The 72,089-nt window shown below is 38.7% G+C and overlaps 3 protein-coding genes and 2 non-coding genes across 7 annotated transcripts; 4 read left to right on the plus strand and 1 right to left on the minus strand.

Moving 5' to 3' along the window:
• Positions 1–10,444: 10,444 nt before the first annotated feature.
• On the minus strand, positions 10,445–26,010 carry USP12 (ubiquitin specific peptidase 12). The gene is made up of 9 exons (XM_026708783.2): positions 25,623–26,010; positions 19,262–19,342; positions 18,332–18,545; positions 17,261–17,487; positions 15,764–15,840; positions 15,416–15,499; positions 14,847–15,044; positions 13,035–13,113; positions 10,445–12,151 (listed from the first exon to the last, which is right to left on the minus strand). The coding sequence occupies exons 1-9, from the start codon at positions 25,668–25,670 to the stop codon at positions 12,050–12,052; spliced, it is 1,110 nt and encodes a 369-aa protein (XP_026564568.1). The 5' UTR covers positions 25,671–26,010; the 3' UTR covers positions 10,445–12,049.
• A 6,122-nt stretch (positions 26,011–32,132) lies between these two features.
• Positions 32,133–37,209, plus strand: RPL21 (ribosomal protein L21). Of its 3 annotated transcripts, none has more exons than XM_026708784.2 (6): positions 32,133–32,227; positions 34,496–34,574; positions 34,847–34,908; positions 35,708–35,820; positions 36,152–36,302; positions 37,081–37,209. In XM_026708784.2, exons 2-6 carry the CDS (start codon positions 34,508–34,510, stop codon positions 37,168–37,170), a joined length of 483 nt encoding a protein of 160 aa, XP_026564569.1. In that variant the 5' UTR covers positions 32,133–32,227; positions 34,496–34,507; the 3' UTR covers positions 37,171–37,209. The 3 variants fall into 3 exon arrangements, with proteins under 3 accessions (XP_026564569.1, XP_087793328.1, XP_026564570.1); XM_087937202.1 differs by having other exon boundaries at positions 32,224–32,302; XM_026708785.2 differs by having other exon boundaries at positions 32,224–32,273.
• On the plus strand, positions 35,202–35,283 carry LOC113441783 (small nucleolar RNA SNORD102). Its single transcript, XR_003374901.1, has one exon. It is a non-coding gene; the product is annotated as a small nucleolar RNA SNORD102 (small nucleolar RNA).
• LOC113441784 (small nucleolar RNA SNORA27) lies at positions 35,884–36,016 on the plus strand. The gene has a single exon (XR_003374902.1). It is a non-coding gene; the product is annotated as a small nucleolar RNA SNORA27 (small nucleolar RNA).
• Positions 37,210–47,546: 10,337 nt separating the features above from the next.
• On the plus strand, positions 47,547–52,110 carry RASL11A (RAS like family 11 member A). Its single transcript, XM_087937891.1, has 4 exons — positions 47,547–47,808; positions 49,167–49,223; positions 50,126–50,205; positions 51,553–52,110. The coding sequence occupies exons 1-4, from the start codon at positions 47,685–47,687 to the stop codon at positions 52,003–52,005; spliced, it is 714 nt and encodes a 237-aa protein (XP_087794017.1). The 5' UTR covers positions 47,547–47,684; the 3' UTR covers positions 52,006–52,110.
• The last annotated feature ends 19,979 nt before the right edge of the window (positions 52,111–72,089 follow it).

Genomic DNA, 72,089 nt, shown 5'->3' on the forward strand with positions numbered 1-72,089 from the left:
ATGCTTTATGAGTTGACACAAGGTTGGAGACCCCTGGATTAAACAACATCCCAACTCCTCCCTAATGGGGAGTCCCCATGCACATTTTGCTCCCATCCTCCAATGCCTTCCCATGCTCCATTACCATCCTCCATTATCTTCCATCCTCCATTACCTTCCAATGTAGCCTTTCTCACCAATTCTCCTTTCAGCTGACTTGCACTTAAACAATAATACCTACCCCATAGTCAAAACTAGCCTGGTTGAAGGGTTATGGGACTCCAATCTAAAAACATATGGAAGAGAACAGAATGAAGGAGGTTGCAGGGTAAACCTGCTCTCACCCAAGCCTTAAAGATTAATAACACTTGCTTTCTGCACACTATTTCATGAATGAATCCAAGGCAATTAGCATCTTTCTACGGTTTCAGCTGTACAAGCCCCAGCTGGGATGATAAACAGCTCCTTAGTTGATTGATTTCCCAAACAAGCAATTGCGCACAGAGTGTTTTGGGTGGTCATGGAGTTTATTCAAGCTGGGGAAAAAAGTGAGTGATATCAACTATGAGAAGACAATAATGAGTGTAATTTTTCAAGTGACAGTTCCCTGATCTCTTTCTCTCTTTAAAAAAAAAAAAGTAGCATACGGTGTTATTGCTGTGGAAGCTGGATAATCACAGGCGGTGTTATGGCATATATAAAAGATTACAGCAAATAAAGTTAGGCTGATTGTAAACAAATGGCTGCTTTATTCATCAAGGGGATTTCGGTAGGGGTAGAATAGCAGATTTGGAATTACTGCTTAATTGGAAGATGATGATAAACACACTAAATTTTTAAAATGTGCAATTAGTTGTGTGCTATGGCTGTGCTTCTTCTTATTAAATATTATTAGTAATTGGCTTCATTCTTTGAGTGGAAGGCTTTTTAATTATGTTTACAAAATCTCCTAGCTGTTTTATGGAAAGCTTAAAGACGACAATTTTAATTGATAGGCAATTTGACTTCCTCTTTCATTCTTCACCTAGTATTTTCATTCTTCCTTTGCTCTGTGCTGATACAGTTCTACAGATTTTGTTCAACAAACTAATTTTTAAAAATTCTCTATGTGGGTTTATATTTAACAGGTTATTGTCACTTTCTATGAAGTATTTACAGGTTGCCTGGAGCAAAATCCATTTAAGGAAATCTTATTTTCAAATTCTTCCCATAACCACCTTATAGCAGCTCAAGCCTTCCTCAAAACCCTTTCTAGACCATGGAAATTCCTCTCTTGACTTCAATAAGCGACGAGTCAGATCTCAATGGAAGCGGGAGGAATATATTGCCTTTACAAGCTTGTTTCTGTTTTTTTTCTTTTAGTTTTCTTAGAAATCATTCTTGATCCTGTCTGCTGAATCTCTTTCACTGAAATAATTATTCAGAATTTCTTTTTATTATTTAACTTGATCTCAACCCAATCCTTACTATATTTCTTCCCTACCTGGGTTGAAAACTACATGCTACTGCTTGCACAATTTTTAAACAATGGAAGAAACAACGGTACAGGTAGTCCTCGGTTGTATGATTTCTGTTAAATGAGACATTTGTTAAGTGAGATTTGCCCCATTTTATGACTTTTCTTCCCACATTTGTTAGGTGAATTGCTGCAGTTGGTAAGTTAGTAACCCAGTCGTTAAGTGAATCTGACTTCTCCATTGCCTTTGCTTTTCAGAAATCCCAAAACGGGATCACATTAGCCTGGGACACAGCAAAAGTCATAAATAAGAACCAGTTGCCAAGCAACTGACTACATGATCATGGGAATCCTGCAAAGGTTCTAACTATGAAACATGGTCATAAGCAGAGGTGGTATTCAGCAGGTTCTGACCAGTTCTGGAAAACCGGTAGCGGAAATTTTGAGCAGTTCAAAAACCTGCAAATACAACCTCTGACTTGAGATTTTACAGTATCCTTCCCCTGCCACATCCAGCAAGCCACACCCACAGAACCGGTAGTAAAAAAATTTAAATCCCATCGCTGGACATAAGTCAAATTTTTCAGGTATAACTTTGAACAGTCACTAAATTTTCCAAACTCCAAGCAGAGTGTCATTACTTTTGGGGGAGTGGGGGAAGAGTTTGACTTGTCCCTCCTAAAGCCCTTGCAAAAATGGCTGTAACACAATGCACACACTGGTGGATGTTCTACTGCAGTAGCATGTTGTCCATGCAATGCCAAATTGGGAAATGATATAGCCAATGTGTGTTGGAGTCCAACATCTACAAATTCCCTGATTGGAAGGGAAGTGAGGCTACCATCCTTCCTGAAGCTAATGAGCCAAATGCCTTTGGGCAATTCACAAAAGGTAGCATTTTCCCTCTTGTGGTTCTCCACATTTGAAACTGGCAGACTTCTCCCTAAGCTGACAATTTCTTTAAGCCAAGGGTTGGACATAGCTGTTGGTGCAGGGGAAGCATCTTACTCCAAAGTTTAAACTCCTGATAGGAACCAGACAAGACCCGTCAGTTTTCTTGGTCATTTTTTTGGAAGTTGCTGCCCTGTCTTATATTTTTTTTGCCACAAAAAAAGGCACCAGGTCTTATTTTCGGGGGATGTAATCCACTGACTAACCTCACTTGCACGCATCGCCCTCAGCTTCCTTTTCGCTGTCAGAGGCCTTCAGGAACTACTTCTACAACTGGCAAGGGTTTCCTTAAGGCCTCTGCAGCTGAGAACAGAGCTCTGGATCGATCTGGAGTTTTGTTATCAGCTACAGAGGCCTTCAGGAAAGCCTTGCCAGCCTTGCTGGCTGCAGAAGAAATGGGCCGGCAAGGCAGGTGTTGGGGTGTGTGAGGCCTGGCTACAACTGTCCAAGGATAAGGAGGGCAGCTCCACACACCCTACCCCACCCAGCTTAATTTTTACCTGTGCACTTTGGAGTGGGTGGGATCTTAATTAGGGCTTATTTGGGGGGTAAGGCTTATATTGGGTGCATGTGTAAAAATCAAGCTAGGACTTACTTTCAGGGTAGGTCATATTTTCGGGGAAACAGAATTTTGCCCACTTCCTAGGGCTGAAATTGAGTGACTGGTCCAAGGTCACCTAGACGGCTTTGGGTCTAAGATCATCTTCTGGTTTATTTCTTTAATCACTGCACCAAATTGATGCATCTCAATCGGATGACTGCATTGTATTTTAATATTACTGGTCCTCCTGTCATTCACAATAACAATATAATTCACAGCAACTTTTGGAAGGGATCAGGAATCATAATTAAGGCTGTACATGTCTGAGTTAGAAGCACTGATGGGAGACATCAACCAGGAATAGGGCCAGGAATCAAATGAAGCCATACAATCCAGTTCAGCTATCCCACTAAGTAAATCAGAAGCAACAATAAATATGGATTTAGTTTTAGTTTACTTTATTGTCATTGCACCTCATACAACGAAATCAAACACCATCTTCAGTGCACATTATGACCATGACCATGAAAATAAACACAAACACACATCCTTCACATTGAACTGGAAACCCCCGACCCCACACCAACACTGCACTATACAGCAGAATTCAAAAGAGCTACTGCCCTGGGATAGAAGCTTTTTTTCAGCCTATTTGTCCTTGTTTTTAATTTTCTGTACCGTCTGCCAGATGGTAATAGTTCAAAAAAAGGGTTTCCAGGATGAGATGGATCTTTGAGAATATTTTGAACTTTCTTAAGGCAGCAGGAGGTATAAAGCTCTTCCAAAGAAGGGAGAGGGCAATCAATGATCTTCTGGGCAATGATATTTACCCTTTGGAGTGCTTTCCTATCTGCCACTGTGCAATTGGCAAACCATACGGAGGTGCAGTATGTTAAAATGCTCTCTAATGTGCAGCGGTAGAAGATCACCAGTAGTTTTTCATTCAGTTGTTTTCTGAGAAGTCTCAGGTAGTATAATCTCTGCTGGACCCTTTTGACCAGGACTGCAATGTGGGCACCCCAGGTCAGGTCCTCTTTTAGGGTAACACCCAGAAACTTAAAACTGGCCACTTGCTCCACTCGGTCTCCATTGATAAGCAAGAGCTGGATGTCTTAAAGCATTGACTTTGTTTAAACATTATATTAAATTAGAAACAAATTATTTATGACTTCCTAAAATGTTTGGCTTCAACAGCTGTTGTAAGGTATAATTGGCTTCAATTAGATAAGTCAAATTTCCATAGTTAATGCCCTCTTTAAATGCTACTGGTTTTCTGAAAGTCAGGAGAAATCTCTGCTCTGTTGGATGATTTGCCTCAAATGAATTGTAGTACTTCAGTAGAGATGACCTATTTTGCTTCAGCTGCTTCATACAGAGAGAAAAAGAAATTATCCAGAGTCAATGTTTATTAAAATGCAAATTGACAGATTAAATCAAATTAGTTTTCCCGTATTTGATTTATGTTCTCATTTACATAAATGACAAAAAATGTGAATTATTCATGTAACTCTCAGCCAGGTCAAATGTTGGTCTGGATACTAGACTTTTTATTGGGAGTGTTCACAAAGAAGTTTTTTTTAAAAGGGCCAGCTCTCTTTTTGCCTCATCCTCCCTAAAAGAGTAGCACACAATTTCTGATGCTCAAAGGGTACCTTAGGGTTTGAGCAAATGTCACAAGACAAAGAGGATGGGAGCACTGGTCATTCCTGACATGGATACTCACATTCCGTACCAGAAAATGCCAAGCATGGCAATGTTTGGTCACTCTTGGGTGGCTCCAGGAACTATAAAAGGATTGGTGGCCAGATGTTTCTAGAGTCTGAGGAACACTTTGGCAGCTGTGCCTTGGCTCTTTGCCTGACACACTGAACGTGTCTATTCATTTATTAAATTTATATGCCCTCCATCTCACTGTTTCATCACTCTTACAGCATAATAAAAAACCAATACAAAATGATTAAAAATGAAGGAATGTTACATAAAGATTAAAAACCAAGAGGGAAAATTAGATAAATGAGGTGGGGATCGTTTATCTACCGTCAGCCAACCCCAATACTGAGTGTCCCTTTTGGAGCCCAGGTCAGCTGGCAGATCTGGGTTTTAAGCAGGGTTAGGGTTAGGGTTAGGGGTGGGCTTCAAAAAATTTAGCAAAGTGTTCTCTGCCCAGTTGCTGCGTGGGCATGGACTATTTGGCCTCCTGCACCATCATGGGGTGGTGGGGAGTGTTTTCTGCCCTCCCTGGGCTCTGGAGGCTTTCCTCAAGCCTCCGGAAAGGCAAAAACAGCCTCCCCGGGATCTGGAGGCCCTCTGGAAGCCAGAAACAGGCCCATTTCCGGTCTTCTTGAACTTCCAGGAGGCCCGTTTTTTTGCCCTTCCTGTGTGCGCCCTGCACTTACCTGCATCCAAAATGGGCCGCTGGGAGGGGCGGGGTGGGTGGGGCCAGCCAGGGGTGAGATTTGGGGTTTCTCTGAACTGCACAGAATCTTAGCTACGGGCTCTTCCAAACCCCTGCAAACCCCCAGCAGCCCACCCCTGGTTTTAAGGTTCTTCCGGAAGGACAGGAGTGTGGGAGATGACCTCACCTACAGGGTGTGGGGAGACTATTCCGGACGGTGGGGGCCACAGCAGAAATGGTTCTATTCCTAGGCCCTGCTAGCTGAAATACTTTGGTAGACAGGATCTGAAGTAGTCTTGTTCTAATGGAACAAGTGGGATAGGCCAATCCCTTTGGGGCCATTTTTTTTTTTTTTTGCCCTCGTCTCCTTTTTACTCCCTCCACAATCTGAGCTCCCTTGCCAATTGCTGAGCTCCCTCCCCAATCTCCCTTCAGCCACATGCAAATCCCTTTCAGCAGGGAGGAAAGCTTACCCTAATCTATGTTTCTTTATACAAACTAAGAAAAAATACTTCTAAATTAGAAAGAACCCATGGCTAAGTCTTAGTTTGAAATTTAACATGCAGCAAGTTAGACGAAATGTAGATTTTTTTTAAAAAAAAGTCAGTTTTATAAATACATTTGTCATTTTGTTTGGAAGATTGTTTTAAATCAAGTGTTGGGCAAAACTGCTGCTTATAAGAGTGAATAAATTTGGCATTCTTCCATTTGGGAGAAGAATGAAGATGGCATCCAGACAAAAACTCGATTAAATTGTTTAGTCACCATTGCTTGCAAGTGTTAAGAGTCAACTCATTACTGTAAATTGTTTGCTGTCTTTCTGGGAAATTCTTTGCACAGCTTGGTGTCTGTTTTATCGAAATAATGTCTCAGCTCATGGCTTGCTTATATTATCAGAGGCAATTGAGCTTCTTTCATGGTTTACATTTATAATGACATTGGCACGCACCATTTTTCACTTAACAGTTGTAACTCTCCAAAACATAGGCAGGAAGACTTGGGGGTGAGGTGGGAGAACACATTATAACTTTTTTTGATTGTTGAAGGTCACAAAGGACATGGCCAATGTATAATAATGTTACTGGAATGAGTTGAAGTGAAAATTTTAGCTTGAAATTTTAGGAGCAAAGTAAAAAGGTATTTTTATGGATGAAAATGGAGGCTCCATGTAAATTGAGGGTACCAACCCCTGTCCTGAATTTAGGTAGCAGTTCATGGTCAGTCTGTTTCATAAGTTGTTTATGGAAGACAAATCAATTCATGGTATGATGTTGACAATGTGCAGTCTTAGATTCATAAGAGGCACACACATACTAGCAGTCAGTCAGCTAGAGTACAATATGGCACCCAGTGGCGTCAAAATACTTGCCGATACCACCTACAGGGGCACCGTATATCCTTATTTTTTTACTTTTTTTACTTAAAGTAAAAGTCAGATCCTTGTTCCCAAATTATGATGCTTGATCATAAGCCATAAATGGATAGAATAACTCGTGGCCACTGTGCCCCATCCTTTCCCATTTTTTTTTCAATGTTAAGGAATCCTAAAGCCCAGCTTTCAGTCTTTTGTGAAGCTGGATGGGGAGATGATAATGAGCAAAATAGGTACCTATGTTTTGTAGAGTCACTCTAAAATGTCAATTCCCTCCACAAAATCGGCCTGTTTTCCATGCCTCTCTCTCCAATGGTATCATGAATCAACACCGCTCACCCCTCCAATGTTAGCCTAAAATATGTTACAGAAGGCACTCTTTTATTTTACCTTATGTTGAAGTGGATGCCTTTTTAAAGCACACACCCCACTTAACAGTTTTCATAAATACATTGCAGGTAATCCTTGACTTGTGACCAGTCATTTAATGACCATTCAAAGTTAACATGGCCATGGAAGGAGTGATTTATGGTCCGTAATGCACCCCCCCCCAAAGCACTATAAATGGGCATGCTGCGCTCCCATGGTCACATGACCACAGGTTTGGCATATAAGCTTCATGACTATCACAACTTTCTAGCTGAATAGATGAAGACAGGTGGTCTTTCATTTGCAATGTTTTGCATACACACACACACACACACACTGTGGATTTGGATATGTATATTATACTGATGATGAAAATAGTAGTTGCTATGTTTTCCTTGCACTACATTAGGTTGCACAAAAAAGTGCTGAATGTTAAAAATCGAAATGTTCTAAAGTTCAAAAATAAGCCAAAAATTAAAAACCAAGATCAAGTGTATTTGATAATGTCGAATTACTCCCACTGTTCTATTATTCAGCAGAAGTTCTAATGCAACAGCCTCAATCATTTTCTTTTATTCTTGAAAGCATTTGTCTTCGTATTTTTAGGCAGGAGGCAGCATGGCTCGCTTAACTTTGACTTAGCATGGTGCGGGATCCAGCCAATTGTGATCAAGCAGTTATGCAAGCAGGAGAGTTCTTATGAAATGCTCAACTACATTTAGTAAGGCTGTGCGGCTCTTAAGATTCAAATGGAGAAGATGATTCACACCATCGATGAGTGCATAAGTAACAGTTGTCAAGAATACCTTAACTAAAGGCATCTTTTCAGGGATTGTGACAGGACCGGTATGGTTTAGCAACGGCCTCAGACGGCAACCATTTGCAGTTACACTGGTGATGAAAATGTAAGCCCACATTTATGATCCTTGTAGCATCTCTTCCTGAGTCACATGTTCAACATTACAATCAGTTGGTACACATATTGCCCTGTACCCAGTTTTCCCCCCCTCTTTTTTCCTTGTCAGGGTGGACAAATTGCTTAAACAAGGTATCACTTTTGTGTGCTAAAGGTAATTTAATAAGCTCAGTTCAGTGATCTTAATTACAGTTGATTATAAACTTCCATCCAGGTACCAGGTATTGCTTGAAATTGACAAGACCCTAATCAGTTTCATATTAAAGGGTTTTAATTTCTTCTTAAGCAGCTTATGGAGGATCAGCTAGGCAACCAGCTGACCCTAACAGATTTGATGTGTATCCAATGTGTATGTGCCTCTTGCAGTAATTTCCTCTCCAATAAATGCAACCTCAATTATATTCTTGTTAAGTATCCCAGGGACTCGGTGAGATTTCGAAGGGTAAGAGAGGCGGGGGGGGGAAAGGACTATAAGATTTGCTCTTTTAGCAGGCATCCTCATGAAACAAGTTCCAGAAACCTTCCCTATTTGGGGTTAAATCCTCCTGATGCTGTAACGCAAGGGGAAGTAAACTCATACACGTTCATGAGATTTTTCACTTAGAAATCACTTTGCTTAACAACTGAGTTGCTGGTGCCGATCCCTAAAACAAGGCTAGATGATTTTGCCTAACCTGAACAGATTCTTCCTGACTAGTCCTAGTGAACAGAGTGCCTCCTGGTTCCCATCTAATGAGAAGTAGGAGTAGGACGGGACTTAAAAGTAGGATTCACACCTCTCAGGTAAGGATAGCTCCCGTTTTTAACCTAGTAAATCATGGCTACTCTAAAACCCAATGGCCCTAATTAGAAGGAAATAATTGATGCCTAGATGTGTAAATATTGTCAAATTATTATATTTCTATAAATTTATTGTCGCATTGGATCGTTGCTGTTGTCCTTGTGAATTGCAGAGAATCTTTTAAGGCACAGGTGTCAAACTTGCTGCATCATATTGCCGTCACATGACATTTCGCAACATTTCCCCCATTCGTGGAGCTTGGGTGGGCATGGCCTGTGTGTGGGATACATCCGGCCCACCTGTCTTCAGTTTGTCGCCATTGCCTGTTGTAAGGCAATGTGAATATTTTATACATAAATTGTGAATAAATGAAAGGCATCTATGTTAAGGTATAGATGTCAGTGTCCCAAATGTTTCCCTTTGAACATGACGTACTACAAAGCTTTATAATTTAAAATTACTTGGATAAACTGTAGCAGACCTTCACCTTGAATTCTCTATGGATTGAGCAGAAACTCCTACTTTCATTTTAGATTAACCATCTCTTAAGGTATGTAATATCAAAAAAAACCCACATGTAACTAATTTTAAACATGTCTGATGAAACTTGTGTTAGTCACACACAGAATTTTAAATTAAAGTTATAGAATCATTCCAAAATTAGTTAATCATCTTGATTTCCAGCAAAGAAACAGCTGAGCATATTGTTAAGAGATAAGCAATTTGTGTGATATTTAGGATCACAAGAGAGCCAGTTTGGTGCAGGGATTAAGACTAGAAACTGGCAGACTGTGAGTTCTAGTCCTGCCTAGGGCATGAAACTAGCTGGGTAATCTTGGGCCAGTCTCTTGCTCTTTCACTGCCCTAGGGAGACGACAATGGCAAACACTTCTGAAATCTTGCCTAGGAAACTCACCAGGAGTCAAGACAATCCTGAAAAGGTGCGATGGGTCAGTGGCTTAAGGACACTGGAGATGATCTCAGTTCTGGTGGTTTGAAGCCAAAGCATTACACGGTAGAGTGAACTCCAGTCACAGCTTCTGTATACCTAACAGTTCGAAAGTATGTTCTATGCAAGTAAATAGATGGGTGCCACTTTGGTGGGGAGATAAGCTGGTGTTCTATGCAGGCAATCAGATTCCTGATGGCTCTGAACCTTCCCAGTTGCAATGCCCATGTGCAAGGCAGCTCTGAGAGGGAAGGGGTTTTGGGGTGATGCTGCAGGAAAAGCCGCTTGACTTTCTCTCTGGTGCAAAAAAAGCCAGTTTGCTCTCCTGTGGAACACTTTGGGAAGCATGCAAAAGTGTCTTATAACAGGGCTGGTGCTTTGGCAAGCCAAACAACTACTTTGCAACAGCACTGTGGTCTCCTGGTTATTTTAACAATGCCATATACTAATAACAACAACAGAACTCCACAGCATGGCCAATATTTAGGGATGGCCAATATTTAGTTGTTATATTCCAAATTCTGTAGAAAGCAATAAATTATACCGATGTTTCCAACCAGACAAAGACAGTAATCTCAAATTCAAGTTTTATGCAGTTGTAACATCCATAAATAGTCCAAATAATATGTACTTTTATATCAATCACTTTTGAAAATGAATATTCATTCTCTTCAAGAGTTTTTATAGATGTCTTTGTACTTCATCCCCCCAGCAAGATGATAGAATAAATGAAACAAAGCTTTATATGTTTTAATTAAAAAAATCTTTACAATTTAACATGATTTTTTTTCACATTAGTTAAATAAGACAACCTACATTAAAAATCTGTTCAGTTTGATGATGTTAAATTCCTGAGCTAAATTGTATAGGTAAACTGAATGCATTAATTATAGCAGCAGACAAAAACAGTTTCATATTCACACTGCCAGCGAAACAAAACTATGATGAAAAGGAAGGAGTGCCAAAATATGAAGGCACAATTGATCTAACTGGAAATATGCATTTAGCTTTATTTCATCAAATTACATTCAGCCACTGTCACTCAGACAACGTAACAATGATGTAGAGATCCCTTGCTTTCAGGATCAAAATAACCAAATTTATAATATTCTTTTTCTTAATTTTAAAATTTTAGTGGGTAAAACCTTCACAAGACTTTTGGGAGTTTTCAACTATCCATAGCCATTGCATTCACAGAAACTGAGATATTCTGAAGCTATTTTACATTTTAATTAATGCTACAATGAAGACCAAAATTACATATTTGCCATCCTGGTTCTTTTAAGCATAGGCAATCCTGGTCTATATTGCAGTCAAAGTGTTTAGAAGACTTAGAAAAGAAAAACTGGTACAGTAGACTACCTAAACCATCTTAGCAATGGTAAAACAGAAAATCTGTTTTACACCATCAGAGACACTTCAAATTCTTTAAATAACACACATGAAACATACAGCAAGAGACACTGGCTCCTAATTAAAGAAGCAAATTCCATACTTTTCCCTGGTTAGTTTAGGTTTTGAAAGTATATTTCTGAGAAATCTTGTAGATGAACAATGTAAAAGAGTATTTAAATCCAATAAAATCTAATATACAAATCTAGGTTCCAAAAATTGTGGAAATATAAAACACAGAAACTCTAGAAGTTGCAGTAACACATAAATAAAAATAAAATTATAATTATAAATCAAGTTCTTCCCCCATAGAAAGTTTAAAACTCAAAATGTTCCCATAAAGGTACTTATTACTGTAATGTAAGCTTCTTACAAGAAGCAAAACACATTTGACTTCTTGGTTCCAGTCACAAAACCATATGCTATAAATTTATTCTGGCCAAGAAAGCAATTGTTAGACTAATTCTCTATTTATGTGTGCAAAAAAATCTAGAAACTGAATATAGGTAAAATCAAGATCAAGAATCATGTGCACTTTTAGTAATACCAAATAAATTAATGTGCCAAATTTATATTGCTTTGTTGCACTTGCATTCGATGCAACACTGACAAGAAATCAAAGATGCCAAAGATTATGAAAATATATCCACAAAATTGGACTTTTGATCAAGTCTGTTAGATACAACTTGCTTGATGGGAAATTCTTACAAGAGTAGCTGATCTGTTTCTCCAGTGCATTTGTGATGCATCAGCCTTGTCCTTATGACCCCTGAGCAAATTCATGGAGCACAATATGAAGATTTTCTAAAGCCTCTCTGAATACCTCGGTTTGTCGCAGCACAAACCACGTTATCATTCTTTTGTCTCTGCTTTTACTGTCTTCTAACAAAGTAGTTTACATGTTATCCAGAAAAGTGAGGCAGGAAGTAACTTTTTGCTTAGACATGTTCAGTCCCGGGACTGATAGAAAAGAATATAACCAGATTCCGAGTTTTTTGAAATGTCTGATGTCAACCCGTAGAAATCTTCAATAGCTTGGGCATCTATTTTCTGAAACAAAATAGATGTGTATACATTTCTCAGAAACGATAATTTGTAAATTTGTAGCAACACTATGACTGTAGCACAGGGGTGCCAAATTCGCAGGGTGCTTAGATCTGGCCTGCGGGGTCACCCTGGACACAGCAAAGGACCGGCCCCAGTGCCTCTGCCAGCAGAAACAGAGCTCAGAGGGGGAGGCTGTGCGTGGCCTTCCCAGGCTCTGTTTCCCATCGCAAGAGCCTCCTGAAGCCCTTTGCCAGTAAAAATGGAGCTCTGTTTCTGCTGGCTGAGGGCTAGCAAAACAAACTAAAAACAAAAGGAGAAATGTTTCCCCTTTTGCTTTTGAGCACGTAAGAAGGACAGGAAAGGAGAAAGGGAAAGAGGAAAGACAAAGAAAAAGAAAAAGAAGGGAAGATGGGAAGAGAGCAAAAATAAAGAAAGAGGGGAAGAAGAAACAAGAAGGAAGAAGGAAGGAAAAAGAAGGAAAGGAAGGAAAATTATAATGAAAGTGAGGAAGGATCTGAAGGAGGTCCTACCTTAGCACTCGACCACCACAGGTGCCGTCGAGCTGACCGTGCCCACCATGACCATGCCCACCTCAGCCATGCCCACCCTGGCCACCTGAGATCAAACATAACCCTGAGGCGGCCCTCAATGGAACTGAGTTTGATACCCCTGCTCTAGCACAAGTATATTAAGAATAATTTGTTACTTGCAGCAATAGATATTTACTGAGAAAAATATGCATAATTATCTTTTTTTTTGTAAATAACAGATCTCACAAGCAACAAATTAAGTTGCTTCCAGATATTTCTAGTTTTGATCATCTAAATAGCAAAAACCTAAGTTTAATGAATACATTTTACAAGCAATGAATCACAACAATTCTTACCTCTACAATGTCATCATCAAAGAGCAGCCAAAAATCATGACTCTTTACAATAGCAATATAGTGTCCTCTATTAGGTCCACTGTGAAAAGAAAGTAATTAATGTTATGTCATCTTCAAATTCAATATTATGTGGGGGAGGGATTACATAAAATGATACCACAGAGAATCTTTGATTAGCTCTATGGCTTTTTTCTTAATAAACCAATATAATCACTTTACTGAAGATTTTATATGAAGAAAAGAATGTGGCTCCATCCTTGTGGAACATTCTACTACTGAAGGTAAAAACTGTTCCCACCCGTTTAGAATTCTGGAAGGGTATCAAAACTTGGTTTTGTTGGTTGGCCGGGGGCCCCAAGGGGGACGCTCACCACTGGAGATGGCTGACAGGGTAAGAAGATCTTATCCCTATCCTGTCCATCTCTTGATACTGGTTCCAGTGTGGTTTTAAAATCATAATCTGTGTAGTTTTAATGTTTTAATATCTTAATTATTATTTTTACTTAACTTGTAACTTGTAAGCTACCTAGAATCACATTATAGGTGAGAGGGGCTGCATAAAAATGCAATCAATCAATAAAGAAGTAACAACAAATAAATGTTACGGAGAGTATAGAAAATTATACATCCAAACAATGTTAGTTAATATCTTTTAAAATGCAATTTTCAGACAAAAAGTAATACTCAAATGAAGGTAATTAGAAGGATCACTCATAAAAGCCCTTGAAATAGAGAATTAAAATTATCTACTAATACTTATGAGATTATTAAAAAATGAAACAGAAGTTTGTCCTGCAATGACACTTGCATGTTAAGAGGTGATAAGACTGTTAAAAGTAACATTTAGTGCAGTTGGTTGGGATCATTAGGCGAGGATTGTACATCATTACGTGAGAAGCTCAATGCTTCTCTTGCCCCCCTGCTACACTCATCTTCATTTTAACTTCCCCTTCCCATTTATCACCCTTCCCATGTCTCTCCTCTGGCTCATCCTGCACTCAACTACCTCCAGCTAACCTTCACCTTCTCTTTCCTCGGGTTGCACCAGGGTTGGCTTTTTGCAAGGTGGCTGCAGGCCATGCAGGAAAGCCCTACACAGCTGCCTTGCTCATGACAGGTTGGGCTGAATGCATCTCATTAGCAACAGGAGGAAGAATACAGTGAAGGTTAGCTGGTGGCCAAGAGAGGCCAGATACAGGATGAAGTGGGCAGCAAGGAGAGTGTTGCAGAGTGGCAGAGGCACAGCAGTGTATGAGGTGGCAGAGTGCAAGATGATGAGGGTGCAGGGAGAACCAAAGAGTGATGAGAGTGGCAGGGGTATTGTAATCCCAGGGTGGTGGGTGCAGGACAGTGAGGGCAGAGAACATAGAGCACCGGGGGCAGCACAGAGCAGGAAAGCCAAAAGGGCAGAGATGGGGAGAGGAGGTATGTGTTGTTAAATGAGGTCTACTGATTAAAAACACTGCTCTACTCTAAGTATAACTACTGCTTACTATTACTTTGAAGAGAAAATTTTTGAAGAAGAAATACAATTGGTTGCTCTGTCATAGGCAACTACCTATCTAATACATTGGCATTCCATATTACCCACCCCATATGGTAAATTAACCTTTATCATTCAAATAAGAATAAGGCATGAGTTAAGAGGATAGTTATATGGATGCATTTCTTCATCTCATTTATACACCTAGCACTAATGTCACTTTATATATGTAATGAATTTCAAACTTTATGTTTAGGACTTTTAGCATATATACATAACACTATTTTCCAATAAGTCAACAAAAAACAGATTGTAATATATTTCATTACCTTCCACAGTGAACTACCACTGCCACAAGATCATACATTCTGTCAGGATTTGTGGCATCACCAGAGGTATTAAACAGGCGAAGTTCTAAAGGAAATACTACCCTATAGGAGAGTTTTGTATATCGATGTAGCTGGTCCATGTATTTAAATCTTTTCAGATGAAGAGCAAGAATCATAGGCAACTTTTTTACCTTCATTCTGAAACAAAATTAAATTGATCACTGTATTTAATTAGATTTTAAAGTTTATTTTGCTACCTGTCTGCAAAGTCATAAAAATTAATAGAATTGTTATCATTTTATCTCAATATTACCATTTGTTGAAAATTTAAACAAGGCAATTATATAATGCAAACACTCAAAATATGTGTGTGTGTGTGTGTGTGTGTGTGTGTTATAGCCTGACTCACAGACGAACCCAATACACAAGCCTGATGATGGCAGATGAGATTCTGCCAAAACGTCGCTACAACTTTAAAAGCACAACTATAATGACGTGGGAAAATATCCAAAGCTGAATACCACACACACACACACTCTGCTAACACTCCAAATAAATGCATATGGTACCTTTTGTGTGCTTCCTGTTTACTACGACATTCTTCACAGTAATATTTATATTCACTGCACAAGGTTTCTGTGTTGCTGAAACCCCTAAAATGGGAATAAAAAGAAAATTCCCTTTTTGAATGAATCATATTGAAAGTCCAACATCTATGAATTATCTCACTGAAATATTTTTATACTGAACTTTACATTGAATATTTGAAACATTATGCACTATGTAGGTAACTGTTCGAGTTCAATTAAGAAAGAATATAAAAAGTGTTATGAAGTCTATAAACATTTTACTTGCTTTATCTCAAATAAATTTGCATGCTTATGAGGACAGAATCAGGGATACGTTATTGCTCATACCTTAAACAATGTGTGATTGAAGTGTTTTGTTCCACATCAACAGAAAGATCTAAAAAATCTTCATCTTTGCTGCTTATCTGCATGTTAAAAATAAATTATATAATTATCCGTTTATGTACATTTTTGAAAGACCTTAAAACTAAAAACAGATGAACTAGCAATAAAAAGCAATAATTGTAATTAATAATGGTAACTAAACTTTTAACAAAATTCACTCTTTTTAAATAAAGAATATTATTTTCATCTCTCCATTCGTTTATGTTCCACTATTAAAAGCACAGTAAATGACAAATAATTTCAGTGATCTTCTTTTAACTTCTCTTCTCACACTGAAAAAAACTGATTCACTTCTCTTGGCAATACAGTGGTATCTCGATACTCATCGTAAATGAGTATATACCGGGTGTTGGCAACCTGCAGCTCCAGAGCCGCATGTGGCTCTTTGTGCCCTCTGCTGCGGTTCCCTGTCCCATCACTGGCTGGCCACGCCCTTCACCCTCCCTTCCCTCGCCTGGCCTGAGAAGGTAAGGACGATGGCGGGGAATGGAGAAGTGGCTGGGACTGATTCTCTGGCGCTTCACTCTTGCTGGAGCTTCTTCTGGCCCTTGTTGGTACTGGGCATGCCTCGGTTGCTTGGGGAGATGCACAACTTGCTCTCCGCCCCGAGACACTGGCCTGACCCAGCTGCGACCAACGCCAGCTATCATAAGGGTTATCATAAGGGTTAGCGGGGTGGGAATGGGATCCGGGAGGGGTTGTTGAAAAGGGGCCCACCGCACCCGCTCTCTCTACACACACACACACAATTTCAGCACTGAGGGAAGCAAGAATACACTTCCCTCCTCCTCCCCTTCTCCCTTTGTGATCTCCTCCCGGGTAATTCCATATTATTCCATATTCACTTTTTCTACATGCCATTTGTCACCTAACTTTTTTTATATTAAATATTTAGATTACATTATGTTACTATACAAAAGTATTTGCACAAAAATAAATGATTCAGTTCTATTAAGTCAGACTATGGAAAAAAGATTATTGAAATCACACACAACACAAATTCGTATCAATATTTTATATTCAGCTTTTGATCCACTGCCAAAAACTATATTTTGTTTTTATATATTATCCATTCAGGCAGGGAAGGTATGCTGTGGACTCATCAGCCAAAGAATTCTGACTGGTAGGATCCAGAAAGAGTGATTTGTCTTGAACGTTCTCCTTGCCCAGAGGTCAGGTGGGCCTCCTCTCTCTGGGCCTTTTGGAAGGTTGTGAAAACATGGCTCTGAGGTCTTGCTTTGGGTGCACTCTCACTCCTCCCCCTTTTAATTATTTTTAATGTTGAATTTTAATCAGCCTTGGCTCTTTTTAAATTTATATATTAATGTTTTAGTATTTTGTTTGTACATCATCCAGAGTCCCTCTGCAAGGGAGATGGCTGGTTTCAAAATTTGATAAATATATACTGAAAATTAAGACAAATTTGTAGAAGATGCTTACAGTTTCACAGGTGAGACACCTCGTTTCATTGGTTAATGTTCCCTGGAAGATTTCATGAACCCACGTTGGATCTGGGGAATTATTGTTTTCGCTGTCGATGCTGCCATTAGGTAGACGACCATTCTGTTTCTCCTGTTTTTTTTCCTCTTGCAAAATATCTGCCACTGTATTCAGCAAATAGTTCAAAAATTCATGTGCATCTTGCTGCATATAATTGTCAAACAGCTCTACAAAAAAAAAAAGATATGTTAGATCTACTTGGATAGATATTATACATACATTTAAAAAACAATTGCTGGAAACAAACAATGTCAGAAAGCTATTACACACATCCTGCCTAACCAACTTTCTATACCAGTGTTGGTGAACCTTTTCGGCACTGACTGCTAAAATGGGAGCATGTATGCACATGCAGGGGAGCACCAGAAACTGGAAGAGCAGCTCCTTGGGAAGCGCGCACTGACAGAACCGGTTGTTAAACAGGTTGCAGCCCACCCCTGGACAGAGCAACCTCTATCTTTGAGCTCTTATTTTCAACAAGTTATTCAGAGGCCTATTGTGATCGCATTTTACTAATAGGAAAAGCCTTCAGTATCTATTTCTAAACTCTATTCAAAACATTGGTGTTTACAGTAAATCATAACAACTTTGGCTTCCTTAGGGATTTTCAACATGTTATCTTCTATGTTACCATTTAGGCACCAAGTTAAGTCTGGTTTTGTTTACCAGAATGTTTTTATTATATTAACTGTGTTAAGCAAATTCAATTATTTTGTAGTCCTACTAAAGTTTTACTGACTGCTATTTTACTGAAATTGTGTCTTCGAGAAATTTCAATCTTTCTTAAATCAGATGCTATTAAGCACTATCTTATTTGTTTAAAATAAACATAATGTAAGGAAGACTGGACTTACAAAGAAAAGAATAGGACTATAAGACAAAATTTTAAAGGTTTGGATTCTGAAGATCAGTCCAAGTAAGAATACTGGAAACAAATCAATGGAGAGAAAATGCCCATTTTATGATTAAATAAGTTAAAGGCAAAGTCTTTACAACAAAATAAAACTTTACCATTTTCTTTTCGTAGCCTTGTTATGAACTTTTTAGGAGGTATCACTCCAACTTTCTTCTTCTGGGTGGCTATACTGTGGAAGAGATCAGCTAAGCAGGTGAGAAGACTCTCTTTTTTTCTGGGCTGACTCTTGTATGCCAAGACTTTCTCTCGAAATGGTCGACAAAAATAAAGTGCCTGAAGAACTGAATTACAGTAGCATGTATTTCCAAACTAGAAAACAAATTGTCAATTAAGTTAGACTGAGTAAGCAAATGGCATATAGAAAGAAAGTTTCTAAAGCATATTAATGATTTTTAGATTCTGAAGAATAACATAATCCATGAGTTAGGGGTAAATATAATAGTCAGCAAACATGCACTTGTTTACTACCACCTGGCTTTCTGTATATTTTACTTATATTTGATATAATACTTTTATATTTCTACAATTGATTTGCCACCTAATTCTGAAAAATCTACCATAAAAATAGAGAATTTTCTTAAAATTCTTGATATCCAGCATGTGTAGGCTGGTATAATACTATACCATACTATACTAATGTTTTTTACATGAACAAAAACCAAAATATACCCAATGTGTTCCTGAAATAGGCAGATAATTTGTCTATAATTATATTTTTTACTTTCATTAAGGATTCTTCAATTGACTTGTTAGGAATTATACTCTTTTGAAAAACATTACCTTAGCATATAAATTGGGGTTACAGTTATGAATAATTTGTGATCTTATCAAGATTAAATATATTAAACATTGTTCATTACATTGAATTAATTAAAATTAATTAAATAACATTATAGTCGCTTTTATTGTTATTTTGCACAAAGCTATCAATCTCTAATATACTGGCAAACTATTTTTCAACAACTTTCTTATTCTACATTATTAATTCCACTTCTTTTTCAAAGCAAGCAAAATATGAAACTTACATTTACTAAACCAAAATAATGTTCATTGACTGGGAATTGTTCTGGACCAATTTCTTTCTCTAAGGCTGAGGCATTAGCGCCCTAAGAGGGAAAAAAAGTAGCATTTAGGGGCAATTGTTAAACTATTTTCACAGTTTGATTATACAAGTTAAGTAGTTTACTGAAGAAAGAACTAAATGAGTTGTGGGAAGCAATAATAATGGTACACTTGTAATATTTTGTAAGATATAATTGTTCAAGCAAATTTGATTAATAAATAACAGAGTTTATAGTGTCCCAAAAATGAAATCAGACTAGTCTGGCCATCGTTCCCAGATTAATTCTTCCTATAATTCTAATACAAGTCATAAATTGCTAATATTTAATATAAGGTAGAAAGAATATTCACCCATATAATTAGCATTTGTGTGTATGTAGATGGATGAATCTTATACCAAGCATCTATAATTATGGTTGATATTACTATTGCAAACTTTTTTTCCCTAATCAGCTATATACCTAACATTAATAGACTACATGCTTTTTTAAAATTAAAAAAAGTTAAAAATAGATTAGAGTTAAAAATCAGAATCCAAAGCTAAAAAATACTACAAAAAGAAATTATGGAATTGTATTTAGTATGGAGCCTCTGTGGCGCAGCGGTTAGAGTGCAGTACTGCAAGCTATTTCGCAGCCAGCTGCCTACAATTTGGGAGTTCAAATCCCACTAGGCTCAAGGTTGGCTCAGCCTTCCATCCTTCCAAGGTGGGTAAAATGAGGACCCAGATTGTTGGGGGCAATATGCTTACTCTGTAAACCACTTTGAGAGGCTGGAAAGCACTATAAAGCCGTATATAAGTCTAAGTGCTATTGTTATAATGCAGCTGATATGGATAACATCATTTATACCAGAAGGTATTTTCAGTTATACATGTATAAAAAAAAATGAAAGTACAAATTGTCAATATGAATTTTTAGATTAAATAAATAAAAATACATTTATACCAGAAGGTATTTTCAGTTATACATGTATAAAAAAAAATGAAAGTACAAATTGTCAATTAATATGAATTTTTAGATTAAATAAATAAAAATAATCCAAAAAGTAATGTTTAAATTAATAAAAATATTTTGAAATATTTTGAAATAAAAATATTTCAAATTGTTGTTTTGAACCTTTTTTTCCAAATAACATGTGTGTGTACACATGTATCATTCTTGCACTAATGTTTCTGGATAGAACGTAAGATATCAGGCTATCCTCAAAAAATAAATATTCTTCTAAACTTATTTCTGATACCAGAGTTTTAGAAGAAATACATTCGACAGGTAGTCTTTGACTGATGACCACAATTGAGGCCAACATTTCTGTTGCTGAGAAAGACAGTTGTTAAGTGAGTTTTGCCCCATTTTATTATTTTTCTTGCCACAATTGTTAAGTGAATCACTGCAGTTGTTAATTAGTAACATGGTTGTTCAGTGATTCTTGTTTCCCCGTTGACTTTGTTTGTCAGAAGGTGATCACACCAGGGCACTGTAACCTTCATAAATATGAGTCAATTGCCAAGCATTTAAATTTTGATCACATGACCATGGGGATGCTCAAGTATGAAAAACAGTCATAAGTCACTTTTTTCAGTGCTGTTGTAACTTTCACTAAATGTAAGTCGAGAACTACCTGTATTAGGAGAAGAATAAAGACAAGATTTGTAAAAGGGCAGGTGAGAAGTTTCAGCAAAATGCTTAACAAAGTCTCATATGATATTCTACTAGAGAAGGTAACAAATGTGGATTAGGCTTTACTATCATTAAATGATACAGACTTGAAGGCCATTGTAAGTTCAGAACTGAAATGGATGCACAATCATATTCAATGAGTGTACAACAATACCCTTCTTCAAACTGAAGGAAAACATTATGGGAAATATCAGAGCTTTGTAGAACCCTGAATGAATGAGGAGCCAGAAAATATGATAACCAATTCTGCAAAAATTTTCGTATGCAATAGAATTAGACAAATGGCAGAAACTATGGGATAGATATGTTAAATTGACTATGTCAACTGCATTTAAAGAAAATTCAGAGGTCATTTTGCGCCAACAAGATTGGTGAAAATGTATAAAGACTGATCTGCTAAATGTTGGAAATGTAATCAAACACCTGGTTCATATTACCATATGTGGTGGACATGTCCACAAGCTAAAAATATTGGACAAAAATACATACCTGATTGAAAAAAATGATAAAACAGCATACAGACATGAAACTAGAAATATTTTTATTGGGCATTCTACCAGAAAAATATGATAAAGGAACTATATACTAGGTTTTATATGTATTAACTGCAGCTAGAATTGTATATGCTCGACAGTGGAAGTGTGATGAGATCCCAACAGATGAGAATGTAATTAAGAAAATACTAGAATGTGCAGAAATGGATAGACTAATGTTTACTATTAAGGACAAAGAAGAAACTAAATACTTTTTGACATGGGACTCATTTTATCGATGGCTAGACAATAAAAACAGAAGTTAGAAAGAAAGGGACATAAAAGGGATAAATGTTAAAATGGAAATTTGTTAAAATGGACAAACAAAATATACTAAGTATTAATGTTATTGTGATAAATGTTATTGTAAACACCTTGATTATGATCGCCTAAAAACAATTGTACCCAGACAACACATTGTTTGATTGAAATGGAATTTTTATATAATAAAACAAATAAAACTTGGAAAAAATTCTGCAGATAACATAAAATATGGAGAAGGAGAGGTAGCTTACATTTTAGAGGACAGAATTAATAAGTTGAACACTAGACAAAAACCTGAAACATGAATTTTAACAGCAACAGATGCAAAGTTCTTCATCAGGGACATAAGTACAGGATGAGAAGGGCACATCAGAAGTGTATATGCAGAAAAAAAATATCTGGGCACCTTAGTGAACACAACCAGAACACGAACCAACATTGTGATTCAGATGTAAAATAAGCAAAATCCTTGGCTCCATCAATAGTGGTACTGAATCAAGACCAATAGAAGTTATTTTTTTCTCCATTTTGCAGTAGCCAGACCACTCCTAGCATACTGGATTCAACACTGGATTCAATTCCAGGCACTATATTTTCAGAAGAACATCAATAACCTAGATTATGTCTAGATGAGAGCAATCACTATAAGGGACTAGAAGAGACATTGTTAAAGGTATTGGGTGTGTTTAACCTAAAGAAGCTGAGAAAGAGGAGAAATATGATAAGGGCAGCCCTTGTTCAGTGACCACTTTTTCAGCAACCATTTGGAGCTATGACAGTGCTGAATGAGGGGGACTTACAATGTTTCTCATAGTTGCAGCTGTCACAGCATCCCCATGGTAACATGACTGCAATTTGGGCACTTGGCAACCGGCTTGCAATTACAACAGCCAGAGAATTCTGCAGTCAACTGATCACCACTTGCAACCTTCACTGCCAAGAGGAGGTGGAAAATGGCAACCATGTGACTACAGGATGCTGCAACAGTGTTGGATTTGCTTAATGGCAGCAACTGGATGCATATAATTTGGAAATTATGCTTCCATTAACCCAGCCTAGAACTACATTTTTGCAGTCCCATCACACCATTAGCATATTTTTGGCTCACAATCAACCACTTAATATTATTACTAAGTCAACCTCTTCATTCTATACTTCAATTTATTTCCTGCTTGGAAAAAGTTGTAATGGTATATGGCAGTGATGGATAACCTTTTTGTCCTCGTGTGCTGAAAGTATGTATGTGTGCATGCATGTGTGCCCCCATAATGCAATGCCTGCGCAACCCCCGCACCCTGCACATGCGCCTCTCCCGCGTGCCCCACCCATGCATGCATGGCAGATACCCAACAATCAGCTGGCTGGCGGGCGGGAGGCATGCACACATGCGCAGTGGACTTGATCTGGGGCAACAGCTCGCATGCCGGCAGAAATGCCATAGGTTCGCCACCACAGGTATACGGTAAATTTCATTATGTTACTTCAGTCCATTTCTTTAACCTGCTAAGATCATTTTGAAGTTTGTCTTCTGAGTTATTAACTCTCTTTCAGTTTTGTACCATTTGCAGCTTAGTAAGCATTCCTTTCATCCAATTATTACAATTATTGATGAAGTACACTCAAAATTTATCTTTGTGGAAACCCAATTAATGTAACTTTATTTTTATTAAACTTATGTAACCATACTGAGGTGTTCTATTGTCTTCTGTTTTTTCCTAATTGGAATTCTTGGCAATTGTGTGCTATTGGTCATAACTGCACATCCATATGCACACTCATCTTCACCATTTTTGGGGGGGACACCCCAATAGGAAGGCTTTTATTTTTTCTTATTCCATTTACAGGCTCTATTTTAACCAAGTATGGTTAACTTTTTATGTAGAAAGAAATCTTAGGGATTTTTTACCTAAACTTTTCCACCAATCTGCTGTTATTCACTATTTTCTCATTAAGTGATCTCATTCTCTGCCTTTTAAAATCATTATTAGTCTTTGCTTATTCAACAGGAAACAATCATTCAATCTCTATTTGGCAATCAGCAACTCCAAGGACAACTCTACTTACAATCCACAGCTATTCAAGAAAATCACCTTTTCACAGTTCCTCACAGCTCAGCACATATCGGTAATCTATCAGAGCACAAAGTAGTTTTTTGCAGTCCCCATCTTTTCTTTTTCCTGTTAGTTCACTTGACAAGCTCCTGTTACAGTAGTTATCCTTGTCTGCTTGGTTACTTATCAAGCATTTTTGGTATTTTATTTTATGGAATAACTAGTCAGAACCCCTTCTTGTTGATTGTTATTCTGAAGATTACAAATAGCTGCAGAAAAGTGATAATTCAATATAACAATTTACAAGCCACTTTGATCTGGATAGCTGGCTTGAGAATATTGATTTTCATACAATGTTGCTAACTAATCTGGGAAAGTTAATACTAACCAAACCGATTATTTCATTTTGTGTTTTGGAAAAAGTAATCTAAATGAAGGGCACACAACCTACAATATTTATGCATCCCATTTATGTTTCTTGGAATCTCTAGGGTGTGGGATTTGTCAACCTTTTTTTGCATTAGAAGAGATTTAAAGGGCAGAATGAAAAAGAGAAAGTAATTTGTCTCAGAAATAGGGGACTGCAAGGTAAACGTATTATGAATCAACTAGATCTAGATAATGATTTACAAACTTCTGTAAAATAATAACTTTTGTTTCCTGAGGAAAAGGAGCTTTTAACTTGGCTTCACAAAGAACTTTTGCATTACGTTGAAAGAAGAATCAGTATAATAGCTCTAAGCATCTGCATACTTATTTTAAACTACACTGCCAGAGGAAAGGATGAAATAAAAAAAACAAAATCAACATACCCAAAGGTATATATAATATCTCCTCTAAATCATTTTTCATAAGGTCAGCAACAAAGACACTTTGAACCGATTAAGATGAAACTTTAAAAAGATTACAGACTGGGTTAAAAATCCACAAATGCAGTATATGTAAACATAAAAACACTTTGCTGTTCTACTGCACTACTGAACCATTTTCAACCAGTTGGCAAAGATCCCATCATCATTCTTGTTTAAAACTCGGTATTGCTACCATTTGCTAAATATGTTCTGCCTAAACTTTTTTCACCACACCCACCTCCGAAATTATTTTTCCTTTCCTCAAGTTTTTCTGTTTTTGTCTCATTCCTGCCTCTTCCCCATCTCCAGAGCTTTGAGCCAAATTAACACCTGGCTCTCCTGGGAAACGTTCTTGATCATTTGCAAGACATCAACAAGTTATTTTTTTTTTGCCCCACCAAATTTCAATACAGTTATTCCTCACCCACTCCCTGGCCTTTATTTGTCTAAAACTGAATTCCTAGAGACGACTTGGATGAGGAAATCTCGAAAGATCCGCTCCACACCAAATTGCAGGCTCAGATTTCTTTTTAGGTACAACAAGCCTTTTGCCCCAAGATCAGGTATTGCATCCCATCAAGCGTCACTGCACGCCTGTTTCGAAATCGCCTTAATATTAAGTCCCAGCGTGCCCTTTCTGACAGGTATGTTAAGTCTGGTCCGATTCCAGGGGCTTTACTTGGGAGTAAATGTACATGAGGACACAAGTCTCCCGTTTGTGCTGCCTGGAAGGAGCCCTTCTCAGGGAAAAGGGGATCCCAAGCGCCCCCCCGCATCCCCTGGACACACGTCTCCCGCCCTTCTCAATGGAGCGTCAGGCACACCTTTGCCCGGGCTCCGCCCAGATTCCCCCACCCGGCGGCCCGCCTTTCACCCCGCCGCAACGTCTGGGCCCCAAAGGGCGAGCGAACGGGGGAGGGAGGGGGCACCCTCCCCTCGCACTCACCATGGTACAGATGGAGGCTATTTTGGAGACTGTCATTAGGATTTCCATCCGCGCAGCGCCATCTTCTTCCACCCAATCACAACGTCGGGCCGGGCCGGGCCGGGGGAGTCCCGCCTGAGGAGGAAGGAAGAGGGCAGCCCGGCGGCGGTGGCGCCACCCTCAGCAGCTTAGAGCGGAACCCACCAAAGGCTCCGCCCGCCTAATGAAACGGCCCGTCGCAGCTCCGACCGTCGAAAGGCGAGCGTGAGGCACGCGCCGCTCACGACTCCCGTCCTGCCCTCGGGACCCAACCGTCCCCTCCCCGCTTTCGCTTCTGGCAGGATCCGCGCGCGCACACCGCTGCTGGGACCGGTCCTTCTTCCGCCCACACACACACGCGCGCGCGCGCGGCCGCGCCCGGTCGCCTGTGCGGGCTGTACCCAGATTTCGCCAGCCCTCGAACTTCAACCAATCGGGTTTCGCTATTCACGCACCAGCTCGCTCAAATTTGCTTGGGTACGTGGGGTGTGTAAGCCATGATTTATGGCTTAATAGGCTATGGGATAATCGTCCAATTGCGGGTTAGCTTACCATGGCGCAGCATGATGAAAGATCACAGCCTGTAAAATCCTCACAAGGATTTACTTCTACCAGAGGCAAAGGTTTATTTTTCCTGTTTAGCTTCGACTACATAGTCCTCTCCGGGTGTGGTTTTTTTTTTTTTTTACAATAGGTTTGCACTCTTGAACTATAATTGCAAGTAGTTTAAGTTACAGCTTAATCATGGTTTAATCTTATGTTTTATACAGATTGGCACAATATATTCCAACGGTTTCATCAAATCTGATTAATTAAACAGGATAACACATATCAATATATGCATATTGTACAGAAGGCAGATTTTGGGGTGATAGGGATGATAGCCTCAGGTACTCCAAAGTTTAGCAACATGAAAGGCTTTAAATGACATTTATACCACCTGTGTTTATACCTACTGACACATTCCATCTAGTACATAATACAAAAAGTAGAGAAACCCAACATACTTAAATTTTCTTCTATTTCTATTTTTATTGTTCATTATCAAATAACACAGGTTTGGGGGAATGGCTATTCAAATTGAATGGATAAAATGCTTGTCAAATAATTGTCCCCAATATTTAAATGATAATGAAATAAGGCAAGAGGCAGTTCTCTTTGCAGATTTGGAACAGTTACATGCATGTAAATGCTTTCTTCCTATTGCACTTCTACCTCTTGAAGTTTTCCCCTTTCCTTCTGTTCTAGAGCAGTTTTGAGCATTGTTCAGATTCTGTAATCTATAATAATGGTTACTTATTGTGTCAACACTTTGAAAACTTTGAAATTTTTGTGTGTATAGTAAAACATAAGGTCCTAATGGAAAGAATGTAGAAACTAGATTTTTTAAAAAAGCAGAAGTCAGGTAGTGTAATGGGTGGGCAAGTGCAAATAACTTGGGAGGAACTGTGATGGAGACTTTAAAGGTGGCACTTAAATCAGGTAATCCTGTCCAGCTCTGAATATAGCAAAATACCGCAAAATGTTTTAAAAATTCTCTTTATTTTATTTATAGTAGTGCATTGCTGGAATAATTAAAATATAAACAGAGACTAATAGCCACTGACAGCCCCATTCCTATGTTTGTTTCATCATTTTAAATCTTTCCACAAGCAACCCATGGTTTTGCACTTGCTCAGTTCCCATATCACAGGGCCCTTATTTTCATTTCCCAAGCCTCAAAAACATCATCACTGACCTTAAAATGAAAACACGACATGAGGTAATGAATGATCCTCTCAGCTCACCAAGAAAGCGAATACAAAGACAGTCAACCATGGCCTTTCCACATTCTTAATTCATGGGAGAGGGAGGAGAATACCTGTAATTAAGATTTTCCAATGGAGAGAGAGGTGGCAAAATCAATAGCTCCTGTGTTCAATCTAAAACAGCTGAAAAATTATTTTTCAAGAGTTTAATATGTGGGGAATAAAGGCAGCTAAACTGTTTAAACTTGTCAAAAATAAACTTGTTTATCAACAAGTATATTTTTGTTGATTAAAAGGACATATTTGTTCCTTACAATGCAGAAAGGGCAGCATATCCTAAAAATAGGGAAGGTGTATTTCTCCAAATAAAAATGGAGTACTGAATGTACAAATCCAATAATTATAAATTATTACAATATTTTTTCTTGAATAGAATTTTAGAGGAAGGAAAGTTTTAAGATATTGTGAATAAACATAAAAGCATTTATGAAGAGAGGAATGCGAAATGAACAGATTTCCAAAAAAGACAACTGAAATCTGATGAGTATACCCTGTAATATAGATATATTATATAATATGAATAGAATAGTGGCAATATTTAAAGATACATTGATATATACAGATTATAGCATTTGTTAGCAAAGAGTAAAGATTTTAGATAGATCACAATGAAAGTGATCAACATTAAAGACCTGACAAAAAAAAGATTCCAAGTGGCTTGTGAATCTGTAGTGAATAGCAATAATTTTGATTTTGAGGATTAATAGAAAGCTGAACAATTTGCTAAAGAAATAAACATGATTAGAAGAGAAAGTACAGGTAGTCCTTGACTTAACGACCACAATTGAACCTAAAATTTGTTGGTAAGGGAGATAGTTAAATGAATTTTCCCCATTTTATGACCTTTCTTGCAACAGTTGTAAGTGAATCACTGCAGTTATTAAATTAGTAACACGTTTGGTAAGTGAATCTGGTTTCCCCATTGACTTTCCTTCTCAGAAGGTTCCAAAAGTGATCACATGACCCTGGGACACTGCAACTATCATAAATACAAACCAGTTACCAAGCAGCTGAATTTTAAATCACATGTCCATAGGGATGCTACAATAGTCATAAGTGTGAAAAACGGTCATAAGTCACTATTTCCAGTGGAATTGTAAGTTCAAACCATCACTAAATGAACTATTGTAAGTTGAGAGTAATAATTTTAGACAACATCATGAATAATAAGGACACTTCAATGACAACAAACATCCAGTGTTTTTCCAGTGTTAACATATAATTTTGAATATTGCTCACTGAAAACGGCAAGACAAAGGAGATACTCTGGTTGAATAATAAGATGGAGGACAGATTCAAAAGTTTGCTTAAATATCTTAGGAAAAACTAACAAGATCATTTGTCCATACAATCATCTGGTATCAATTCAAATTGATAGCACCTAATTAATTTAAAGCACTAGGGATTATTTAAATTTATTTGGAAGTGTCAGTAATTGAGCATAACTATTGCAACAAATATTAATTTATTTTGCCCTTTACATCCAGATGTACTCCAAACAAAATATGTATTGAATTATACGGTCATGTATTTTTCCTTAGTGTTATTTTATTTTCTTTGGAATACATAGGATTATGCTATATATTCAGTAAAATTTCCTACTTGGATAAAATGCTGATGTTTGGCATAATTTTTCCGGTAATACAAAGCATGTTAATTAGGAGCTTGTTCTTTGCTGTTCATTCAGCCATAATTATGTTTATGCGACAATAAATGTTTAAGCAATGCTGTCTTCCTTATCAAGAAAAATGGAAGGCTAGTTTGATTGGCTTCCTTTCTCATTACATTATACTATACTATTTCCTCTCAAAAAAATCTGTAGTTTTGTTCCTAATTACTTGCAGATGGTCAGCTAATTTAAATTTCCCATCTGGCTATATCCAAGGAAAAAAATCTCTATTGGTTATGAATACACCCTGATGAACAGATTCCATTTAAGTCTTCTTTACATATCTGTATCAGAAATGCTATTGTTAAAACTAAATAAAAGACCATCAAAACACTGATTGGAAAGAATCAAGTATTGCTCATGCAAATTCTTATTTATACTAAATACCTTTCTGAAATATTGGAATGTTAATACGTTTTTTCTAGTATTTTAAAGATTTTGAAATTGACTGAAAGACATTATGCAAAAAATGTAGCCTTTTTGGCTTTTATATACAATGCTTGAATGAAGTAATAAGTTCTCCTTAAAATAACCTATGTGATGCAAATATGGATATATTCCTTTTATTTTTCTGTGCAATGGAAAACCATTGACAAAATTGGGATGTTTTTCAATTGTACAAGCAATTCATAAGTGTGCATTTTAATCAACTCCCAACCCCCATTAAAGATACGCTCACAAACTTGCTATAAAACTAACTTGAATTTTCCAAAATCATATGAACACTGAGTTGTTCGGTCAGATGAAGCTGTTACATTTATTAAACATTTTAATATTAGACACGGAAAGAATAGGCTATATATTCTCATGTACACTGAACCAGGAGAAAGCTTCACTGAACGATGCATCCCTTTGCTTAACTACATAAAGACAGATCTACAATTAATTTAAAAAGTCAATATTTCAAGGCAGTGAATGGCTTGTGTGCTGCTAGCATGGTCTGTTTTGTTTCAGCTTCCTATGTTACGTGAATCCTGCTTTTTTAACATGGTCTATAATTTAGCATTATATATGAATCTGTGTAATAGTTTTCATTAATAAGATGAGAAGTGGATACAATGAAATGAACAAAATCTTAGTAAGTTACTTAGATGTATAAGGTTGCAAAATACCAGGATGTTATGATCCTTTTTTTGTTGTGAAACATTCTCAATTGTATAATTATGGCAGGCATTTACAAATACAAATCTGAAATATTGTCTCCTGGCACTACTTTTCAACTAGAAGTCCACCCAGGATATCAAATTATTTGACATTATTTAACACCTACCTAAACACTGTTAAGTACTGCTAAATCTTAACTGAATTTCTGCTCAATCTTGCTGTAAAACCTGCACTGGGGATTCAAATCACTCTAACCCATTGTTTGTCAGTTAAAGCATAGAAATCTGATTCAATGTCTGAAGTCATAGTTTATAAATTACAGTGCTAAGCCAAAAATAAACATTAAAACCTCATATATTAGAGGTTTGAGGAAAACCTCCAATTTTCAATCTCTAAAAACCCATACTATATTGTATTATGCTGGATTCACACATCAGAGTAAACCATACTTGATTTTGGCATAGCATTGTAGAAAGTTAGCACCCACCCCTCTCCTAGAAAAATAAAATATCCTGGGAAATATTAAAAAGGCAGAATATTTCCTCTAAAAAGAGTAGAAACTCAGAAGCAGAAACTCACCTCAGAAGTAGAAGCTCACCCCCACCTTTGTTAATGGGTGGGCCATTAAGGCCTGGACCAGAATACTTTACATAACAAAGATCTCCAGGTAAAGCTATAGCAATTGCTCAAAAGCCCTTTCAGTGCATCATCATCCAGCAAGGCTCAACCAAGCCTGGAACACAGAACAGCCTACAGAATTGCCCCAGCATGGCCTCATGGGAGTCTGACAACCAATTAGAAACAAGCTCCAATTCAAATCCCAACAAAGGTTATAAAACCCAGGGCACTCTCAGCCCCTTTTTGATCTCTTCCTTCACCTTGAAGCATGTAATCATCCTTTTCACTCTGGAGCTCCAGGCCATGTGGTCCTGTCCACCATTAAACCTTCCAAACAGCCTCCATGTTTCCAGTGTCTCTTTCCCCACTTGGAACTGAACCCAGAAGGGTAATTCTTCCAACAGCATATTGCATGAATCTATCCGTTACAATTTGCATGCCATGGTTTTAAACTATCTCAAAGGTGCTTTTCAAAAGGCAACTGGGCTGACTTTTTCTTGAAGAGGTTTCCTTTCTCATCAAAAAAGCTTTTTCAGTTCTGACTGAATGGGGAGGCAACCGAGGGGGTAAATATTTTTTGCAATCATCTTATTAGTTCTCCGAGAGTCGTCGAGGTCACTAGGTTTATCTGTATTTGCACTCTTGATTCAGGTGACCCTGAGGGTACGGATAAACCCCAAGTGGCTTCAACTACTCTCAAGAGAGCTAACAACGAGATGATTGCAAAAAATATAAATCCTTCCATTCAAGTCAGAACTGTTCTTGGATGAGAAGCGAGTTGCCTTTTGAAAAGCACCTTTGGGACAACCATATGACCTGGATGATTGAGAATCTCCATACACATTGGTTTCGAGCTAATTTATGCTGGGTGAATCATTCAAGTGCTGCCTTGCTTAACACTGTCTGAAAGATCTTCAACCTTAATCCACTAGGCAAGAAACAGGACTGCAGAACTGCTCCCTATCGCACCCTATCAAGTTCTCCCCAAACTTCCCATCTATTGCCAACAGTACAAACATCCCGCTTTTCTTTCTTAGTTTCATGACTGCCCTCTCAGAAAGCTGTCTAAAACAGTGCCTGCTCCGGTTCAGCATCGTAAACGTCTAAGAAACCCCAGAACATTTATTTGGGGGCGACTTAAATGTTTACCTCCTTCCTATTTTCTTTAATTTGCTGCGCGAATATATTGATTTTTTCCCCCACACACACACACCCCTCCCCCAACCAGGTACTTCCGCCAACGCCGGCCGTTTTCCAATCGGGCGCTTTTATAGGACAGGCGCGGGATCAGATGAGGCCCCCTTCCTCGCGCTAAACCGGAAGGAAGGCGCGGAGACCCGGGGAAGCGCCGCCTTCTTTCTTTTTGGCCTGTGGACGCCATCTTGGAGGTAGTCACCGGAGTTTGGCTCTTGCTTTTTTTCCCCGTCGGGTCCGGTATGCGGGAGGGTGGCGAGAAAGGAACGGTAGCCCTGGGGCTGGCCGGAGAAACGGGGGAAAGAAAACTCGGCTCGCTGGAGCCCGGGAGGCCTTGGGCGGTTTTGAGAACGTGGGCTCGGGGCGGCGCGGAGATGATAAGGGGCCGGGCGAGGAGCGTCGGGAGACCCGCAGGGAGGCGAGGGAAAGGGAGGCTAGGAAGGTGGGAGAGCGAGAGAAAGGGGTGAGCGAGAAGCGGGCCAGAAGCGAAGTACCGGGGGTCGGGAGCGGCGGAAGAAAGGATGGCATCCAGGCGCACGTGGCCAAGGCTGGCGGTCGGCCTGCTCCTCTTCCTCCTCCCCCTTTGGTAGCCCAGCGCTTGGGAAGAGCGAGGCTTTACATTTAATACATGCAACAGCTCTTATCTGACTAAAGTCTAGTAGCTTGAAGCGCGTGGTTTGAATGCAGGGGGCCCGGAGCTTGGGGAGTGGGGGTTAGGGGAGAGAGAGAGAGAGAGATGTGTCCCCTCCAGCTTCGAGAGCTTAAGAAATCACAAAAATCGCAGTCGGCACAAACACGATCGGTCCATCCCGAGTCAATCGGCGATCTGGCCTGGCAGAGCTGCGTCTGTTTTCCCCAAGGAGTTTAAAACTGGTCGATGTAGGTTTCTCTAACCTGGTGCCTGCCAGATAGGTTGGGTTGCGGCTTATTTATTTTATTTAGTTTGTCGAGCATGTATGAGAAAACAAGTATAAGTATGAACATGACATATAAACATATAAGTATAACCAGGTATAAGTGATACATAATAAATGAGTATGAATAAATGGGAACAATAGGACAGGGACGGTAGGCACATTGGTGCGCTTATGCGCGCCCCCTTACAGACCTCTTAGGGATGGAGAGAGGTCCACGGTAGGCAGTTTAAGACAGGGATCCCCAAACTTGGCAACTTTAAGACTTGTGGGTTTCAACTCCTAGTGCATAGCTGGCTGAGGAATTCTGGAAGTTGAAGTCCACATGTGTTAAAGTTGCCAAATTTGGAGACCTCTGGTTTAAGGTTAAAGTTTTGGGGGTTTCAGGATGTAACTACAGAGTCATTTTGGAGAGGCCATCAACTGGGTGCGTATTCCTGCCTGCAAGGACATAATGATCTGTCTTGGGAAGTGATCTATATATTGCATGGGTTTAACTTTTTAAACATTGGGCTTAATATGGAGGTTCTTAACGCTTCAATCCACAATCTTTTGGGTTGCTTGAAGTTTAGTTAAGGTTCCCTTGCTAATAAAAAAGGCATTTTTTTTTCTGGATTGTGTTGCAGTATTGTGGGGAGAGGTTAGAAGAGGAAATTTACATAGATTTACACATTCAGAAAAGACAACACTCAGATCTTTTTAATGTTTTTTTTTCTAGGCCATTAAAGGCTCCTCTCCTTAAGATAGGGAGGCTACATTTGTAATCCTTTGCTTGTTAGTCTGATGTGATTGGATGGGAATGGACATTGCTGTTTTAATTTCAGAAATGCTTGTTGCATTCAGTTGAGTCCTAATTATTGCTGCAATTCTGGTGTTGTACATCAAAGTAATTACAAATAGATTACTAAAGCAAAAACTATTTCTTGTACTTGCATTTTATTAAGCTTTGTCCTCTTTTAAATGATTCGGTTGGATAGTTTGAGATGGAGATAATTAAATTTTGAACAGTATATCTTGAACAGATTAACATTTGAGATGTTTGCTTTATATACTAGGCTAGTCCATCCTGTCTGCTGGGTATGGTAGGTGAGGTAGGACAACAAATGTCCAGGTTATTGAATAGGAAAATGTTCATCTAGTGTTGGCTGTCACAGGCAAACCCCATGTGTTTAGTACATCCATCTTAGCTGAGAAATAAGAGGGTAAATCTGACTTTGCAATAGGCCATCTTCATGCGTTCTGAGAAAGCCATAAAAATTGCCCAATCATACTTGGGGGTCCGGATAAGAATTTGACACTGTCTCAAATGATTTTGCTGTATTTTGGCAGGCTTGCTTATTTCATATGCAAATTACCACACTCAGCCTAATTTAACAAGATTTTGAGAGCTGAAAATGTTTTTTTTCTGACATAAATTCTCTTGATTATAGTCATGTGTTCAATAACAAGGAAGCATCACTATTTTAGTGTTTACTACAAAATCCATTTAAATTTAACGGTTACCTTCATATTTCTTTTGTCTGAATTGTGAATTGGTTGCTCTTACAGTGATCAGTCAAGATGACAAACACAAAGGGAAAGAGGAGAGGAACACGTTACATGTTCTCAAGACCCTTTCGCAAACATGGTAAGTAAAATTTATTGAGTTAAATTTGATAAAATGATGGAAATAAAAATGTTAGTTGAACCTGTATGAATTATATAACATGCACTACAGTTAAAGGCATACCAATATCGCATAATTTAAAGTTCACCATTGTCTAATGCCTACTGTTGATCATTATTGGGGGAAATTCTTTAATTCTATTTTTTAATTTTAATCAATACAGGATTGGAGTATTAAAATGCATAAAATTAAATTAATTAAAATATAAATAATTGTTGCATTTTTTTAAAAAGGTGTTGTCCCTCTTGCTACCTACATGCGAATCTATAAGAAGGGTGATATTGTTGATATTAAGGTACGTTTCTTTAAAAATAATTTTCTTGAAACAAATTATATTACACAGCTCTTATTACTTTATTTAAATAAAAGTGTAAAATGCCATAATATAAAAGGATAAATAGTTGCCTTGAAATTATATTGCTGAACTTTGTGAGTGCGTGGGTATCTAATATTTAATTTGTTGTATTAATCTAACATGTATAAGTTTAATCAAATGGCCTGTGTTAAAATTTTGCTGAATTCTTAGTGCAAAGCCTAATTTGACTGTATGATTTTGTAATGCTGCATTACAGTATTTTAATGCTCTGGTGCTTGATGATGACTGTCTCCTATGATTGCTTTGTAATAACTAAAGCAAACTGAGCAAAACATTTCACCGGCACTGAAAGCAAACCAGAGACATTATCTAGCTCTCCAGGAAACTTAGGCCTCAGATAAAATAATAAAATTAGGACAGGGGTTTATGCTGATTTATAATGTAATAAAGATTTGATGTGATTAGTAAGCCATGTGTGATTCATTGGGCTCATAAATTATGCCTATCCCTTTCATAATTTGGTGGCTGTTTAATAAAATTACTGGAAGATTGGGGTTAAGTTAAAACGGAAAATAGTCTAATCATTCTTGAGTAGCTTAAAGCTTGTTCTGGTTTGACTACAAAAGCTTATACTGTGGGGGCAAAGCAGCAATTATATTCATGAATTTAAGAATACTGGCATTCAGTTGTAAATAATTCACTTGATGTCCTTTCTCAATAAACATTGCCAGGCATTTTTATTTCTAGCTATTTATGGTGTAACTTTCTGTACTAACAGGGCACAGGAACAGTTCAAAAAGGCATGCCCCACAAATGTTACCATGGCAAGACTGGAAGAGTATATAACATTACTCAGCATGCTGTGGGCATTATTGTGAACAAGAAAGTTAAGTAAGTGCATTCCTTATTTTTGACTTTATTCCTTATTACCGAATGTTACGTTAAAATATGTCTGTTTCCCCCTTCACTTTACCAATTAGACTTTTTCTTGTCTTAATTGGTCATTCGGGGGGGTTACAGCAACTATCCTTTTAAAACCCAACCAGATTATATTTAACTGGCTTGGATCCTGTCAGAGGAAACAGATGCTAAGTTTGTTCTGCAACAATATATAGTTTGGAAATGTCAGACAATAGAACTTTGCTGACTTGGTCTCAGCGATCTAGTTCTTGGTTATTAAAAAAAAAGAAAATGGTAAAACTCTTGACTTTTTTTCTCCTAGAGGCAAGATCCTTGCTAAGAGAATCAATGTGCGCATTGAACACATTAAGCATTCTAAGAGCAGAGATAGTTTTTTGCAGCGTGTGAAAGAAAATGAAAGGAAGAAAAAGGAAGCAAAGGAAAAGGGCACTTGGTTTGAGTTAAAACGCCAGGTAACATTGAGAATATATTTTAATGTTGAGAGTTGTTTAAATTTGTAGCAAGACAAAAATGTTACATTATTTGATGTCATATATATTATCCCTGTCAAATCTCATGACATACAGGTAATGTTCAACTTGCGACCCTAATTGAGCTTGGAAGTGCAGTCATTAGTCAAATAACCAGACCATTTTTTAAAGTAAATTCTGTGGTTGTTAAGCAAATCAGTTTCCCCCAATGGTGTAAACTGGTTAAAAATGTTGCAATTAGTGGTTAGGTGACTGTGGGATGCTATAAATGGTCGTAACTATGAACCAGTTACCAACTGTCCAAAGTGCAATTGTGAATGGAGTGTGTGATCCTAATTTCAAAAACAGGCCATAAGTTTCCCTTGGGAGGATTCTATTGTAGCTTTGAATGGTCATAAGTGTCTGGTTGTAAGTTAGGAACTATCTGTAAATATAATATTCTGTCTTTAATTTATATAGTGTTTAAATGTTTCTGCATGAGTTTATTGTCTACTGTCATAATCTAAATCGGAAAAAGATCAAAGGAAGCATGAAGAGTCAAAAAATTGATTTTAGAGTTGTCAGTCACCTTGTTAAAAGAACTAGCTTAATTTGTCAAATGTAAAAGACTATATAATTTTTTAGTCTTTGCTCTTAAGATATGGTTTAATTTTGAGGAAAGACAAGTGACCTAATTATTAAGTGTGTAGTGGTAGAAGAGAATATAAAACAGTTTTTTAAATATCTCACACTCATACTTCTTTTGTATTCTTGTTCACAGCCTGCACCTCCAAGAGAAGCTCATTTTGTTAGAACCAATGGCAAAGAGCCAGAGTTGCTGGAACCAATTCCTTATGAATTCATGGCGTAGTTTGTATGAACAAAATAAAATACCATGAAAAGGACTGAAGTACTTGTTTGTGTATTCAAAATTATTATTTCTGAATTGAAAGTTATATATTCCTATTATTTACTATATATGTTATAATTCAGCGTACAATTAATTATGGGCAGAAACTCATCTAAGAGGCAGCTATTTTTCTGTGAACCATGAATTAGTTGTCTGTTAGTAGCCTACAACTAGTTTTTATATATAAACAGGAATATTCTTACAATTAATCCCCAGTAGCTTCTGAATTTAAAAATATGTTAGAGATAGAAAATATTGGAATTACAAATCTATAAAGCATGTGAAGTTTTTTTTTTTTTTTTTTAAAAAGCTGTTTCTGTTTAAATTGTTTCTGCCAAGTAGCACATTCCTCAAATTCTTTTCTTGGCTTTCTAATTAGATACTCTCCATTCTTGGCACTTTGACTTTCTATTGTTTCCACAAACTACTAAAAATATCGCCCCCCTCTCTTCCTTATCCACCAATGTCAGGGAATCCTAGTAGTATGAAGTAGGTTTATATGTTAACCTGAAATTCAGATCACAAGTGTTCATAAAAAATCTGACTTTAGAACTACTAAATTGAAGATTGTCCACTTGTATTTTGCACTCAAAAGTTGTTTTCCTATTTAAAAGCTTCATACTCCTCACTGATGAATATGAAAAACTCACAGATGGCTCTACTTTCTTTTTAAAGTTTTTAACACAATGGAATGAGATGGACAGAAACAAATCCTGAGAAAATGGATTAATTTTATAAATTAAGAAAAATGTGGATAAAATATATGTGTTATTGTAAGTTTATCTGCTACTGTTACAAATCAAAGAATAGATCATCTATTATGCTTGGTATCAAATGTGACAGCATTATTTGATAGCCCATCTGGGGACAGAAGATTCCTTTGTGGTAACATTTAAGCCAAGCCAAAAGTGGTAGGATGTATTAACTTACCTCAAATACTTTAATGGAGGACTCTCCCAAGAAATTTTAGAGTAGACACTAGACTAGAAAGCCAAAAAGATATTCCAGAGTAAAGTAGTGGCAGACTAACTTTTTGCTGACAAAAGACAGGCATTTTCATAAAGTGGAGCTCAATTGAAATCTACAGTTAAACTGCATATGTTTGGCCTGATACTGCATATCTAATGTGTAAACCTGCTGATTATACTTTAGTGATGTGTATATAAACCAGGTATGCTGACTGGTTACTGTACATAAGCCAATCTCTTCACACAAATTTCAAATTTTCTACTGCAGGACACCTAGGAAAGGTTTCTGATCCTGAAACTTGTTTGAAATCAGGCAGGATTCATATAACTGCAACTTTGATTTCCAGCAAAATAAATGCAGGTCTTTGTGTTTTGTGCCTTTAAATCAGTGGCCCCCAACCTTTTTTGTGCCACGGCCCGGTACCGGCATCACAAAATGATCCGTGGCCCAGTACCGGCATCAGCATGCATGGCAAGGCGAGCCGAGCGACTGGCCAGCCAGCCGTCCCCCGCTCTTCTCCGCCCCCTTCAACTCGTTTGTACCTTTGTCGATGGGCTTCGGGACGGCTTCGGGACAGTCGCTCGGCTCGCCTTGCCTTGGGCGCTGAAAGAATCCTCGCGCCTTAGTTTTGTTCGAAGCCGCCCCCCCTTCGATGAAACTAAGGCGCGAGGATTCCTTCAGGACTCACCACCGCTTTCCAACCGGAAAAGCTCACCGGAAGCACTTACTCATCAAAACAAGATGGCAGCGCTCAGCAAACCGGCGGCCCGGCAGAAAATGTTCCATGGACCGGTACCGGTCCATGGCCCTGTGGTTGGGGACCCCTGCTTTAAATGGTGGGATTTCAATGGCCTTTACAAACTGCTTGACAATGAGCTTTGGAACAGGCTTTAGAGTTTGAGAGTTTGCTTAGTTGATTGGCGGGGGGGTCAGTAGATAAGAGCATGTCAGAACAGTATAGAAATTATATAATCCCACAAAATTTCAAACATTTAAGTGCAGAGAAAAATAGAATGGGTGGGGGAGAGAGCACTTTTTATCCTTCTCTATGTACTTATTTCCTCAAATACGTACTTAGACAATATATGCATATACTGACTCTAATCCGCTTAGAGGGCTATAAAGCACTGAAATGGTATTAATCTAAGTGCTATTGCTATCACAGTTGTGTCAACAAATAAAAAAATGAAAGGTTTGGACAGTTGCAAGAAAAGGTAACATTAGTCAACGGACAACCAAATCACAAAAATGAAATTGATGGTAAATCCCAAAGGTGTTTTTTCAGGAGGCAACTGGACTTCCTTGTTTTTCTTTTGAAGACATTTTGCTTCTCATCCAAGAACCTGCTTCAGCTCTGACAGGATGATAAATGTTCATGATAGGTTGTGCATAATGCTTTACCTTACAAGTAGTCCTTGACTTAACTGGTTGCTTAGCAACAATTCAAAAATACAACACCTTGAAAAACATACTTATGACCTGGATTTGAAGTTCTGGTATCTGGCATATGCACGCACATGTCACATGACCACTTTTCCAGCCACATTTACAGCTATGCCCCATGCTCACATGATGGAAACGTTTACAGCAAAAACCACCCCATAGCAAACAATGAGCTTGCTTAATGACCATGGCACTTGCTTAACAACTGCCACAAAAATGGTTGTAAAATCTAGGTCTACTTTTCAATTGTCACTATTTAGAATCAGAATTGTGGGCTTAGTCATAAATTGAAGACCATGGTTTAATGGTGTACACCACAATTCATTGGGTTTATTCAATACAATCAAACTGGTTCATGAATCACTGATGGGGTTCACCAAAAAGTTTAAACCAAGGGTGTTCAAACTTGGCAAGTTTAAAACTTGGGGACTTCAAGTCTCAGAAATCCTGAGCTAACATGACTGGAGGAGGAATTCTAGGATTTGAAGTCCACAAGTCTAAAAGCTGTTTGAAGACTCCTTGTTTAAACCTAAATCCAGTAAACTGATTATGCATTTCCTATACTTTGTGAATTGGGACACTGCCGTTCTTATCCCTAACCAAGATCACAGGCCTCCATTTGGTTCATTTCAGATAAGCTCTTGTTTCAGTTAGAACTTACGTAAGATTTACCTTTGATGTGCACCTTAATTTAGATATATGGCCTCTAAGGAATTTCTTTCCATTGTTGCCAAGTGGTAACAAAATACCACTGCATTGAGTTATGGCTAGAGTAGTTGAAATGTTCATTCCGGAGCCACAGATCTTTTTAAGATAATTGTTACACCTTTCCCAACAATAGTGGGTTTTTTATTTTAGAAATGCTGATCTGGTTGGAATTGAATATCAGAATAGGCTCCAAAAGCTGCTTGATACGTCCTTCCCCCATTACTAAAAGCCATACATATATTAGTCCCAATTGTCATGAATCATTAATGAAAATTGGGCAGCGGGGAGCGGTGACTGCAAAGAAGCTGTAAAGGAAGCTTGCAGGAGAGCTTAATTTGTAATGATTAGTCACTGAACTTTGGATGTCATGTTTTGTAACGTTGAGAGCGTACATTGTCACCTGTAGGCTTTTGTCTCTGAATCTTTCTTTTGCATTGTTCACGGAACTTCATATTTTCAAATCTTTTTTTAATGTTTCTGAATCTTCACAGGCCCCTCCTTATTTGTTCCTATTGTATATTTCATCTCATTTTGTATCAGTTATTCCTCTCACCCCCACATCTGTCACTTAACCTTTTTTTGAGCTTAAGTCATTGTTCTTTCTCACACAACAGACAGATATTTTTGTTAGTGCGAAACAGCAATAAAAGAAAAGGCAGCTTTTCCTGGGCTATGCATGTTTCAAGAACACCTACCTACAAAGGCAGCTGTTGAGGTCAAGTTGGATAGACATTTGTAAAAGGGAACAGCTTTTCTTTGGGGAACAAGAAGATTTTAGACTCTAAACTTGATATAAGTGTAAAGAATTTACTTCCTTCATTATTAGGTGACTTACAGCAGCATTAACTGGGCATTTGCAATGCTAGCATGATGCGCATCTGGTCTATTGCAAAGGCTGTGTTCATACAGCACACTAAGCCTGCTTGCTTAACCAGAGTTCACTAAATAAGCCATGATTTACTGAGCTTACTGAGCATAATATACACTAAGCAATACCTAAACAAACCAAATCATGGCTTATCTTATGCATCATTCTATGTTGATGTTTTAAGTCATGTATTTCTGTACTTGGACAATTCCTGGTATAAAATATTCCAAAATGGTCATTTGACGTGAATCTTTGGTAACAAGATATATTGAATCTGCTTGCGGAGAGAAGCAAGTGGATGCTGACCATAAACTAAAAAAATATATATGATGTTTTAATGCTTCCAACCCCTCTGCCCTCCCCCCACCCAAATTTTTACAGCAAAAGAAAACAGAATTCCAAAATACTTTTTAATTGTCCAATCCCAGAACACTATCTCAAACCCTGTACCATGGCAGAAAAATCAGCCATGTACTACAAACTGATTTTACATTTAGTTTTCATAGTATTTATTACACCACATCAATTAATGTAGCTGCCCATTCAAATATATGACTGGATCACAAACCATTTAAAACAGCAAAACAATTCAAAAACAAGTTACAAATAAAAATATAAAAAGGGGTTATAAAATCAACAGTCAAGGTAGTCTCACACTCATCGATGATACTCAAAACAACCTGTGTGAAGAGTAGCTGTATAAAAACGCTAAGAAATATCCTGTTGTTATAATCCATCAAACATAGCTGAAAAATTGTTGCCTCACTCTTCCCCCCGCCCCCCCACAAGTAGCTGTGTGAAATTAGTTGAAGAGACAAATGGGTATTCCCTCTATAACAGGTCTTGAAACTTGGCAGCTTTAAGACTTATGGATGTCAACTCCCAGAATTCCCCCCCCCATCATGTTAGCTCAGGAATTCTGAGAGTTGAAGTCCACGTCTTAACCTTGCCAAGTTTGAAGACCTTTGCTCTATAATATGGCTGTTTCTTTCCTGATATTGACATTAGTAATATTGATGCTACTGCTAGAAGCAATAGCATAATAGTAATGTAATTCTGATCAAGCATAAAAAGTAGAGCGCAACTAATGGCTTTGTATAAATCACATTCATGTTAGTTGAAGGTTTTCTCCCCTACAGATTATTATTATTTATTTATTTATTTATTTCATTTTATTTTGTCAAGCGATTATTAGATAACAGGTATGAGTATAAACATGGTTATGAATACATGAAATTGATTATGTATTAATGTGTTAATTTTTATATAGTACACAGTACAGTCCTTCCTCTTGTATTTTTGCTTACATAACTTACCTGGGGTGAGGAGGAAATGGAGATTTTGCAGTATTCTTCCCCTGCCACGCCCACCAAGCCACGCCCACAGAACCGGTAGTAAACATTTTTTTATTCCCACCTCTGATAATGTGGCCTCTGTGTACCACAGGCCAGTGTTTCTCAACAGCTTTAAGATATGTGGACTTCAACTTCCAGAATTCCTCATGCTGGAGAATTCTGGGAGTTGAAATCCACACATCTTAAAGTTGTTAAAGTTAAGAAACACTGTTATGGGCTACTATCATCCAGCCAGAAAATGTTCTGTAACCATTTTATAAACATATAAAAATAACAAAATGGAATAATAAAACCATACTGTGCAATAACTTCATTGCTGGCTCTGCTTTTGGGACAGACACACTGGAACTATGAGTGACTGAGCAGTCCAAGAGCATGAACCCAATAAGAACCCCCAGTTTTAGGTTTAGGTTTAGGTTTTGATCTGAAAGTGGTAGAAAGAGGCAGGAGAGCAAAGGAAAGTAGGATGGCACATGAGCATGAAAACTTGACGTGGTGGGAACTCAAATATTTTAACTGTTCTCATATTCTGTGCCAGATGAATAACCCTAGACTTAGACATCCATAAAAGTCTGGATCTTTATCATCAATCATACTTTGCAAAATGGGGCCCTTAGGCTGAAAAAGGTTGTTATACTTCTGATTAGCCCGATGAAAATTAGTATTTCAGTAGCCATGCAATACTAATTTCTGGAGAGCAAAACCAGATACAGGAAAATAACTCTAGAAGTGCCGGAGAAGAGGACTCAGGTGACTCATTAGAATCGGGAATGTGAACATTTCATACCGCATTCTGTTGAAGAGTTTTCTTCTCTGTCTCTAGAGATTTCTCCCACCCCAGCCCCATTTCTTTGGCAACTGCTAATACATCCCACATTTGCAGCCTACTATCATGATTTCCATTGCCAAACACTGCGTTCATATTGAAACAATTTGGAACAGGAGCTGATTAGGGTGCCTCTCTGAATACGAGTCTCTGTGGATAATGATGTTTGATGTAGATTGATATTATGATAGCTCCATCCATCTTAGATCTACATTTCCTGAAAATTTCAGTGAAATTTGCTGCTACGAAGTGCATTTCTCTGGAGAGCGATAGCCTCACTTATTATGATTGGATGTGTGCTTATTATCTTCATTCATAGGAGAAAATGTGATTCGTCATTTTAATCCTTCAGCAAAAAAAAAATTAGCTTGGGCAGTGATGATTAGCCATGTGATATATCTCTTGTGATAGATTTATTATAAAATGAAAGCAATATGATTATGGGCCATCAAGTTGTTGATCTTTAGTGACCACACATTTATATTTTCTACATGACAAACTGCTTCTAACTGGATCTGGTCCTTCAGAGCTTCCAACAATGTACAGTAGTCTTCAACTTACAGCAGTTCATTTAGTGACTGTTCAAAGTTACAAAGGCACTGAAAAAAGTGACTTGTGACTGTTTTTCACACAATCATTGCAGCATTCCCCATGATCACATGATCTGTGTTTGGATGCTTGACAATTGCAAGATCCTGGGGTCATGTGATCAGCTTTTTGCAATCTTCTGACAAGCACAATCAACGGGGAAACCAGATTCTTACTTAACAACTGCAATGATTCACTTGACAATTGTAGCAAGAAAGATCGTACAATGGGGCAAAACTTAAAACTTTTAACAAATATCTCACTTAGCAACATAAATTTTGGGCTCAGTTGTCATTGTAAGCCAAGGACCACCTGTACCCATCATAACTATTACTGAGTCCATCCACCTTATTGTTGGCCATCTTCTTCTCTGTTTTTACTCAACATTTATGTATGTATGTATGTATGTATGTATGTATGTATTTTGTCAAGCGATTACAAGATAACAGGTATAAGTATAAAAATAGTTATGAATACATGAAATGGATACATATAAGAAAAATAAAAAGAAACAATAGGACAGGGACGGTAGGCATGTTGGTGCGCTTATGCACGCCCCCTACAAGCCTCTTAGGAAAGGGGTGAGGTCAATAGTAGACAGTCTAAGGTTAAAGTTTTTGGGGTTTGGGAAAGAAACCACAGAGTCAGGTAGAGTATTCCAGACATTGACCACTCTGTTGCTGAAGTCATATTTCCGGCAATCAAGTTTGGTGTGGTTAACCATGAGCTTGTATCTATTGTGTGCTCTTGTATTCTTATGGTTGAAACTGAAGTATTCATTGACAGGTAGGACATTGCAATGTATGATTTTATATACTATGCTTAGATTGGACTGAAGGCGGCATAGTTCTAGGTTTTCTTGGTCTAGATAGAATTTCAATCATCAAGATTTTCAACCTTTCATAGCCCTCTGTAACTTCTGTCAGAGGATGACTCAAAATAATCTAGTGCACATAAGACTAATTTCATTTCAGACAGTTCTAATCACTGTACTGTTATTAAGCTTTGTAACAGCGTTGAGGGACTCCCAAGTTAAGCCAAAGGGTAGTAATGGGGAAGCCAGATTCACTTAACAAACATGTTACTAATTTAACAACTGCAGTGATTCACTGTGACAAGGAAAGTCGTAAAATGGGGCAAAACTCACATATAACTGTCTTGCTTAGCAACAGAAATGTCGGGCTCAATTGTGATCTTAAGCCAAGGCTGATTTGTATAAGGTGATGTCTGTGTGTGGTCTTATTAACTCACTACCTTAGATGACATGTTGCTTCAGCCAAAAGTAAATCGGGATATTGCTTTCTTTGCCAGATACAAATAGCATAGGATTGGTTGGATTTCACCTAGTGGCTTAAACCAATTTTGCAAGCCAAAAGGCTGTGTTCATGCAACATATGTATCATGGCTTAGTATGTGTGAAGCTGACCACAGTTACTCTTCAAATGGTTGGGGCTGCTCTCTTCAGGATTTTTGATTGAAACACTATCTCCTCAAAGAGGCTACAAGTCAAAGAAAACTCCCATTTTATAAATTCAACATGGACATCTGAACCAGATTTTAATGGCAGTTTCCTCTCTCCATCAGATACTTTGCCACATGATCATGCCAAGATGCGAAGAAGTTACAAATAGGAGAAAGGTAATTGTGTTTTTCCCAACTTTCATCAACTGGAGTGTTACACATATCTTTTGAATCAAGCAATGTACTTCTGTGGATCAGATGGGATATACTTTGCAGAAATGGACAAACACCCTACCAGAAGATTCTGCAAACAAGAGAGGAGAGAAAGGTCAAATGCCCGTCATTTCAAGAAAGTGCCAGCAATAACTCTATGCCATCACTCTATGCCACATACAGGATCAACAGACTCACAACAAAGATGATATGAATTGGCACATTTGCTGCACTGTATCAGAATTCAATGTTGTAACTGTTCAGTCAGCTTAACTTCTGGTATCACTTCACCTGATACCACAATCAACTACAAGCAGGGTTTTAAAATAATGTTTTAATTATCCATTTTATTACTCATCTGGCTAATTGTATTCTGAATGATTTGGTATTTTAATTGTAACCCAGCCAGGGTCACTTAGGAGTCAGGTGGCTTATAATTACATTGACTATGTGTCTTTTATTATAAAGGATGGCTCTTTATTCAGAAGAGTGTCTTTTAGATTTATTTATTTTTCAAAAACTCACTTTTGTCCTTTATTTTTGTCATTTGATTTTTACCAAATAAATGGTGCCACTTAATAATGTATTTAGGCTTTCACATTCATGTGAAAAGCATGGAAACTGAATTGTCTTTTTAAAAATAAATGTACATATGCAGTTTGATTTTAGATATTTTCATTAGAATGTTTTTATGTTTCTTCATCTGGATTTTTCTTTTATAAAACTAAGTTATAAACCTTTTTTAAAAAAATTTGAATGAACCTCTTTCAAATTTGCCCCTTTCAAGTTTATCTTTTATTTTTACCCAAGAAAATATGGTCTTCATATGTATAAATTAAATTAACAGGGAGTGTCCCATCCCAATACACATGATTCCTTTTGGAATCCATTTGATAAGGTTTTGCCAGTAGGTGCTAGAAAAATGCTTTTTGTGAATCACCTTCAATTTTGGTCACTGTAGTAAGATTCTCCTCTCATGAATGCATTACTAGGCTTTTAATTTGTATACAAATGGTATTCTGAGTATCCTCTCTTCTTTCCACACACGCACACCCCAAGGCCTTTTAAAGCCATGCCTACTATTGTTTCCATGGCAATTACACTATTTGCAATGTTGAGGTACAACGGCAATGGCAATGCAAGCTTTGTGCTATTCAGACTCTCAGGGAATTTAGGGAAAAGGTGGAAATGAAACGTTTGGAAGGCTCCCTGTGTGACACACATCTTTGCACTTGGCAAAAGACACTCTTCTTGTAAAAGATTGAAGAATCGTCCCAAAGAAAGCTACACCTTCTCTCTCCTTTTTTTTTAAAAAAAAAGTCGGGTGAAATCTATGACAGAACATACATTACCAGTGGTGTCCCCACAGATGAGCAACAGAACGCGTGAACAAAACGGGCCGAGATTCATTCGTTCGTTCGTTCGTTCATTAATTCATTCATTCAATCAATCAATCAATCAATCAATCATTCATTCATGTGAATTGGGGAGCGAGAGGAGAACCACACGGGAGAACCTAAACGGCCCGAGGGTGCGATCCCACCCATTTCATAGCAATGGAAAAGGGAAAAATCATTTGTGGGTTTCGGAAGGAGAGCCCCTTCAGCCCCTCCACCGGAAGCCAACCCAAATATATCGTAAAAAAATAAAGCCCGGCTTTTACGAGGCGCCGGTGAAATCCTTGGGCGGGCGATTGTCGCTGTCGCTGTCCCCATAAACCCGCCCGCTCTCTCTTGACCATCGCCAGCTATTTCTATTGTCTAGGGCTGCTGGGCACTGAGAACCGGGGCTTGCGTACAGCTCGCCGCCCTTGTGCGTACACGCAGGGCCGGGCCTTCCCAAAGAGGGGCGGGGGCGGAGGTGGCGCTTTGTCGCACTTGGGGGCCGACTTTAAAAGCGCCGCGCGCTCCGCCGGCAGCTGCTCGCTGCGAGAGCTTCGCTTGGATGCTGCTGCTCCGGTTCCTCGCCTCCGCGCTCTGACGGCATCTGGAACCGTCGCTGATCCCGTGTTTCTTTTCCTGGGGCTGGAGGGCTCGCCTTTCCCATGCGGTTCTCGTCGACCATGTCCCAAAACTATCTGTTAGCGCCCATCCAAGAATGCCCGTCCGAGTTCCTGGTCAAGGAGGTGAAATTGGCTGTGCTCGGAACTGTGGGCGTGGGGAAGAGCGGTAAGTGCCGAGGAAGGCAGGTGCGGCTCGGTTCGGCTGCTCGGGGATCTGGGGATCTGGGGTGGGGGCAAGCGAAGGGGAAGGATCCCCGCGCGGGGGATCGGGATCGGGGCGCGCGGGCAGAGGAGAGAAGATGAAAAACGACGGTCTGCTCTAGAAAGAATCAAACAAGGGCCCTTTGGGGGAAGCATGGAAGCCGGGAAAAGGTAGAGGAAAAAAAGAATCAAAAACCCTGAGAGATGAAGTCCTGTCTACTGTTTTCATCCCAATGCCGTCCAGATATTCAGGAATGCAAACGCCCATCAGCCAGCGAATGAAAACATAGAACAACAGAGTTGGCAGGGACCTTGGAGGTCGTCTAGTCCAACCCCCTAGTCCAACCCCCTGCTCGGGGAAGTGGCTGGAAGAAATGTTGGGATTTAAAAGAGATCATAGCCCGGAATGTTTCTGATTGGGAATTATACCAAAAAAAGATATAAGAAAGAGCTATATTTGATTATATGTGTTATCACTGTGGCAAGAATGGTATTTGCTCAGAAATGGAAGGAGAAAGACACACCGAGTGAGGATGAATAGGCAAAATTCTGATATGTGCTGAAATGGATAGGCTACCCTTAGAGATGAAAAATCAGAATATTATACCATTTGGAATAGATTTTACCATTGGTAGGGGCAGAAAGGAAGGGCTTAAGATGGGAAAGAGTTGTTGAGAGGGTAAACAAGAGTATGAGATGAAAATAAGACTAAGGATGTTGGAGGATGTAATGTAAGAATGAATAAATATACGTGTGTGTGTGTGTGTATATAAAGGAACAAATATATATAGGAATGTATATACTTATACTGACCAAAAGTTATGTCAAAACAACTTTACCACATTCAGTGTTTTTAACTGTTATGTTTAATAAAAATTTAAGAAAAAAGAAAACATATAGAACAAGAGTTGGAAGGGACCTTGGAGGTCATCTAGTCCAACCCCCTGCTCGAGCAGGAGAATCTATTTCAAATACTAGCCTCTACTTAGGGTCAAACTCATAGCCTCCTGATTGTGAGGAGGCTCCACCTCTAGGCCACCACACTCTGTGGAAGGACTTTGGGGATGGGAGAACAGGAGCTATGAGCTGGTTGGGTGGGTTAAAGACTTCCTTTTCAAGCAGAACATCATTTACTCTTGGGTTAAAGCAGAAAATTCCTCCACACTTCCATAGGCATCTTTGTTTGGTTTCCTAATCCAGATGCCATCATAGCTCAAGTCACCACCTGGGAAGGCATGCTGCTTGCTAAAAATGGTGGCTTGATTAGCCTTTTCCCCAGCTGTTTTCAATTAACAAAATATTCTCTTTTTTTTCCCCCACCAGCCATGATTGTCCGGTTCCTCACCAAAAGGTTTATCGGCGACTATGAACCCAATACTGGTGAGTTTTATTCTTAAGTATTTTCCCTTCCCACAAGCCAGCTGTGAGGTCTGAGTAAGGAGATCGCCTACTCTATGCCATAAGGCAGGGGTCCCTAAACTTGGCAACTTTAAAACTTGTGAACTTCAACTCCCAGAAGTTGAAGTCCACAAGTCTTAAAGCTGCCAAGTTTGGAGACTTCTGCCATAAGGAATCTGCTTTGGCCCCCTTCCTTTAGGGACTTCTAGATAGCTTAGGAGTGGAGATGTTTTCCTATCTAGAAAAGAGCAGACAGAAGAAACAAGGCTCTGAAAACTACTTACTAAAGCCCCATAATCCCCTTCTGAAGCTTAGTCCTCCATTACACCACATTGGTTTTTCTGCATAAATTGGAAAGCAGGTTTATGGGGGCTGGGGGCTGCACTTAATGGTTTGAGGGTTGAGCTGCAGCGGTAGGGCAGTGATCTGAAGTAAGCCAAGGTAGGACTTTCCTTCCCTTTCCCCAAGACTTGGATGGAATTTAGGAAATCTTGGTCACATGTTTCATGTGTAAGGTTTCCACCAGTTTTCAGGTGTTCCACAACTCAAAATGGGGAGTAATTAAGCCAGTACAATTGTTGGCAGTCATATTCTTAGGTAGGTTTAAGAACCCCAATCACTACTGCAAGGGTCTTCAAACTTGGAAAGTTTAAGACTCATGGACTTCAATTCCCAGAAATCCTGAGCTAATATGACAGGAGGAGGAATCAGTTGAAGTCCACAAGTCTTAAAAAGCTGTCAAGTTTGAAGATCCCTGCACTATTGGGTTTCTGAGCTTCCCACTTCTGGGGTGTTGTGGGCCAACCTAAAGGAGACGAGTAGCTGTCCTATTTCTCTAGGTTATTTCTTGCCACCAATATTCACTTTCATGTTCATTTTTCCAGGAAATCTATATTCAAGACTTGTTCATATAGAAGGTGATCAAATGTTTCTGCAGATCCAAGACACACCAGGATGCCCGGAGGTACAAAATAATTTTAAAATATGTTGGTTCTGAACTCCAAATGGCGTTTGCTTCTCTATGTTGCAGAAATGCAATGGGCTCTTTATAACACAGTAGTTGCATATTTGTTCACTTTATTCTTATTTGCTTATCCTGCCTCATTTATTCAATATTTCTTGCTACTTAAAGCAGTATACCATTGCTAAAAAGTCTCCAACTTATGATCATAACTGGCAATTACAGTCATAAGTTCTGACACTAATAAAGCTGGTCATCATGTGACCAGACCTCATTTCATGACCTTTTTTGCAGTAGTCATTATGTGAACACATTGGTTGTTAAATGAATGCTGTCTTCATGAAGCAAACCCATATTTGCTATGGGTGTTTTTTTATGGAAACAAAAAATAAATACCAGCTTCCAGAAAAAAAATTGTTAATTGTGGTCAGATGACCATGGAGCAAATGTGGGCTGGTTGCCAGGTGCCCAAAATTCTGTTATGTGACCACTGGGGGCGGGGCACACCAGGCATTGTAACTTTAGAACTGGGATGGGGGAAACTGTTGTAACTTTGGTTGCTAAGTGACTAGTTGTAAATAAAGATTACCTGTAAAGTTATAATTCTTACTGCTTTAACAAACAACCAGGAAGTCAAATATTGTTGTCACTGCCAACAGTTTTACCAGTTCTCAGAACTTTCAATCTGAAGTATCCCATAATAATTGGGATTTCCAATCAAATTAGGATGTTATTTGCAGACACACATTCTATATCAAGGGTGTCAAACTCATGGTGTCACGGGGGCATCATGTGACATATTGGGACTTTCCCATTTGCTAAACTGAGTGTGGGTGTGGCCAGCCCGTGACACATCCAGCCTGCGGGCTGTGAGTTTGACAACCCTGTTCTAGATATAGTAGAAAGAAATCTCACATATATCAAAGTGCCCCAGATCAATTTTTCTAGGACTGCAACCCCTGGAATATCTTACCATTTCTTGGGTTATTTAAAATGTGTGGCTTAATAGGTATGAAGTTCCTGGGCTCAATACAAAAAAAAATACTTGCATTTCATTACAGCATTAATAGGAGTTATAGTTATGTGTTGTTCTGTGTAATGCTGGAAGAAATGCATCTGACCTTTAAATGATCCATTTGGGATTAAGTGCGATCACTCCCAAAAGCATTATTTCTTTTAATGCTTCAGGGCTGTGTCATCCAGGCATCCAGCTGCATTGTATTATGGTGATCAAGGTTGAACACTGAATAGTTCAATTGCGAGATGAGCTTCTGTATTGAAACTATGTCTGCAACTGAAACCTTTTCTGTTCTTTATAAATGTATGTAAACAACCATTCCTTTTTTTCAGATCCAAGAGGACTTACCACAGATGCTGGATTCGCTTTCTGGGTGCCTCAAGTGGGCAGATGGTTTTCTCTTAGTCTACTCAATTTCCGACCGTCATAGCTACCAGTTCATTCGGCCACTTTTTCTACACATCCAGAAGATTCGCCCTGATTCAAAAATCCCAGTCATCATTGTAGGGAACAAAGGGGATTTGATTCATTCCCGACAGGTTGCAGCAAATGATGGCTTACAATTGGCCAATGAACTGGGTGTTGTGTTTCTGGAAGTCTCGACAAGTGATAATTATCAAGGTGTATGCGATGTATTTCAATACCTTTGTAAAGAAGTTAGTAAACAGCACAGTTATGGCAGCCGGGACAAAAGAAGGTCATCCATCATCCCACGTCCCAAATCTCCCAATGTGCAAGATCTCAAGAGACGTTTCAAACAGGCTCTTTCATCCAAAGTGAAATAGATTTGAAGTGAACTTTGCTCAAAACTGTTTTATTAATTAGACCTTTATAAGAAGATTTTTATTTTTGTACTGATGCTGTTGGTATATCTCTGAATAAAAATATACAACTTTCTTGGCATTTCATATGAATTTTTCTTCCTCCCCTACCTATTGGAACAAAAAAAATAATGATTGAATTAAAGCTTTCTTTCTGTTCCATAGAGATTTACTGTTTAAATAAGGAAAGGGAACTATTTATTTACCAGAATTATATCCCCAAAAGCCCTCTCTTTTCAATAATAACTAATAGATCACTCATAACATTTCCATTAAAGGACAATATTGTAACTCAGGGTTGAAATGAGGAATCCTTGGTGGTCTCTGAGCTTGCTTGTTTTCTTGCAAACGTTTCATTCCTCAGCTAGGTAACATCACTTACTTAGTGTACTAGTACTGAGTTACCTAAGTTTGAGTAATGAAACGTCTGCAAGAAAACAAATAGTTTCCATGATTGGCAGAGATTAAAATTTGGGTCTTCCTCTTTCTTCAATGATTTAACTGCAACTTTTATATAATTATAACTCATGTCAAATTCTGATAATTCTAAAATATAGGATCTAATATTTCAGTTTCCTTTGACAGCCTATAGGATTAAATTTTCTCTCTGTTTATAAGATACATTTATAACTTGTTTATTTTGACTGATTATACTTTAAACTGGTTCCTCCCTATGGAGAAAGAAATGGCAACCTATATAATGCATATTTTACAGATCATTATGTGAGCGGTATGGTATTTATCAGCTTCATTTATAGGGTGATTTTATCATATTTGTGCAGGCTTCTCTAAAGGGAAGATTTAAAAGGTTATTTTTTAATTTATGTGCCCCATGACAATGGAACTAATATCCAAAGTCAGCAGACAGATGAGTGCAAAATTTCTAGATGTAAATATATTACTCAGGAGTAAATTCCATAAACCAGTAGTATTTTAGCAGATTTGTAGAGTATACTGAATATTACTCCCATAGTTGCATCTGCAATGCCTTATCAAATTCAGGAGAAAGCTGAACTATTTTATTTTGCTTTAAACAACCATGTTCATCCATCAGGTCCTATACATAGCCTTTGGTAAGACTTTATTCTTTAATCTTACCAGGAACATAAGAAGCTGGCTGGAACTAACTCTTCCTTCTTTTTAACCATGATTTGATGAAGTCATTATTATAACTGGGTATGCACTTACAGTAATATTAAAACCATAAACCATACCATATATAAATAGCCTTCAATCACTCTGAAATAGAATGTTTTGTTTTGCCTCAATGTTTTGGAATATCCATCTTGCCAAGCCATTGTTTCTAAACAGTGTTACAGATTGTCATTATCTGTTATGCAGTCAGTGCTTTCTTCTTCCAACCATGTCTTAGAACTGTATGTGAATACTGAATCAGTCCCTTATTTTTGTAGCTCAACATTTTCAACATCTGCTCTTGCAGCTAGTATGTATAATTTCCGGATGTGTTGGACTGCCCATCTTCCCTAGACAACTTGCTGCCCAGGATAATAGGAATTAGTCTAATATAGCTGGCTTAGAAGACATCTAGATAGACAAACTGGCTCCATATGCTGCTCAATTATATTCTTAGAATCCTTAGGAGACATGGCCAATTATTGCTGTCTGGAATTATGGAAATTATAGTCTAATGTATTTGAGTGGTGTTGAGAACTTTAATTCAGCAACATCTAGAATGCCAGAGGTTGCCTATATTGGACAATACAAAAAAGCAGAATCTGTTCAAAGAATCAAATAGGAATGGTTCTGTAGAAGATGAATAGATTGAGCCCAAGGGTGGGGTAAAATGCATCCTTAGTTTGGAATTGCTACGCTTCCACAAGAGATCCAAGTCCAACCCCCTAGGAATTCCATTGACCCTCATTTAGTGCCAGTTTGATTTGACCATTAGTAGATCAGATTCTTGTGTATAAGTTGCACATAATAAACTTTTAGTGCTTTGAACTGAACTTTTATTCCAGGTTACTCAGATTCTAGGATTTCTTTGTCAGTGGACAATCTGTGCCCTGTTGAGTCATTATTTCAGGGATATTTCCTTACCTAAACAGAAAAGAATGATAACAAGTGGGCAAAAAGAAAAGCAGTGGGAGTAGGAGCGACTTCCAACTTTTTGCTGGCCTGCACATTGATTTTCCTTGTGAGAAGTTGGCAGGGATCATAAAAAAAAAATCTTTCCTTCCTTCCTTGGGGTAATGTGGGTCAAGAAGAATGCACAGGGGGGTCATAAGTGTGTGTGAGAGGTGTGCTGGGGCCTGGTATGGTTTAAGTACACAAGGGGTGCTATGCAGGTCAGGGAATGCATGTGGGAGGGGCAGTCAAGAAGGATGTGTATGCATAAGAAGTAGAGCATGGGTTAGTGAAGGTGCTTGTAGGAATAAGGATTTGGGAGTGGTGTGCAAGATGTGCGGCATGGATCAGGAAAGACACTTGGGTACTGTATGGATCAGGGAGAGTGCTTGGGAGATGGCATGGGTCAGGGAAGGTCCTGCGTGGGTCAGGGGAGGCATTTAGGTGGGTGGCATAGATCAGGGAAGGTACATTGGGATGGCACAGGTCTCTGAGTGCATGTGGGAGTTGGCATAAGCCTGCAAGGTGAACAGGGTTTCCTTCCCTCCCTTCCCTTCAACAGGTAAGCAGTTACTGCTTGGTGGGGGAAGGAAGTGAGGGATTGCAAGACTGGCTGGGAAACTGTCACATAATGTTGAAAATGAAAACCACATGACTGCACCAGAAGCCCAGCAGCATAGCAATAGCCAGTAACACTGAAGTAGCCACTACTTCCCAACTTTCATTCCCTTGGGAGTCATGGGTCTCAGATTCTGACACATTCCATAAGTCAGTGATGGCTAACCTTTTGGGCACTGAGTGCCCAAAGCACATATGCATGCATCCCCAAAATGCAATACATGCATGTCCCCTGCGCATGTGCCCTGCACATATGCCCCATTCACCCATGCATGCACCCCATCCCCCGCATGCCCCCCAACCCCCTTGCATGCGCGGCAGAGACCCCAAAGACTAGCTGGCCAGTGGCAGATGCGTGCACACATGCATGGTGGAGCTGAGCTATGGTGATGTCTCACGTGCCCACAGAGAGGGCTCTGCGTGCCACCTCTGGCATGCGTGCCATAGGTTCGCCATCACGGCCATAAGTTATACCATTCATAATCATTTAAAATTTGTTGCCCTGTGATCCATTGTTTCACCCACTTAAAGGTCATGACAATTAGATTTTAAATAGTATATAAATGTCCAAGGTTAAATATAGATCTATTTATATTGTTACAAAGCTGCAAAGTCTTAACAAAGTTGATTTATGTAATTAACAATTTTTGTAGGCGGTGATATTTAACAATAGTATATAATTATATATATAAGTACTACTTCCCTGAAAATAAGACCCTGTCTTATATTTTTTTGCCAGCAAAGAAAAAGTCACTAGGTTTTATTTTCGGGGGATGTCATCCACTGACTAACCTCACTTGCATGAATCGCCCCCGGCCTCCTTTTTGCTGTCAGAGGCCTTTAGGAATTTCTTCTGTGGCCGGCAAGGCTTTCCTGAAGGTTCCTGCAGCAGATAACAGAGCTCCAGATCGATCCTGAGCTTAGTTATGAGCTATAGAGGCCTTCAGGAAAGCCTTGCCAACCTTGCCAGCTACAGAAGAAATAGGCCAGAAAGGTGTGCAAGGCCTGGCTACAACTGTTAAAGGTAAGTAGTAGGGCAGCTCCACACACCCTATTCCCATCCTAGCATAATTTTCACCTGTGCACTCTGGAGTGGGCGGGATCTTAATTAGGGCTTATTTTAGGGTAGGGCTTATATTGGGCGCATGTGTAAAAATCAAACTAGGACTTACTTTCGGGGTAAGTCATATTTTGGGGGAAACAGGGTAGTCAAATGGCATTATTAAATTCCCAACCTAATCCTTGGTTTTGTTTGTTGTTGTATGAATCATTCAGTTGAATGAAAGCTCAGAGAACAGACAGTAAATCCTGTCATGGTTTCTTAAAGCTAATCTACTGCAATGTATTTATATAGGGCCTGCTTTTAAAAATAATATGGAAATGCCATTGATACTGTATTCTCTCTTACTGTTAAGGGATTTAATCCAACTAACTTTTCCAGTAAATTTGTAGTTTACAGATCCAAATGCTGATTTTAATCTCTAGAGCCCTTCCTGGTGTGATTCTCAACAATAGTCAAGACTGCCTCTTTCAAGTAGAATTAGCCTGTTCCATATGGTTAACTCAGAAAGCAAAGCTTAAAATCTTACCACACATGGAGGCTCTGGAGGCAAATTTCCCCCCCTCCTGTTGTAGCCCTTTCCCTCTGGCACCCCTATCCTGGAAAGGCTGTAGAACAAGACTGTTGTGTGAAACATTTGAGAGTTAATCTTAATATATATATATATATATATTATAACTCTGGAACTCCTTGAGCAATTTCAACCAAACTTGGTACAGATGACTTACCTTCTGGAAATAAATACTATGGGGGTAAGACACCCCTAACACCCCTTGGGTGTATGTGTGTGTGTCTTAAAATGGCTTCTACTGTACAGCACAGTGGACTTGCCATGGTAACGGCTTCATAGTACTCCACAAGGGGGCTCCCTCTCAGCCCTCCAAGGAAACATCAGGCGATTGGCCAAGTGCAATCAAATGCTACAAAAATGAAACACCAGTGTAGATAAGAAACTCCAGAGGAGAGGAGTAGGAGAGACAGTACAACAGCATGAGTCCTTACTACAGGATTTTCCTGTCTAATACAGGGTTGGGATAAATAAATATCCGGGCAATGCCGGGTTATCGGCTAGTTGACAATATTGGGACTGGGCACCATTGTTTAATGTGCTGTTTTTAACCATACTTACCAATCGTCTGTGTTATTGTTTTTAATTATTGGGAATCATATAGTCCCCATGGCAGTATGTAAATGTCATAAACACAGGTAGTCCTCAACTGATAACAGTTCCTTCAGTGGCCATGCAAAGTTACAACGGCATTGAAAAAAAGTGACATGAATGTTTTTACGACCATTGCAGCATCCCCATAGTCACATGGTCAAAATTCGGACACTTGGCAACTGGTTCATATTTATGATGGTTGCATCATCCCAGGGTCATATGACCACCTTCTGATCAGCAAAGTCCGTGGGAAAGTCAGATTCACTTAATAACCAGATTATTAACTTAATTGCAGTGATTCACTTAACAATTGTGGCAAGAAGGGTCGTAAAATGGGGCAAAATTCATTTAACAAATGTCTCACTTAGCAACATAAATTTTGGGCTCAACTGTGATTGCAAGTCAAAGACATAAATCAATACATACCTTGAATATACATATATAATAAGATTTCAGCATTGTAGTTATTTTCTAACCCATTGCATTTTATACAGCATGAACGAAGGAGACTGCATTTCTTGGTCTTCTCATCCTTTTATCAGCAGTGTTCAAGGCTTTAATAGCTTGTTGCCAATCAAATCTCAAGAGATGAAAACATTTTCTAATTTGGGATATGCTGTAGGGTAAAAAAAGACCTATTCATTTCTGTGTCTTACGTAAAAAAAAGAAAAAAAAAAGAGCACTGCCTTCACACACCTCCAAAAAGGCAAGTTAGTTATGAAGATATTCATCTGCTTAAAGAGAGGGCTCACTCAGAGGCTTCAGTTCATTGGCTGGCTTCAGAAAAGGACAATCTAATACTAAAATAGAAGGAAATGATCCCAGTATTTAATATTGTTTGCCTGTTTCCTCCCCTCCCCCATCATCTATAAAAGCCAAGTACCACTCACTCATAATGAAATCTCCAAAACTATAAAGCCTACAAACTTAAAATTTGGCACGTATGTTCCTTTTGGCTTCTGGGTGCTCACTAAAAAAGGATTTTTCGAAATGACCATCAGATCATTAGTATTTATTATACAGTAATTTACACACTCTAGTGCTAAGGAGTTCTACTCCCCCTCCCCGCCTGAATAGAACTCTGTTCCAACTGCCAGTTGCCTCACATTCCGTTACCTCAGTTCAAACTGGCAGACATTCCACTCCTTCACTCAGGAGCAGTCTGGGGCTCCTTACAGTACCAAATGTTGGTACCTCATCAAAATGTTACAGTTTTCACCTATGAAACTCTTTCCAGACTCAAGGCGGTGGGAGCAATATTCCCTTATGTGTTTTAATCCCCAACCACCACTGAGCCAACGGATTGTGAACCAAATTTCTCCTGCATAGCCCGATTACAAAGTTTCATCACGAAGCACGGGTATTCAGCTAGTACAAATACTTGTCTGACAAGATAAAGTGCACAGGTTTCTAGCATCCATTTGACTTCTAGTATTAGGTCTTGCATTAGGATTGGGTCCATAGCATTAAAAAAAAGTCAGAGACAAGCTTGCTGCTCTATAGAGGAGGGGAAAAAAATCAGAAATCCAGTCTGAACAGATTTCCAGAAAAAAATTTCAGACTACAGGAACCATTTGTATTTCAGTTTGGGATGCAGATAACGTAGACGCATCCCTAACAGTCTGTGTCTATGTTCAACGGTGAAGGACACAGGGCAGAAAACATCCTGCAGAAAGCATAGCTCCACAACAGAGTCCTTTCAGCAGTTCCAAGAAGACTCCACACCTATTTGCACCACTCAGGGGACCCTGAGACACAGACAAACTTCCAAGTGGCCTCAAGGACTCTCTAAAAAGAATGCAAATGACTAGCTGTCTGCAAGGAATATAAATCAATCCATTCCGCACCATCAAGTCAGAGCTGAATAAACTTCTTGGATGAGAAGTGAAATGTCTTCAAAGAAAAACAAGAAAGTCCAGTGGCTTCTTGAAAAAGTACCCTTGGGACAAATCCAGAATGCCTTTGTTGCCCAAAAGTGTTCAATAAGAGTGTGAAATTCTTCAGAATTTATCCCCATGATGTCTCAGAAGAAAAATACGAAGAGGCAAAAATGGTCAGTTAGATGTTTCAAACCATGAAGTCTGCAGTGTTATAACTTGTTTCAAGATGGAAACCATAGAATGAATGAGTTAGTCAGCAAGAGATACTGCCAATGTCAGGCTTCATTTGGAGACAAAAAATACATGATGTACATAAGTTCTCCATGTAACAAAAATCCTGCTTGTTACAATATAGTGAAGGGAACGAACATGGATGATGAAACCTAGCCTGCCAAAGTAACACCTGTTCAAATGCTTTCCCTCTGCAGAAAAATAAGGAGTGAAGGAAGTCTGACCTGGTTTGATTTAGACTGAGTAAGGATTGGAGAGACAGCAAAGGACTGCATTTTTTTTTTTTGCTGAAGGATGGGAGAGGACACTGCCATTCCCCAAATTCTAGTGCTTTTCCTAAAAGCTGTGGTGTATAGTAGGTTAAGCTTCTGCCAACCTACCAATTCAAAAGCATGTAAAAATGCAAGAACAAAAATAGGGACCACTTTAGTGGGAAGGTAACAGTGTTCCCCGAGCCTTCGCCATTTAGTCATGCTGGCCACATGACCATGGAGACGTCTTCAGATAGTACAGGCTCTTCGGCTTTGTAACGGAGATGAGCACCGCCCCCTAGAGCCGGAAACAACTAGCATGTATGTGCAAGGGGAATCTTTATCTTTTATAGTAGTTAAGAAGGACAAACTAGGACAGGGAAATAACATGGGGAAAGGCCACAGGGATGGTGATGAGGAGGCACCCTTTTATTCAGAAATGCTGAATAAATTTTCATTAAAAAAAAAAAGAAAATCAAAACTTCATTATCATTTGTATGTATAGGGTTGATTGTCCTTTCTAACCTTGTTTGAAACCTCTGTGAAGTGTTTAGAAGCAATTTTGAGAAGAATAAACACCAGGAGGAATCGAGTGGGATATAATCATTGTTTTAACAGCAGGTTGTGTTGTTGGAAGCTCTTGACAGAAAAAGTGCTCTCCCGCCTTTCTTCCTGTCACTGAAGTGGAGATCTTATTACTGAAGATGGATGAGAGAATGAAACGGGTGAAAATCTCTGCAATAATAGAAGAGTATCTGGTAACAGCTTTACACTCATGACACCTTACTGTCATCTTTTACTGTTAAATAATTGTACTTTTTGCGTGTCCCATTTCAAGTCAGATGTGGGCGTGGTTGCTTTGGCTGTTCCCCAATGGGAAATATAACTTAGCAGGCAGGTCAGACATGTTTTTGTTTTTTCTTCCAGAAAATAGGAAACAATTTAGGAAAGAGGTATGGCTGATGAGTCTGTGAAGACACGCTTCATTTATTCCCTTTACTAAACTCTTGCCAAAGATTAAGCTGTGTGGACTTCAATTCTGGCTGGGGAATTCTGGGAGTTGAAGTCCACACTGTCAACCCTGAAGCTGGCCTGGCCGAAGCCATCTTGGAGCTTCAGTGCTGTCACACTGGAGCCGAGGGATAGGGAGGAAGAGATTAGAGATAGCTGGGGTTGTGTATTCAAAATGAAATACTTTCTCTTGGGAACCAAGGACATTTTCATACCTGGTTTGGAGGACAGAGGAGTGATGTCACCAGACTACTGGACAGCCTCTTGATAGGGCCATGTGGCTGATTGTTTGGGGTTGAGAGGAAAACTTTTACTTTTAATTAGGTGAAAAACTGTGGGACCTTTCAGAGTCGGTTTTCACCAAATATGTGCCAATATGATCTTTCCAATAAAGCTATTCTTTGAGGAATCTATGTGCCTTGGACTTTTGCTTTATATGGATCTATTACTTGAAACTCTGACACACACATTTTAAAGTTGGCAAGATTAAGAAACACTGTTGTATTCAAATGATATTTGTCTGACTTGAAAAATTACCAGGAATGGATACAATTCTTGTGTTAGCTGGATACATTGTGTAAGTCAAGGTGGATAATTCACAGCTTATAGCCCATTGTGACTCTGGAAAGACTAATTTGTTTTTCTCTCTGATCTACAGAGAGTATAGTCTGATAGCTGATAGGATTGCTTCTATTGCTTCCAAAATAGTGTGACTGGAAAGCTGGGTCCCAATTCTATAAGTGAGATAATTTCTTTCTACTTGCATATTTAAAGAAGCAGGGAAACATGACTAAAATACTAAGATTTGAAGTGTAATTCAATACTACTCCAACAGAAATCTGTTAACAGGTTACAAGAAAACTTGGTCAATGAAATTCAGCATAATGTTTAAAGCAGTGTTTTTCAAATCTGGCAACTTTAAGATGGGTGGCCTTCAATTGCCCAGAAGTTCCCCAGAATTCAATTGAAGTTCTGAAGTCAGTAATTCATATTATAAAATGCTGGAGAGTTGGATGAAATTGATATTAATGAAATACTTGACATTGTGATTTCCTGTTCTTATACGTCAGTGAAAGGATGTGAAACTAGTCTCATTAAAAGGAAAACAGCTATGTTCAGTAAAAAGAAAAATGTACTCATTTTGGGAAGAATGAATAAATGACAGAGTTTTTTAGATAAAATGTACACATGCAATCTTGCAAGACATTATAGATCAGAGAATGCAATTTAGATGAGAGAGGGTGTTGCAATTGAGAAGAGAAGCTAGTTTTGTTTTAATTCAGAATCCTTGTATTATATTGTACTGTTTTGCATTATGTATGTTGCACCAGTGCTGTGGTTGGCTGGCAGCAGGTGAGGACAGCTGAGGTCTCAGAGAGCAAGGACTCAGATGAGGGGTCTGTGTGTGATGCAGGGATGGAGCCAGGACCATCAGGGAGTGGAATGCAGCCTTCGGAGATTGTGGAGGCTGGCAGCAGTGATGCAAAGGACCCCAAGGAGCCTGTGCCCAGTGCGCATGAGCGCAGCGTTGCTCGAAGGAAAGAGCAGCTGCAGCAGCACAGGCAACTCGGGAGTAAGGCTGCAAGGTAATGGCCCCTCCCTTAAGAGATAAAAGCCAGCCTGAGAGACTGGGATTCTTTGCAGAAAGCAAAGAAGTTCTTGCACTTCAAGCCTTGTGGACCTTCGGACTATCCTAGTTTGTATTTAGAGACTATTTTTGAATATTTTTTGGCAATTTAATCTAGTGTTCTTGGCAGCCTTGCACAACCTTGGCAAGGCTCATTCTTACCAGAGACAATTAGTTTTAATAGCCTTTTAACTGTGAATGAATGGAATTCGCAGAGAAGCATTGAAAAGTTTTGTTTTTATCTCTGTTTGGTGTTTGTTTCCTTGGAACAAGGTTTGGGTCAGAACAACCAGACTGCAATACAATTGTGTTGTATTGTATTATCTACTGACTTCCCCTTTATCCTTTGAACTGATACAAGTTTTATCCCGGTCACCACTGCGTATGCTTAGAAGGTGATTCCAGTTCTTCAACTTTCCATATTACAAAAAGAAAAGTTAAATAAAGAATAATTAAAGTTATAAAAAGTGGGAGGAAAGGTATATGCCATGTGTTCCTTAAGTACTGCCCTTTGAGAAAGGCTGGGGCAGGCTATCTACAAGAAAAAAAGGCCTCCAGCTCTAGAGTGATGGGATTAAGACATGACCTCCAGGGCATAATAGGATTATCTATCAGCAGAGCTCACCACACGGCACAGCTAAGCCCCTACATTATGTCAGCCCAAGGTTCAATCAAACTTGACTTCAAGACAAACATGATCCCACAAGGCCACATGGGAGTCTGACGGCAATCAATATAATTCATGCTATTGACACAGAAACAGGAAGCTCAAGTTCAAAGCCCAAGAGATGGTATAAATACTTCTCACTCTCCACTCCATGTGGTCAGCTACCCAGAATCACATGTGCTTGGTGGTTCTGTTCAGCATTAAACCATCTTTCCAATCAGCCTCCATGTTTCCAGTGTCTTTCTCCCTGCTTGGAACTGAACCCAGACGGACATTTCTTCCAACAATATACATACTCAATAAAATACAAGTAGCCCTCAACTTACTACAGTTTGTTTAGTGACTGTTCAAAGTTACAACGGCACTGAAAAAATGTAGCTATGACCATTTTTCATAGTTACAACCTTTGCAGCATCCCCATGATCATGTGACCAAAATTCAGATGCTTGGCAACTGGTTCATATTTATGGCTTTTGCAGTGTCCCAGGGTCACTGCAAAAGTGATCCCCTTTTGCAACCTTCTGTCAAGCAAAGTCAATGGGGAAGCCAGATTCACTTAACAACCAGGTCTCTAACTTATCAATTGTAGCAATTCGCTTAACAGCTGCAGCAAGAAAAGTCATAAAAAAGACCAAATGCAGGGGTGGGATTCAACCAGTGTTACTACTGGCTCGGTGACTATGTTTTGTAGTGCGCATGTGTGTAAAAAAACAACAACATCAGCTGTGCCGCCCAGACAGCTGACAAGGGCTCAGCATTTGAAAAGCTTCTTTTTTCTGGCTTTTTCAACCTCAGCTGTGCCGCACAAAGCAACTGAGGTTGAAAAAGCAGGAGATAAAGGACAGGTAAGAGCCCAGGCGGGTGGGTGGGCCACACAGCAGCAAACACAGAACTGGTTCGGTGTCTGCTGCTCTTCAGAGCTACCGGTTCTATAGAGCCGGGCAGAACCAGTAGCATCCCACCCCTGAGCAAATGTCTCACTTAACAACAGAAATGTTGGGCTCAATCATGGTTATAAGTTGAGGACTACCTGTAGTTTTTTTTAGTGCCTCATGTGGGGGAAAAAATTAACAGGAGAAAGAATAAAAAGAAAAAAAATTCCAGATTTTCACTAGTTAAGTTTACTTCAAGTATCCCCAATATATACTTTAACGACCGGTTAGTTATTTCTATTATTATTGCACAAACCAACTGTGAGAAAAATGATTAAGAGAAAAAGAAAGATTCCTTCCACCCACTGACCTATGACAACTTGTTGGAGGTAATCAATAAACTACATGCACCTTCCAGCGCTCCATTTGCAGCCGCATTAAAATGGATGTTTCTTAAAGTCAGATACTTAAGAAAAGAAAGGAGTAGAAGAGAAGAATACCCTCTCCTACGCTTCCCCTACAATAAAAGGACTTTATCATCCTTTGATTACAGTATACCTGTAAGGACAAGTACTGTACATAAAACAAACAAAAAATGTAAACTTTTCCTTAAGGTGAGCTTGACTCCTGGCTAATTAGAAGTTGGTTAGAAATATACACATTACTATATCCTTGACATTAAAGCAAGCAATTTAATGTCTATTATATTCTGTTGTTTGAAGAGTGAGTCTCTGACCATTTACTTGGCTACAAAGGATGAATGAATCATTTTGTGAACTACTTTATCTACAATTTTTTGATTTGAACATTTTAAAATAATCCTTCCTATATTCTGTTCTTTCAGTGAATGATTATATTTCCTTTGCCACTCTAAAGTTTCAGAACAACTGTTTTCAAATTACGGTTACTGCTGTCTTTCCTATTTTAGTGTAATAATCTTTAAAGCACCTTCAAAATTGTGTACAATTGAAGTGGCAGATAATAGTCACTTCAGAGGAAAGTGCAAGCAACTATGTACTTGTAATAAAACATTTCAGGAGGTCCAGCAATACAAAACTCAATCTTGGATATAATAAGAAACAAACTTGCTTGAAATTTAAGGTAAAGTATTGCAATTAAATAGCTCTTTCCCAAAAGCAGTACCATAGTACTGTAAAATTGCTAGTTCTTTGTCTATATAGCAGCTGCTTCAAGGTCTGAACAAGTAAGATTTTCTAATCCATTTCATTTGGGTTTAAGACCAGGGTAGAGTGCCGGGAGTTTGATCCTGACCTACTCAAGGTTGACCCAGCCCTTTAGCCTTCTATCCGTCTGAGATTGGTAAAATGAGGACCCAGATTATTGTGGGCAATATGCTGACTTTGTAAACCACTTAGACAGTGCTGTAAAGCACTGTGAAGTGGTATATAAGTCTAAATGGAATTGTTACATAGAGGCAGCACCGGTCGAGCTTGTCAATGATCTTTGGTGGACTGTCAATCACAGTATCCTTCTGGATCAACAATGACTGTTAGGCGTGTGTGTGTGTGTGAGAGAGAGAGAGAGAGAGAAAGAGAGGGAGGGAGAGAGAGAGGCAAGATTGTCCTAATGTATGGGATATTTTAATGTTCAATATTGTCCCCACTCCCATTTGACTTCTATATGCAATTGTTGGGTGAGATCATCCACCAGGTTATGGTTTAGTATCATTACCGGTAGTATGTGGATTATATTCAACTATACTTCTTAATCTCAAGCTATGCAAATGAATCTGCCAGTGCACTAAGCCAGGGTCTGGAGCAGTGGTGGGATTCAATTTTTTGTTACTACCAGTTCTGTGGGCGTGGCTTGGTGGGCATGGCAGGGGAAGGATACTGTAAAATCTCCAGTCAGAGGTGGCATTTGCTGATTCTCTGAACTACTCAAAATTTCTGCTACTGGTTCTCCAGAAGTGGTGAGAATCTGCTGAATACTACCTCTGGTCTAGAGGCTGTTCAGTTGGGGAGGAATAGTCTTTGGGTCCATTTTAACAAGATTGTGGCTGTAGTTGTTTGACTTTTGGGTGAGGAACATTTCATTGGTGGTTTTGGATCGGGTTTCATTTCCCTGTTTGAGACTGATTCAAAACTTTGGTTTATCCTGTGCTCCAGGTCTTTTCAATTGAACATTGTCATCTTGTGGGTCTGTTCCAAACCCTGCATTCTGGAATAGCATCTTCCCAGAGATAGATATGGTGCCTACCAGTGGTGGGATAAAAAATTTTTTACTACCGGTTCTGCAGGTGTGGCTTGGTGGGCATGGCAGGGAAGGGTACTGTAAAATAAAATAGAATAGAATAGAATAGAATAGAATAGAAAATAAAATAAAATAAAATAAAATAAAATAAAATAAAATAAAATAAAATAAAATAAAATAAAATAAAATAAAATAAAATAAAATAAAATAAAATAAAATAAAATAAAATAAAATAAAATACAAGCTGAATAGTCAAGACCTTGTTGATGATCCAAACTCTGTCAAGGACCTTGGAGTACTCATCTCTAAACATCTAAGTGCTAGAGCCCACTGTAACTACATAACCAAAAAGGCAATAAGAATTGTTAACCTAATCCTGCATAGCTTTTTCTCCAGCAATACCACACTACTAACTAGAGCATACAAAACATTTACTAGACCAATACTTGAATACAGCTCATTGGTCTGGAACCCACATTACGTATCTGATATTAATACAGCTGAGAAAGTCCAGAAATATTTCACAAGAAGAGTTCTCCACTCCTCTACTCATTGCAGAATACCTTATGCCACCCGACTTGAAATTTTAGACCTAGACAACCTAGAACTACGCTGCCTTCAGTCTGATCTAAGTATAGTACATAAAATTATATATTGCAATGTCCTACTGTCAATGAATACTTCAGCTTCAACCATAACAATACAAGAGCAAAGAATAGATACAAACTCAAGGTTAATTGCACCAAACTTGATTGCAGGAAATACGACTTCAGCAACAGAGTGGTCAATGTCTGGAATACTCTACCTGCCTCTGTGGTTTCTTCCCCAAACCCCAAAAACTTTAACCTTAGACTGTCACCCCTTTTCTAAGTGGTCTGTAGGGGGTGTTCATAAGTGCACCAACGTGCCTACCGTCCCTGTCCTACTGGGTTTTTTTCCTTATATGTATCCATTTCATGTATTCATAGCTATGTTTATACTTATACCTGTTATCTTATAATCGCTTGACAAATAAATAAACAAATAAAAAATTTTTAAAATCCCCATTCCCTCCCTACTCTGGGGGAAGGATACTGTAAAATCCCCATTCTCTCCCTACCCCACTAACCTACTTTCCAGCTCCATTCTCCTGTGCAGGGCCACAAAGGAAGACCCAGCCAATCAGAATCAGTTGGGACTTGGGAGGCAGCAAATAGATGGGGACGGGGGTATACAGAGATGACATTTGCCAGTTCTGTGAACTACTCAAAATTTCCGCTACCAGTTCTCCAGAACCTGTCAGAACCTGCTGAATACCACCTCTGGTGCCCAGGCTTAAGGTTCTGGAAGTCTCTTGGCTCTTAGGCTACTGTCTTTCATTCGTTCCTTCCTTCCTTCCCTCTTTCCTTCCTTTCTTCCTCCCTCCCTCCCTCCCTTCCATTTTTATGTCTGTTTTTATCTGAGCATCTATGCTTTGGGTTGTGTTTTTCATCGTTTTCAGTTGTATGTTGGATGCTCTAGACGTCCAGAGTCTTTTGGAGTGGAACAATATAATAAATTATCTACTTGTAATACTCACATTAAAATTTCAAAAATCCATATTAATCCCAAAAGTGTTCCAAAAATAAATATTACAGAATAATATGCAAACTTCTGGGTCTTTGAGAGCTCTTTAAAGAAAAAAAAATGAAATAAAGTGAAATCAGGAAAGAGAGGGAAATGGATGCTGGCTGATACCATGGAAACTACATTTAGTCACAGTATTGAAATAGAATGAGGGAGAAGATTCCAAGTGTACAGAGATTTCATTTTGCAACAGGACTCTCAAGAATTTCTGGGAAATAGCAGTTAACCCCTGGTCCATTCCTGAAAATATACATGTAGAAGTTATCTATATCTATATACATTCTTAAATAAAATGCACAGGTTTCATAGTAGATAAAGAAGCACATGAGAAATAAATCTTTATTCTTTGCAGAGTATATGCATATATATACACACTCACTCTCGAACACACACACAAACATATGTACACACACACATACACCCCACACATACATCAAGAATTGATTGCTTTAAAGTTTATCATGTCACCTTCTTACAAAAATCCAGCAACAGCTAACAGGATGTATTTAAAAAACATCATAAAATACTAAATTAGCAATAAAATCTGTCAGTCTTCCAGACAAGAGTGGCTGCAAAATTAAAGGGTTTTGTGCTTCCATTGATCACTTGATGCTCTTGTTGAAGCACTAACCATTGTATTTGGTCTTCATTGTGGAAAATTCATAAGAGTGGGCACAGCACCAAGGAGGAATAACCAACCATATGTTTCAATAGTCATGGCTTTCCAGTTTGACAAAGAGAAGATCAGATAACAAAGTTCTTTTTCCTGGTGCATTCCAGAGGTTTGTTGCAAACAGGGCCACAACTGATAAGATATAAAGTCTGCTATGTTCAAGGAGAATTCAAAACATGTGTTCTTTACTTTTTATTATTTTACAAAGAGAGAAAGAATAAGCATTCATATTTCAATGCTAAACTACAGGGGTGGGGTGAGGAGGACAACTTCTGTGAATTCTGCAAACACACAAAAAAGTAAGTGTCTATTCCAGTAGGATCTTGGTTGTTTTAAGTAATCAGGGCAAGAAATGCAATTCCTCTAAGTCGTATAGTTTTAACTGAATTATACTGCTCGTGTGTGAGCTGCACTGACTTCTAGTTTTTTTTGGTGCAATTCAAGGTGCTGGTTATCATTTTCAAAGCCCTAAATGGCATGGGACCAGGTTATTTGCAGGATTGTTTCTCCCTGTGAGGATGTCTACCTGATCCACCAGGCAAAATAGGGAGAGCATACTCCAGTCCCTTCTTTATATATATAAAAAAAAGTTTTTTTATTTTTTTATTTTCCCTTCTGATAAATTTAATGGGATCTCTAGGAAGCATGACTTCTCCATAGCTGGCCGTACCTTGTGGAATACCCTTCCCTCCAGAGAACTGTGTTTATAAGTTTGATGCCTATATATGTCTTTTAAATAAATATAGGAAAGCATTCCTAACCAACCAACCAACCATTGCAAAATAGAAGCCTGAATTTAAAATACAGTAATAAGATTGAAATAGAAATGTCCGCCAGTTTTCTTTTTGCATTAATTGCTCAATAGGTTTTCAACCAAAATCTTGTTTTCTGGGTGATTTTGTGGTAATGTAACCTAAAGATAGAGCAAGTATTTCTCCCTGTGCTTCTGATCCGACTAGCACACAAGCCTGGCAAATGTAATACTTGCAGGTTTAGCAAAAACCTTTTCTTGAAGTAGAAGGAGACTTAACCACTCCTCTCATTATTCAAAGAGCCAGTTTGGTTTGCTGTTTAAGACACCAGACTTGAAACTGGGAGAGAGTGAATTCTAGTCCTGCCTTAGGCATGAAAGCAGGCTGGGTGATTTTGGGCCAGTCATTCTCTCCCAACCCAATCCACCTCACAGGGTGGTGGTTGTGAGGAAAATAGGAAGAGGAAGGAATATTAGGCATGTTCACCACCTTATTTATCTAAAAAAAAAATAAAGTCAGGATATTTAAAAAAAACTGTTTTGTTGGTCACAGTGCCAACATTTAATTCTTGACCACATCCAGATTTGCTACCTTCTAAAGGCCCTCACCTAGAAGTTCTTAGAGCAAAATCTCACAATACTTTACAATATTTTCCTCTGAAGACCTGCTTAGGTAGGGCTACTTGTATAAAAGGCAAGATACTTTAAGGGCTTTTGAAGCTCAGGTGAGAAGAAAAAGTGGTTTCAAACAATGGAGTTGACCCCAATTTGTCATCTCCTCTGATTAACCCTTCAAGGTGGCTGCTTCATATTTTCTAATGGTAAGGCTGGTTCACAGAATGTTAGGACTGCAGAATGGGTGAGTCAATTGTTCTTCATGCTGTGGCCAGTGGTGAAATTTAGTCTGGATTCTCAGGAGGGAGAAGCTGCCTTCCAGAGGGCAGAGAAGCTTAGATAGTTTGGTCAGGAGAAAGAGAGTTAAGAAGGATCTTCCCTAGCAATTCTCAGAGGATATTTGTTTATTTTTATTTATTTATTTGTCAAGCGATTATAAGATAACAGGTATAAGTATAAACTTAGTTATGAATACATGAAATGGATATCTGTAATGATGCAAATAGTTGCTTTAGTTTGGCAATATTTCTGTCTCTAAGCAAGGAACAATAAAGGAAACTGCTCAGAATTCCAGGTCTTTCTTGGTTCTTCGTTCAACCAAGTATGTCTCACATAACTTGGAATTAACCAACCTATGTTTCTTTCTCCCATAAGCACCAATATGTTGCAGTCTTTTGGGAATAAAATTTATGAAGCATTTTAGAAGTTATACAAACACAGACACACACACACATATTCATGCTGAAAACCTACTGTACACAGGTGGTGAAAACAACTTGATAATTCTTTCTTTCTCTCTCTCTCTGAATGTTCTATAAGTGCAGTATGTTGCATTGCTTGATGTTCCATCTCTTTGTGAAAATAATTGCAGGAACAAAAAAAGAAAAATAGCTTTGTCCATGGGGCTTGATGATCAATCATTCACCTTACAAAAGGAGTCCCAGGAAAAACCTCTCTTCAAAAGCAAAAACTATAAAAGAAAAGATTAAACCACTTTCATGCCTTTCCAGTAAATCCTTGCAGAGTGGGGTATCCTGTATGGCAATGGAAGACCAAACACATTACATAATTTGAGCTATGAGGATTGAGTGGAGTGGGGTGGAAATGCTATAAATCTGTCATCTTCTTTGCTTCGTTTTGTAAAGCTATGCTTTTTTTTATTGATTCTTTTGGAGCCAAAGCAGAAGACGGTGGCTGAATGCATCACAGTTCTCAGTCATTTAGTGGTTAAGAATACAGTATGTTTCAATAAATGACTTTTCTTTCACTATCATTCTTGATTCATGAATCATAAAAGGAAATCTGTAAGTCCCTTCCTTCAATTTGTTGGTTCTAGTTGCCCCTTCCTGAGCTTCAAAAATAATAGAATATTATTAGAAAAGTTTGAAGAGACTAAAGGCTGTCTTGCTACAAAAGTAAGGTACAAGTAATAATACTTGAAATAATAATAATAAAAAAACACTTTTAAGAGAAAACAAGTAATTCATTTTATATTTTGAGAATACTTATTTATGGGTAATCTTTGGCTGATGGCTATTCATTTACCAATGGCTCCAAATTAGAACAGTTATGAACAAACATATTTATGTCCCCTGCTGAAAATTATGGCTTCTGCAACATCTCTGTGGTCACATGAACAAAATTTGGCTGGTTGGCAATCTGCAGGCCTTTATGTCTCACTGGATGTTGCAGCTCCCACCCCTGCCCATTTATCTCCCCCCAAAAGCTAGGTCCCTATAGGCCTTAGACCTGCTTCCCACTTCGTTAGGTCTCAGGCCCTCCTCTCAACTTTTCCTGTAGATCCTCTTCAGTGATGGCCAAACATATTTTAAAATATACTTGTGCCTAAGCTTCTAGGATTGTGCCTTGGTATGCCAGACCTCAAAAGGGATGTGTTGGCTCAGTGGCTAAGATGCTGAGCTTGTCGATCAAGAAAGGTCAGCAGATCAGCGGTTCGAATCCCTAACACTGCTTAATGGAGTGGGCTCCCGTAGCTTGTCTGCCAACCTAGCAGTTTGAAAGCATGTAAAAATGCAAGTAGAAAAATAGGGATCACTTTGGTGGGAAGGTAACAGTGTTCCATGTGCTTTTGGCATTTAGTCATGCCATCCACATGACCATGGAGACATCTTCGGACAGTGCTGGCTCTTCGGCTTTGTAACAGAGATGAGCACCGCCCACTAGAGCCGGAAACAAATAGAAGGTATGTGTGAGGGGAACCTTTACCTATGCTGGACCCCAGTTAAGCAATCGAGACATTTTAATTTACAATTTATTTGAAACATTTCAATGAAAAAGGACACTCAGGGTGTCAAACTTGTGGCCCACAGGCTGGATGAGTCACACGCTGGCCATACCTACTCTGGTTTAGTGAAGGGGAAAAAAGTCATGGGACATCATGTGATGACGTGATGACACGTGTTTGATATGCCTGCCTTAGAGGAAGAAAGACTTACATTTACTTTTATAATTTGCACAACAAAGAAACTTCAAAATTAAAGTTGATTGGATTAGGGAAAATAATCTGCCCAGTTACATCATAAAAGATTGGACATCCAATAATATGTATGCATAAGGATTGGGAAAAAAAGCTTTCTCTTCTGAATATAAGTAAAAGAAACATTTGAAAGGGAAAAACGTAAAGATTTCACAACACTATCCCAGAGCTGGGTTGGAATGCTTGCTTTGTTTGTGGATGCTTTTGTCTACATTGTATCAAGCACTTG

This window comes from Pseudonaja textilis, chromosome 7, assembly GCF_049901715.1.
Source record: "Pseudonaja textilis isolate UNSWEBS1 chromosome 7, rPseTex1.2, whole genome shotgun sequence".
Taxonomy (NCBI): Eukaryota; Metazoa; Chordata; class Lepidosauria; order Squamata; family Elapidae; genus Pseudonaja; species Pseudonaja textilis.

Coding starts and splice junctions, on each gene's coding strand:
- USP12 (XM_026708783.2), bottom strand. CDS start 25,670: ATGGAAATCCTAATGACAGTCTCCAAAATAGCCTCCATCTGTACCATG. Junction 17,488..18,331: donor AAGGCTACGAAAAGAAAATG/GTAAAGTTTTAT, acceptor TTTTTTTTGTAG/AGCTGTTTGACAATTATATG. Junction 12,152..13,034: donor TTGATGATGACATTGTAGAG/GTAAGAATTGTT, acceptor ATTTTGTTTCAG/AAAATAGATGCCCAAGCTAT.
- RPL21 (XM_026708784.2), top strand. CDS start 34,508: ATGACAAACACAAAGGGAAAGAGGAGAGGAACACGTTACATGTTCTCA. Junction 35,821..36,151: donor ATTGTGAACAAGAAAGTTAA/GTAAGTGCATTC, acceptor TTTTTCTCCTAG/AGGCAAGATCCTTGCTAAGA. Junction 36,303..37,080: donor GGTTTGAGTTAAAACGCCAG/GTAACATTGAGA, acceptor TCTTGTTCACAG/CCTGCACCTCCAAGAGAAGC.
- RASL11A (XM_087937891.1), top strand. CDS start 47,685: ATGCGGTTCTCGTCGACCATGTCCCAAAACTATCTGTTAGCGCCCATC. Junction 47,809..49,166: donor TGTGGGCGTGGGGAAGAGCG/GTAAGTGCCGAG, acceptor TTCCCCCACCAG/CCATGATTGTCCGGTTCCTC. Junction 50,206..51,552: donor ACACACCAGGATGCCCGGAG/GTACAAAATAAT, acceptor CCTTTTTTTCAG/ATCCAAGAGGACTTACCACA.